The sequence below is a fragment of the Aethalodelphis obliquidens genome, unplaced genomic scaffold (genome assembly GCF_003676395.1).
Source record: "Aethalodelphis obliquidens isolate GAN/ISIS:26980383/991018 unplaced genomic scaffold, ASM367639v1 scaffold9, whole genome shotgun sequence".
NCBI lineage: Eukaryota > Metazoa > Chordata > Mammalia > Artiodactyla > Delphinidae > Aethalodelphis > Aethalodelphis obliquidens.
The window spans coordinates 28,684,659-28,754,266 of NW_020837953.1; the positions used below are offsets into that span (position 1 = coordinate 28,684,659).

Here is a 69,608-nt window from a genome sequence, read left to right on the forward strand (position 1 = left end):
CCAACTCCAGCTGCTTCCCCATCCAGCCTCCTACCACGAAGGAGCATCACTGACCGCCAACCACCGTCCACACCCTGAGACAACCTCCCCCCACCACAGCCAACTCCGGCTCTCAGAGAAGCTGAGAACCAGCTTCTGCTCATCCTAGGCCGGCATCTGAGTTCCAGCTCTACCATGGACTGGCTGTAGGATCCTGGGCAAGTTACTCAACTTCTCAAAGCCTTGGTTTTCTCACTTGTGAAATGGAAAGAGTGAGGTCTCACTGGCTCCCTGGGTTGTTTTGAGGACTGAAGCAGATAAGGTAAGAGAGTTTGGTACAAAGCAGACGCTTCTGTCATCCCCGGCTCCAAGACTGGATCTGAGACTCAGGTCTCAGCACATCAGGCCTGGCTGGAGGCCTGCCTTCTCCTGGAAGCCTTCCCTGATTTCCACAGCCCAGGCTGAATTCCAAACTCCAGCCTCAAAGAATAAATAGATCAACAGTTGGAGAGAGATGGGAAGCAGGAAGGGACCTTCTTCATGAGCACTGAGGACAACCTCCTTGTTCTGAATCTCAGGGAAGAGATGGGACTTGAGCTAAGGTTGCAGTGACCGAGGGACAGAGCTGGATCTAGAAGTCCCCACTGTTCCTCCTTCTGTAATCTCCCTCCTCTTCCCGTTTAATGTCCTTCCAAGTGATATAACCACCGGATATCCACGAGGGATGTCTCTCTTATTTGGTGAATGGGTAAACCGAGGCACAGAAGACTCTGTCTGGACACAAAGCAAGTAAGACCGGCTTCCAGTATGGTGCTCTTCCCAGCACAATGCTGGCCTCCTGTGCTCTGCATCCCTTCCCTTCCAGCCACCCACGGTGGGGGGAAGCGGTGGACAAACGTTTATGACACCCATTTTGTGTCCATCCTCACCCCTGCCTGGTTGAGCCTCCACTCTAGACTAACACAAAAACAGGATGAACAGACTGTATAATTAGGGCCTGAAAAATGGTACAAATCAGGAGACACAAGTAATTCAGAAGAGGGAATGATGTAGAAACAACAGCATAAAAATACTAGAAAAAAAATGGAATATTTTTATAATCAGACACTTAAACAAATAACTATAACTTAAAATAGCAATGAATTCAAGTAGCCTTTAAAAATGGTAAAAAAAAATCCACAAGCAAATCAAAAGATAAACTGTGTGAAAATACTTACAACTTATATTACTAACAAAAGATTAACTTATGTAATATATAAAGAGCACCTCCAAATCAATAAGAAATAAATCACCAACCAATAGAATAAATGGGTAAAGGATCTGGACAGTTTTATTAGAGGGGGAAATACAAATGGCTCCTAAACATATGAAAATACTGTTAACCTTACTTATAAAATGAATTGAACTGCAATGCAAGCCATTTTTCATCTATCATGTTGATAAAGATCAAAAAGTTTGATAACTCACTGTGTTGGTGAGAATGTGGGAAACAGGCACTCTTTTACATTGCTGGTGGGAGTATATATTGGTACAAACTTTATGAAGAATGATTTGTCAGTATTGATCAAAACTGGCATGTTTGTACCCGTGAACCTAATAATTCCACCTTTCAGAATTTATCTTACATGTGTACTTACTCAAACATGTGAAAGTGATGCATATAGAATGATACCTACTGCTGTAGTGTTTGTAATTGCAAAAGTTTGGAAACAATCTAATATCCACTGGTTAAAGGTTATTTAGTTATGAGACAGTCACTCAAAGGAATACTATGCAGCTGTAATAAAGAATGGGAACTCTCTTTATGCATGTAAATGCCACAGGCTCCAAAGTTATCCTTCAGGGAACACCTGGTGCAGAATGTAAGGTAAGCTACTATTTTTGATAATGAGATGTATATGAATTTGCTTGTACATGTGTAGAAATCTCTGGAAGGAAACACTAGAAACCAGGTCATAGTGTTGCCCCAGGGGAGGTTAATGGGGCAGCTTTTGGACAGGGGTGGGATGGATACTTATTTTTCACTGTATATCTTTTTGGACTTCCCTGGTGGTCCAGTGGCTAAGACTCCGCCCTCCCAATGCAGGGGGCCTGGGTTCGATCCCTGGTCAAGGAACTAGATCCCACATACCACAACTAAGAGTTTGCATGCGGCAACTAAAAAAGATTCTGCATGCCGCAACTAAAGATTCCTCATGCCACAACTAAAGATCCTGTATGCCTCAACGAAGATCCCGCACACAGCAACTAAGACCTGGTGCAGCTAAATAAATAAATAAAAAATAAAATTTTATACCATGTGCATGTTATCTATTCAAAAATAAATTTAAAAAAGTGAATGGTAAGGGTATGACTTTACCCATAGGGAGAATGTACTCCCAACAAACCCACTCTCCCCTGGAATCCTCAGTTTCTTAGTCTGTAAAATGGGGACAAGAACAGCACCTTCCCAGAGTGAAAATGAGACTATGCGTGTGAAAGGCCAGCCCTCCAGAGATGCCCTGTGAGGCTGCCCCTTCAGTTTCCCTGGACCTTATCACTACCCTCTGTCGTCCTGGGAACACCCCAGGAAGCAGGGCTCAGCCCCCTGCCCTCCTCAGGCCGGAGCACAGGGCCGTGTTGCTTAGCAAAGCACCTGGGGGGTGGGGTGGAAAATGTCAACATCAGATTAGCCCTGATGGGAAATAGCACGCTTCTCCAACCACAAACACCCCCACATTTCCCTCCAGTGTAAGGGGGTTTTGGGGGAATGGGGTGGGGCTGAGGTGGGTGATACCAGTGACACCTTCAGGCCTTGTACACCCAAGGCCTCTTGCCGAGGTATCCTTGTGCGGGGGTGGAGCATGCATCTGCAGGGGCTCCAGCCTCATGGCTGCCCTGCTCTCTGGGATCCGGAAGAGCTCTGCCCCAGAGAAAGTCTTGGCTTCCCTGGGGAGCTGCAAACAGAGCCCCTGATTAGTGGCTGCCAAAGAATGGACCCTGTAGGCCGTAGGGAGCCACTGAAAATTCTTGAGCCAGACAGGCCTTGCCCAGAATCAGCCTTTAAGAAGTGTGATTGGCAAGGGGAAAGGTGATAGGCTGGGGCAGGGATAGATGCCTCAGATGCCACCTGTCTAGTCCAACGTCCTTATCGTTGTCTTAATTTTCATAGTGATTCTGCCAGAAAAGCCGGCCTATTGTTATACCTATTTTACAGATGAGAAAACTGAGAGAGGCAGTGAGACTAGCCCTAGGTCACACAGCTTACCAGGGGCGAAGGTGGGGTATGAACCCAAGTTTGTCCCCCTCCAAGGTCTGCGGATTTCCCCTAAACCTGATGCCTCTCGAACTGAGGGTCCAGCTATTTTTAGACCACCAAAGTCATCTTGATTATGCCTTTTACTAAGAGGTGGTATTGTCACCTGTCCCTGTGATGCTATTAATAATGTTGTGACTATTACTGCCCTCTGCCTTCCCCAGTTGAGTTTTGGCTGGAATCCCTGGGGCTGCCACCTGTGGCCCCAGGCTTGAGGCAGCCCCGACTGGCAGGAGGCCCTCACTTCGACTTCTAAGAGTGGTGGCTGGGATCTAGCTGGAGCTCTTTCAAACGGCAGACCCTTGCAGGCGGGGCCTCTGTCTTGCCCACTGCTCCATCCCCGAGGCCTAGCACTGTACCTGGCACACAGTAGGCAGGCAGTAAAAGCTTGTCAAATGAATACAGGGATGAGGCTGTCACCTGTCAGATTAGCATCTCTGCACTGTCCCCCCAGAGGAGGCGCCGGAACAGACCCAGGTTCCCTGGACCGTAAGGCCAGCGTGGATGGGGCTGCAGGGTCTGAACAGGGCATCCTCACAAACACAGAGCTGGACTTCAGGCGCCTGGGCAGATTCTGTGCGAGGAGATGCGGCCTTCGAGTCAGGCATGTGTCCTAGGTGGGCTTCTTGTAGTTTGTCCAGTGCTTTTAATGGTTAAAGTATATATATATATTCATGTCAATTATGCCTTTTGCTAGGAGGTGGTATTGTTACCCATCCCTGTGATGCCATCTCTCTCTCTCTCTCTCTCTCTCTATCATCTATCCATCTATTCATTGATTCTGAATTGGTGGCCCAGACCACCTCCTCTTCAGACACTTGTAGGAGGGCAGAGGGCCCTGAGGTCCAGGTCTGACAGCAGATCCAGCCCTCCAAAAGCCCTCGGGCCAAAGAAACACCTTCCCTCCTGGGAGAGTGTGTGGTCTGGGCCTGGGCAGCAGCCCCCGGAGCCTGCTCAGCCCGGGGGCCGCTTCTCCTTCTGCCCCAGCCTCTCTCCACAGCTAAGTCCAGTGGGAGGTGGTGGTACTGGGGCCCTGGAGGTGGGGATGGAGAAAGGCAGAGGATTTGGGAGGTGAGAGGGAGGCTGAATCCACAGGGCTTGGTGACTGGGAGGAAGTGAAGGTGAGGGTAAGGTGAGAGGGGTGCTGGGCGATGGGGAGGCTGGAGGGTCCACACGCAGAGGGCTTGGTTTGGGACGTACTAGTCCAAGGTGGATGCAGGGGTACGGGTGGGTGGGGCTGAGGCTCAGAGGCACACCTGGGCAGGGGTTCCCCAGAGCAGGGATGGTGGCCTGGGACAGCAGCAGTGGTGGCTGCAGAGTACAGCCTGGCCCCCTCTGGCCTGGCTTTCCAACATGACCAGGGTCTTGCCCACTGCTGGCAGGGAGAGGCCTTGACCACAATGGGGCTGTTCAGTTGCAGCCGGCCGGGAGCCGACCTTTCAGCAGTTGCTTGAGATTTACTGGAGACTCTGAAAGTGCTGCAGTCAGGAGGCCTGGGCTGACTGACCGGGGGCCTCACAGCTGTTTACCCAATGCCGAGAAGTTCAAGGGCAGCAACAGCCCAGACAGCCTGGAGGGTGTCCAGGCTCTGCGTGCAGCTTCTCAGGGTAAGTAACCTGCCTGGCACTGGGGCCTGGCCGAGGAGGGCCAGGCCTCGGGAGGATGGCTTTGGACTACTCCCTGATGTTACAGACAGGGACACAGAGGTTAGAGTGGGCAAGTGATTATCCCAAAGTCCCACAGCAAGTCTGTTCTCTAGTAGAGACCAGAAGCCAGGGTGGCAGAGGCAGCAGAACAAAGTGATTGAGAATTATCCCTTATTGAAGTGAACTTGTTTATGTGGGTTCTTGTTTACTTACTATCTCTCCTACTACACTGTTCACCCCATGAGAGCAGGGACCTTGTCTGTCTTGTCCATTGTTGTGTTCCAGGCACCTAACACAAGCCTGCTGTTGAATGGATGAATGAAGTCAGAATTCCTGGGTAGGGTTTCTTTTTCTCACAGTACAGGATGACCAGAGAAAGGGGGTTCAGGCCTGTTACAGAGGCTTCATGATGCCATCAGGGCCCCAGGCTCTTTCCATCTTTCTCCTCAAGTATTCTTAGTCTTTTGTCCTCATGCTTCCAAAATGCCTGCTGCTCCTCCAGCCATTGTGCCTACATTCCTGGCAGGAATAGGAGAGTTAGGACAACGGGTAGACAGCATGTACTTATACAGTCAGTCCCTTTTTAATCAGAATAACCATAGTTTTCCTAGAAGTCCCTTAGTAGTGCTTTGGTCAGAACCATAAATATTAGTTCTTGGTCTTTCTTTTTAAAGAAATCTCTTCCAGGGACTTGGCTCTGTGCAGGGCCTATCACTTTTGTTGTTTGATTGTTGTTGTTTTTACTTGATTAAGTAAAAATCCCCTATCTGGGGGAAATGCCCTAATGAGGTCATTCTTAATGTGGGGTTAATGGCAGGTATGCGGCTTTGCAGGGACCTGGAGCTTTGAGGCTCTTTCCGAGGGTGGGGTTGACAGCTGGGAGAAGGGAAGTGCTGCCGGATACAGATGCTTCACAGGGATTACCCTCCAGTCCTCATAGCAGCCCTGGACACAGTACGACAGTTCCCACTCTAAAGCCTCAGAGCAAGAAAGAGGCTGGGTGGAGACTAGAGCCAGGAGGGGAGTTGGGTTCCCAGCTCCGGGATCAGCGTTCTTTTCCCCATAGACAGCACCGGTGGCACCCATGGTCCAAGATGCTGGTGAATCTTTGGTGAATGCCCAGAGCTGATATTCCGCCAGAGGGCGCTGGCACGGCTCTTCATGTTATTTATAGCTAGCACCCTTTCCAACTGCAGTGCCATCACCCTAGAGCCTCCTACTCTGGAGCCTTGGCTGTCCTGCCCAGGCTGACCCTCTGAGATCAAGGCCTAGCTCCCTTCCACACGAGTAGGGAGGGGCCCTCAGGTTGCACATGCAGGCCCCAGCCCCTGGTGAGCCTGCTGAGCTGGGGGGCAGGAGAAGGGGAAGGAGGCCTATGTGGTTTCTCATATTTTCCAGGCCTCTGGCCTTGGCCCTGCAGGTCCCAGCTCCAAATCTCACAGGCAGAAGTGAGGTGGTGAGGGCTACCAGGAGGAAATTATAGGCCAGTGGTCTGGCAGGAAGCTTGAGCCTCGGCCTGGGCGAGCCACAGAGGGTACCCAAGACCCCCCCGGGGAAGAGAGCCCTGGAGTTACCCTTGGCTACACCACTCACATGCTTCCCAAGCAGCTGTCCCTGAGCAGGACCCGATTTCCGGTTCTGCTGTGGCCCAGCTGTGTGTCCTGTGGCAGGCCACTGTCCCCTTGGGCCTGCCAGGTCCACATCAACACCTTTACGCAGCCTTCCTCTCCAGGCTGGGTCTGGGGGAAGCTCAGCTGAGCTACGAGCTGGGAAAGCGCTTAGCTAATAACAGAAATAATCATAACAGCAATCATAATCAAAATAGCTCCCTGTGCTGGGTCTTTGCTGGGAGCCAGATCCTCCAAAGTGCTTTGCCTGGTTCATTGAAAGGACACAAGATTCCCCAACTCTTTTTTTTTTTTTTTAATTTATTTTAATATTTATTTATATTTATTTTTGGCTGCGTTGGGTCTTCGTTGTGGTGCACGGGCTTCTCATTGCGGTGGCTTGACTTGTGTAGCACGGGCTCTAGGCCTGTGGGCTTCAGTAATTGTGGCACACGGCCTCAGCAGTTGTGGCTCGCGGGCTCTAGAGTGCAGGCTCAGTAGTTGTCGCTCGCGGGCTCTAGAGTGCAGGCTCATAGTTGTGGCTCATGGGCTTAGTTGCTCCGCGGCACGTGAGATCCTCCCGGACCAGGGCTCGAACCCGTGTTCCCTGCATTCGCAGGTGGATTCGTAACCATTGCACCACCAGGGAAGTCCCTCCCCAACTCTGTTTAAATATGAAACCTGATAGAGTCATGGGTTTTATTTTTACGTCCAGGCACGTGGGTGCAGAGGGAAGTTCCAAAGATGTTCTTCTGGCTTCACAAAGAAAACTCACAAGTAATTCTGCCTTTGAGGAAACAGAGGTGTCTGTTAAACATGAATATACCATGGCAGCAAATTATTAAGCAAGACAACCAGCCAGAATTATAGACTTTTTCTGGATTAAGACTTTCTAGGATATGGGAATCATCCCTGAAGTCAGGGAGTCTTAGAAGACTCTTTTGAAAGAAGTGGAATTTAGGAGGACAGTTTCCTAAGCAGTTTCATCTCTGCGGAGATGTGGAACATTTCATCCTCCTTATTTTGAGTAGTTTGGAAGGTCTGAAGTTTTCAAAGCTTCCACCAGTGAACAAAGATAGTTTAAAGACTAGTCTGGAGGAGCTCAAAACTTGTCATTTGTAACGGAAAAGGGCAGAATAGGAGTCAGGGGCATATACAGCATTGCCACCTGCATGTGCATTTTCTTATTTAGTCCTCACAGACGATGAGATGGGCGTTATCATTATCCCCACACTGTGCAGGAGGAAACTGAGGCTCAGAGAAGTCCGTGACTTGTCCAAGATCACACAGCAGGAGGTCAAGGGCTGCACTTGTGAAGATGGGGACTGGGGCTTCCATGGAGTGTGCTGAGACTCCAAGGTCAGAGTCTCCCAGGTTCTACTGTGGACTCTGCTGAGTAGCTGTATGAGCTACCTGTTGCTGCTATAACAAATTAGCATAAATGCAGTGGCTTAAAACAACACACATTTATTATCTTACAGTTCTGGAGGTCAGAAGTCCGAAACGGATGTCACTGGGCTAAGATCAAGGGTTGCATTCCTTCTGGATAGGGGCAATCTGTTCCCTTGCCTCTTCCAGCTCCTAGAAACTGCCTGCATTCCTTGGCTTGTGGCCCCTTCTTCCATCTTCAGAGCCAGCAGTGTAGCATCTTGCAGTCTCTGTCTGACTCTGACATTTCTACCTCCCTCTTTCACTAATGGGGTCTCTTTTGATTACATTGGGCCCATGTGGATAATCCAAGATAATCTCAAGATCCCTAACTTAATCCCTAACTTAACTACCAGTTCCCTTTGCCCTGTAGGGTAACATATATTTGCCGATTCTGGGGATTAGGTTGTGACACTTGGAGGGCCTTTTTTTTTTTTTGCAGTGCCATGTGGCATGCCGGATCTTAGTTCCCTGACCAGGGATCGAACCCGTGTCCCCTGCAGTGGAAGCTCAGAGTCCTAACTACTGGACCACCAGGGAGTTCCCGGGACGGCCTTTATTCTGCCTACCATGGCGATCTCGGCCAAGGGACCTAGCATCTGGGATAACAGCTATCCTTTCCCTAGGAAGTTAGAGGGGGTGAAAATAAAGAGGGTCAGGCTTCCAGCCCGCAGGGACCAGCGTGTGCTGGAGGCTGGCCACCCAGTGAGGAACAGAAGATCCCTCAGAACCCTGGTGCTTCTGGGAGGGAGACAGTGCTTGGGGGATGTCACCTGCCCACAAAGCGGCTGCTCCTTGCAGTCACTGGCCCCTCCCCTCCTAGAGGCGTGCCCCAGGACTCAGCATCAGACAGATCAGAGTTCAAATCCCAGCTCTGCCTCCTCCCAGAAGCCTGGATGTGGTTGAGATGGGGGAGTAGGGTGGGCCGGAAAGGGAGGAAACAAACAAGATGCGTGATGCGTGTGCACATGACCTCATTTCATCTTCACTGAGGTGGAGCTTCTGCCTCCATTTTGCGGATGTGGAAAGAACAGCTCAGAGAGATCAAGTGCCGAGCCTGAGGCCACACACCACGGTGGGATTTCCCATGCGCCAGCATTCCCAAACCGGTGACGCCCACACCGCCTCCATGGCTGTCTGCCACATCTGCCTGCCTCCTGGGCTCTGGCTGCCTTGATAGTTTTCTTTAAATCGACTTACTGCTTTTTTAGTTAAATGCACCTGTTTTACTTTTTTTTTTTTTTTTTTTTTGCGGTACGCGGGCCTCTCACCGCTGCGGCCTCTCCCGTCGCGGAGCACAGGCTCCGGACGCGCAGGCCCAGAGGCCATGGCTCACGGGCCCAGCCGCTCTGCGGCATGTGGGATCCTCCCGGACCGGGGCACGAACCCGCGTTCCCTGCATCGGCAGGCGGACTCTCAACCACTGCGCCACCAGGGAAGCCCAAATGCACCTGTTTTAAAATGAGACTTTATATTACTCCCCAAATGGAAAAACACAGAATTCATGGGCTAGTTATATATATTTTTATAATGCACATTAAAATGAATTTGTCATCATAAAAATGAAAAGTATTCATCCTTTTACCATGTAAAATGATCTCTTCTCCATTAGTACGTTTGGCCCTCTCTCTGGGAACTGGCTCTGGTTTCACACACCTGCTCTGGTTTCACCAAATCATAATACTATTCATGGCTATCGTTTATTACAGTATTAAATTTTCAAATGTCTTCCCAGCACCATTAAATCCAGACTCCTTAGCCTGGCCTCAGGGCTCTACTGGCCTCTGCTGTCCTCATCTCTAGCCAGTCTGGCCTTGCTGCTCTTGGGCAAAACGGGGCTTTTCTTGCTTCATTGGCTACCCAGCTAGGAGGTGCCAGGGTTTGAACCCAGGCACGAGCCTTGGAGCCAAGCTGATAATCACTACACTGTACCGCCTTTCTATGATGCCTGGTCTCAGCAACGCCTATAACAAAGGAAAGACAGGCCTGAAAATGAAGTAGTGAAGGGATTGGCTGGGTCACCCAGGAGCCCCAAGCTTGTAGAGCCCCCCTTGGTCTCATTGGCAAAGAGAAAGGCTTGATCAAGTCCTCCAGCCAAGTTTTGTAGGTCCAATAGAGCAACCCCTGCCAAGGGGGAGGAACTAAGAGACCTTTTATAAACTCTCCTGGTGTAAAAATGATGGGCAGCTGTAGTGACCAATCCTAAATCTGAGATCTCATAAGAGGGTGGGACTTCATGGCAGGTCCTGCTGTGTTCTCCACTGGAAGATTCACATAGTGAGCTCAGTGTCTGGGCAGAGCAGACTTCTTACAGGAATTCTGCAGATGCCTCATATTCCCTTCCTTTATTGCCCTATGGATGGATAATTTACCATCTGAGAAGGGAGTATAGATCCCAGTGTAGCTTGCTTAATAGTCACGGTAGATTAATTCCAACTTTTCCCAGGAATGAGGTGGGGGGGAATCCCTGCTTGCCTGGGAGCATCAGGGGGCCTTGAGGCTCACAAAGGGGGGCTTGATGGCAGGTCTCCCAGATTGCTGTGGTGCATTAATGACCCAGCTGTGGGAAGAGCCTAGCCCAGGGCCTGACGCACGTTGATGGACTTGTTTAGTAATTATTCTTGTCCTGGTTTGGACAGAGTTCAGGAAGACATGCTTCTCTCTGAGGCTCGGGGTAGAGTGAAGAGAACACCAGCTCCAAGGGGACAGCTTCTAGAACCAGTCAAGCCTTAGTTCAAATCCCCACTCCTCCACGGGCTAACTGTGTAACCTCGGACAAATCACTTCCCCTCTCGGTGCCCCAGTTTCTTCATTTGCAAAGTAGGGATAATAATAGTATCTCTCTCAAAGGGTTGAGGAGAGGATTAAAGGGGTGGTTAGAGGATTCAAGGTGAGGATCCAGGAACATGCTTAGAACATGTAGGAAATACTAGACAATAGCTATTTTTGTAGCCGGACAGACCTGGGTTTGAATCCTGCCACCAGCCCTGACTACTGTGTGATTTGGCTGAATGCCTTGACCTCTCCGGACCTCTGTGTCTGTATCTGGAAATGGGATTGCTAACAGTCCTTGCTTCCAAGGGTGGTGGTGGGCATCCTCTAAGCAAGGCATGGGTGAAACTGCTTAAACCCCAGGCCTGGCAAATGGTAGGTACCGACGGTGCAAGGGAAGCCCCTCCTGGGAGTGGCAGGGGCCCGCTGCCGTGCTCTGAGGAAAGCTGGGGCCCTTCCCAGCTGCCCCGCCCCAGTTGTGACGCCCTTACCCCTGCCTGTCTGAGGGGCAGGAAGGAAGTGAGGAGGGCGCCCGCAGCTTTCCCTTTTCTGCCCTGTTTCAGGCTCCTGGCTCCTTCTCTGCTCCAGGCTCCTGGCTCCTTCCCTGTCAGTGCCTCGGAGGAGGGGAGGCAACACCATGGCCCCCCGTGCGGCCGCCATCCGCCAAACCTGCTGCTGCTTTAACGTTCGCATCGCCACCACTGCCCTGGCCGTCTACCATGTGGTGAGTGTGCAGGCGGCCCGGGACACTGTGTGCGTGTGTGTGTGTGAGGGCGGCCCCGATCTATGGAGACCCCTCGAACGGGAGGACCGTAGCTCACCACCTCCTCTTGGAACCCTGGACAAGTCCCTGCCCTGCTCCGGGCCTTGGGCTCCTTCTCTGTCCAAAGCGGGGGAGGGGACCCTGCAGCAGGGGCAGGAGTGGGAGGCGGGGTCCTTGTTCTAAGCGAACGCACCTCACATTCTCTCTGAGGCTCAGTTTCTGCCTCTGTGAAATGGGACCTTTAGCAGCCACAGGTTCATCCGGGTACAAACGGAGCAGCAGATGCGAAAGTGCTTCGGAAGCCAGGAATCTTGAGAGACGTGTGAGCTGGGATCGTTGTCAGGAAATGGGGTCAGGTCACAGGCACGGGGCCTGGGCCACTGGAGGGGATGAGAAGTGCGAATCTCCCCTTTGTGCTTCCAGAGGCGAGGGAGGGGGCTGTATCCTCTTAGCTTACATATGAGCAGGGTGCCTGGCCTGGCCTGAGCACCTGTGGGCCCAGCCGAGGAGGAACGGGCCCAGAGGTTCCCCTTTGGAGGCTGGTGTGCACAGCCGGGTACGGAGTCTTGTCTCTTATTAACTCAGAGTGACTCTGGGTGAGTCACAGCCCCTGGGGCCAGAGGCTCCCCCTCTGTCTTGGTGGCTGAAGGTTGGGGTCTCTGTTCTGCCCTGTCCAGAACTATCCCCCCAGCCCACAGCTCCAAGCCGCACTCAGCTCCCCCAGACCCGGGGGCCTTCCTCCCAGGGTGACTCAGGGCCTGTGGTTAACAGTTCTTTTATGAGCCTGGAAGGTCTTCCTCAAAATTAGCCTAAATCTGGCACACTGTGGTGGGCTGCTGGAAACTGCTCAGACCTGGCTGCATCTGCTTCCTGCCGCACGCAGAGCAGGCAGGGCTGTTGGCAAGAGCCCAGCCTTCGGAGGGCTGGTGCTCTTCAGTGTTTGGTGCACAGCCTCTGGATCCAGACTCCTGTGTGCAAATCCTGGCCTCATCACTTCCTAGCTGTGCAACCTCAGGCCACTTACTTAACCTCTCTGAATGTCCGTTTCCTCGTCCAAAAAATGGGCATGAGAATAATAATACTTCTCTGTTAGGGTTGTTCTCAGGATCGAGGGAGTAAATATCTACAAGGCACAGAGCAGTGCTTGACAGGTGTTTGAGGGCTTTATTATTAGCAGTGCCTCAGACACGGAGCCTGCTGCCAGCACACCTGTAAGGCAAGCAGTCAGACCCTAGAACACTGATTTTGGGCGGGGCTCAGAGGTTGCTCTGCCTAGCTTCTCCATCGCAAGAGTGCTCCTGAGAGGAGTGAATGGCTCTTGACTGTCCCCAGACCAAGTCCTTAGGGCCTCTTCAAGCTCTGAGATTGTACAGCATTCTTGGAAACACAGTGTAGTAAGCAGGGGTGTCGCCGTGGGAAGCAGGCCCCTGGGTCCCTACCCCTGCTCTGCCACTAACTGGCTATGTGACCTTGGACAAGCTGCTCCCTTGGGCCTCAGTTTTTCCTTTATAAGATGATGGACAAGAGGGTATGGACCAGCTCAGAGGTCTCAAACTCCAATGCCTCCAGGGGCCAGGCAGCTCCTGTAAGTGAGCGTAGCGGGGCAGATGGACCTTGCAGTGACCTGGGGAGCCTGTTCTGGGTCTATTCTGGCGGCCGCTCTCTGTTTCCGCTGATTGTTGCCATGGAGGAATGTGGGCCCCAGCAGCCGCTCTTTTGACATTTGGAGAAACAGGAAACAGAGGCTTTTATGTCACAATTTCTGCTGTTTCCATGTTGATGACTGATTTGAGGTAAAAAAGAAATCCCTGTGCAGACCAAGTCAAATCCATTTGCAGGCTGCTGGGCCCTGAGTCTGACTTGCAAACCCTGGGTTTTGTAACTCTTGCGGTTTCTTTTTGATCATGCCGTCCGAGGTCCTCACCTGTACACAGTTAATGACATCAGTTCCTGCCCAAAGAGCTGGAGAATGTGTGGGCAAGTGATCAAGGAAGGCTCCTTGGAGGAGGTGTCACTGGCAGAGGTGTAGAGTTTGGTTGTGGGGAGTATGGATGGGGGAGGGATAGGTGTGCAGAGGTGTGGAGGCTGAGGACAGTGGCTTGTGCAGGGGACCCTACATAGACTAACCTGGGGGCTTTAGGTTGGGCAGCAAGAGGTGGGAGGGATTTGGAGGGACAGGCTGGAGGCTGGGCCTTCACTATAGGGCACTATTGATATTTGGGACTGGAGAATTCTTTGTTGTGGGGACTGAACAGTACATTGTAAGATGTTTAGCGGCATCCCTGGCCTTTATCTACAAGATGCCGGTAGCACACCGCCAGCTGTGATAACCCCAAATATCTACAGATATTGCAAATGTCTCCGGGGGGTGAAATCACTCCCAGTTGAGAACCACTGTCTTTCATGTGGGTCATGGGGAGCCATGGGATGTTCTAGACCCGAAGGCAGGAGAACAGAAGAAAAGTCTGGAAGCTGTACAACTGGCCCCGGGAGGTCTTCTCTGGGCTGGGGTCCTTGAGTGATTCCAGCGGAGGGTCATCCTCCTGCTTCCTCTGTAAGAGGCCTCTGCTCCTTCCCAGAAAGGGCAGGGCCTGGGGACTTTCTCTGTGGCCTGGCAGTTGGGTGGCAGGTGTGCTGTCAGGGCCTCGAACATCTGGATGGAAAAAGAGAAGCTGCCATCCAGATGTGTTGATCACCCAGATTGGTCGTCGTCTGGAGCCAGTCATGGGCGACGGCCCTGCACACGGAGAGCTATTCGTGGACTGGACCCCTCTGGGGAGGGTTAAATCGGGCTCTTGGCATCCTGAGACAATGCCCCACTTTACTGAGTCATCGGGGCGTTATTACTGGAGGACCTCCGTGTCCAATGGCTGGAGGACCTTCCTCAGCATTTCACTGGGTTTGTGTAGACGATTCCCTGGTTCATGAACGTTTTCTGACTCCAACTTGCACACACAGAGGAGTCAGAGAACTTTTGTAAATTGGCCTCTTTGGTTCTGGTTTGCCTGGCAAGCCAAAGCATGTCTGTCCCAAGTTAATGGCGGGAGATAGGGACCCAGAAGACCTTTTTGCCTAGAAATATCTCCCTCCCTAACCTCTCCTGTCCAAGGCGCCTGGAATTCCATTAGAAATGTGTTGTCTGATCAAAAGCTTAAAGCTGTGGCGATTTCAACCCTGTAGCAACAGGATACACCAAAACAGGGCCAGGAGGAAATGAGACTGATGCTGGCCATGGCTTGTCTCTGGGTTATAGATTGTGAAAGCTCTCATTTTTTGCTACTTTTCTGTATTCTCTGTATTTGGTACAATGAACATGTATTACGTTTTAAAATAAACGTTTTATTTTAGAACAGTTTTGGATTTACAGAAAAATTGTATAGCACAGAGTTCCTGTATACCCCACGTCTGGGCTCCATGACTGTTAGCATTTATATTAATATGGTACATTTGTCACAACTGATGAGTCAATATTGATACACTATTATTAACTACCGTCCATACTTTATTCAGATTTCTTCAGCTTTTCTCTAACGTCCTTTTTCTCTTCCAGGATCCCACGTTATATATAGTCATGACACCTCCTTAGATTTCTCTTGGCTGTGAGAGTTTTCAGATCTTCCTTGTTTTTGAAGACCTTGACAGTTTTGAAGAGTACTAGTCACGTATTCTGTCAAATATTCATCAAATGGGACTTGCCTGCTTTTCTCATGGTTAGACTTGGGCAATGTGTTTGGGGAGGATGACCACAGAGGTAAAGTGCCCTTCTCCGCACTTCATATCAAGGGGGTGTACTTCCGCGTGTCTTATCACTTGATGTTGACCTTGATCACCTGGCTGAGGTCGCGTTTGTCAGGTTTCTCTACTGTGAAGTGACTTGCTCTACCGGTGCTCTGGGGTCTGACCACTTGACTTACGGTTGTGCTGACAACAGGCTCCGTGTCTGAGGCACGGCTAATAATAGAGCACTTAACCTCCATTATTTTAAGGAGCCTCCAGTGAAGGCAGATTTGTTCTCAAACGTGTCTTTCTTTTTGGTGCCCAGCCCCAGGCCAGCACATGGGCCTGACTCACTCCTGGCCTCTGCCCTCTAGGGATTCCAACCCGCCAAGGAAAAACTGTGAGAATGGCGTTGATGGATGACAGTGCTGGCTCTTACGGGGCACAGATGAGAGGCCTTAGCCCAGCCCTGGGGTGGACGCTGGGGATTCAGCAAGGGCTTTTGGGAGGAGGCCGGAGTGATAAGGATGAGTGGGACTTTGCTTGGGAATGTTGGGGGGGGAAAGGGCATATGCTCGTGGAGGGAGCAGAGAGCAAAGGCAGGGAGGTAGGAAAGGCCAGGTGATGCTCTGGAAGCACGGAGAAGCTCATAGAGCTGGGGTCAAGGGCAGGATGGTCGTGAGGTGTGGTGGGGGAGGCTACAGAGGTCAGCAGGGTTAAGACTGGACCAAATGCCTGACTTCTTTCAGGCTTCATGGTAGAAGGATGGATCTCTGTTTGACCCAGTTCTCTCATTTAACAGATGAGTGAACAGAGGCCCAGGAGGGTCCCTGACTTGCTCCAGGTCACACAGGGAGGTGGGGGAAGGTCTTGCTCCAGGCCTCAGCTACCAGCACCCAGGTGTGTGGGATGAGCCAGCAAGTGAACAAATGAATTCTTTACCTGGCCCACAGCCCAGGGGTGGTCTGTCTCTCTGAGAGACGCTTCTGTCACCCAGTCTTCATTTCTTCTTTATGGTCCAGCTCATGGGAAGCCTCCTCCTCCAGGAAGCCCTCCTGCTTGTCCTCCTCAGAATTCCAGTGGCTCTTCTCTCTCTGCTCCACTTTCGGATGGAAAAGATCACAGACCTGTCTCTATCACTCACTCATGATGTGGCTTTGAGCAGGCAGGTGCCTTTGCTGTCTGAGCCTCAATTTTCTCTTCTGTTAAATGGGGCCAGTGGTCCCTGTCTCAGGGTGACTGTTTTGAGGTATTGAGCTGATGTGACCCCACTGGAGAGGAGGGCTGGCAGGCGAGTGCCCAGTGTGGGCTGTGGGACGTGACCAGAGGCCACTCCCCTTTCGAGAGCTCATCTGTTTGGGACCTAAAAATAGGTCCCAACTGTTAGGTCGTCTGTTAGAACCTCTGCCTTCACGCCTGATGCTCCCATGTGGGGTAGAGTGGGAGTCGTGGCCCCTCCCCAGTGCCCTGGCCAAGGGGCCCTGGTGGGAACTCAGTTGTGTTCCCCATCTCTGGGGTATGCACTCTGCCTTCTAGCTTATAAAATGTTGGAGCCATCGAGAGGACCACTGGACCCCCTGGGCCAAAGCGGGGTGACGTGCAGGGCCTTCTGGGGGCAAAGTTGGTCTCTTCCTGCACCAGGCCTGGTGGGCCGAGTGATGGTGACCAGTCATCTGTGTGAGGTGGGCCAGGACAGGCCAGACCCCAGGCTGGGCCTTATCCCCTCCCCACTTCCTTGTTCTCAGGCCCAAGGGAAGGGAAGGGAAGGGAAATAAGGGGCTTCTGGGAATGGGGGGTAGGGAATGGTGGTTCTAGACATCGGGCATCACCTTGGTCAGAGGGACCCACTGCTGTCAGAGGGCCATAGCTGGGAGAGGCACCAACCTGGGGGAGCGTCCAGGGGCTGGTGCAGGGGCTGGGGCCCCACTCAGACCCGACCCCGTGGCTGGAAGGCAGAGCCTGGGTGGGCCGAGGTTCTTGGTCACCACCCTAGTCCAGAGCCTCCCAGGAAGTGAGGCTTTTATTTTGAGCCCAGGGCAGTGGCCTGGAACCAGGGCTTCACTCTGAGCTCACTATGAGGCCTGCATTGGTCTCCCAGGGGACCTGCACCCCACCAGGGGAAGGGGAGGGTGCACAGAACCTCTAATGAGGCAGGAAGCTGAGCAGGGAGCTGTACAGAGTGAGGCGCCGGCTCCCGCCTTCCACCCCTCAGCCCTGCTGCAGGCCTGGCATGTCCCTCCCCCTCCCCGAGCCTCAGTTTCCTCCCCTGTCAACTGGGGGCCAATAACTATGACCTGCAAGGTCAGAGACTCAAAGGAAACCAGGTGGGAGACACACCTAGCACCCAGCGAGTGCCTCACACATTGTAGCTACCCCTGGAGCCCCCATTTGACAGAAGAGGAAACCGAGGCTTGGACAGGCCAAGCGACTTTGCAGCCCGGGGTAGGTAAAGAACAAGAGCCCGGGTGTCCTGCTCGGGGCCCAGGCTCCCCTGCTGCTGCTCCAGACCGCGGTGGGGGAGGGGCAGGCTTCTTGGCAGCAATGGGGTGGGGTTCAACCGTAATATCCGGGGGGCCTTGTTCTTAGAAACACGGAGCCCACATGCAAAGATGCAGTCTCAATGGCACCTGCAAAACGGGGGGAAAATGGGAATAATAATTGAAGTTGCCTCATAAGGCTGAGGTGAGGACGAATGAATGAGTGTGTGTCAGTGTTCAGAGGACCTTGCCTCTCCTAAATGCTCCAGTAATAGTAACATTTACTGTCACGTGGGGACCTTTGCCCTGAAGGTAAATAAGGAATTGATGTTTTATGGGGATTGTTTGGTGGGTGCAGGGTACTTCTCTAGATACTCAAGAAGTGGAGGAGGATGGGGGTGTGGACCAAGCCTGGAGGCTGACTCTGAGCTCCCAAATGGGTGCCTATAAAGGATGACCACTGCTCCCCCTACCAAGAATGACAGAAGCCACTGGGATTCACTGGGCCAGAAATTTTGCCCTTAGTGCCTGCTCCTTCAGGGGAAGGCTTGCCATCCTGTCTTCTTTCATGGGGGCAGGTCTGAAAGGTCAAAGGGCAGAGAGCAGAGGACAGGCCTTGCTGGGCTGTCACACGCAGGGCACAGGCAAGGGACAGGGCTCAGAGGATGACACGCTGGCTTTCCTGGACGTGGTGCCAGAGCGAGCTGCTCCTGTCCTGGCCCTTCCCCCCCTGCAGGGTGATGAACCTTGGCACACGCCATCCGAACTCTGTTCTCTGCCAGCTCCCGGCCTTTGTACAGGCTGTCCCCTCTGCCCGGGGTGCTCCTTCTCCCACCCCTGCTGACCCCAAAGTCACATCCCTGTAAAACCACATGTCCCCCTAGCATCTCCTGCATCCCTCCACTGGCCCAGCCACCCAGAAGCTGCCATTTCCTGGGGGCCTCCTCTGTACCTGGCACATGGTAAGCCCAAGTCACAGTTCCCCAAGAGAAGCTTGCAGTTTCCTAAATGTGTCTCACTCTCTTTTGCTTTCGCCCCTGCTGTTCCCTCTGCCTGGAACACCCTTCCCACTGCCCTTTGGGAGAAATCTTCTTTTAAGACTCACTGCCTCTCAGAAGCCTTCCTGGAGCCCCAACTCCTGGACCCTGAGCTCCCAGCGTTTCCCTCCATCCCAGGGCAGCTCCCACCCCCACCTGCTGGGGTCCTGGGGGTCATGTGGTCCGCCCTGGAGGTCCGGAGGCTCACCCAGCCTGATCCATCTGTGTAATCCCCAGGGTCTGACCCGGTGGCAACCAATCTCGATTTTATTTTACTTTTGCAAACCTTTTATTGATGCATAATTTATATAAGTGCATATCTTGGTGACCTTTTTCAAAGTGAACAGCCAGGTAACCTCTACCCAGATTGAGAAATAGGATGGGACCAGCCCCCAAGGGCCCCTGGTGTCCCCACCTCATCACTACGTGGGCCCCACTGACTTCTTCCAACACACGTAGTTCTAGAAGTACCCAGGGATGAGATTACACAACATGGGCTCTTTCTTTCTCTCAACATTGCATTTGCGACCTTCCTCCGTGTGGCCGTGTGTATCCAGCTCATTTCCCCCTTGCTGTATAGTATTTCACTGCATGAATATATCACAACGTATTTGGCCTGTTGTACTGGGGGAGGACTTTGGGGTTGTTTCCAGGGTGGGCTATTACAACGGCCACGGGGACCTGTGGCTTGGAGTCCACACCAAATGCTTCTGCTGGTCACTCGATCTTTCTGAATCATCATCTTTGGTAGCAGACATATGTCACGTCATGTCCTCCTTCCTCACTACAGCTTTGCTAGTGGGTGGAGCCTTCTCTCTGTTCTACAGATGAGGAAACTGAGGCACAGAGGAGTAAAGGGGCCAGGCGGGGTTGTGGGGGGACAATTAATAGTAGGAGGGGGCGGGGATGGGAGGGTGGACAGCAGAGCCGCAGCCTCCAGAGGAGCCAGGCTCCCAGGGAGGTGAAGGCTGCCCGGCTGGGGCAACAGCTGAGCCTTGGCTTTGGTGGGGGGGGGGGGGGGGGCACATCGTGATGTTTATCTGGGCCAGCTGGGGAGGCGGCTGGGGAGATAGTGCTGCAGCGGCGGGGGAATGATCCCCACGCAGTCGCCCCCGATAAGCTGTGACAGGAAGTATGGGGTGGGGTTGGGGGAGGGGAGCTTCCTCTTGACGCTGACACATCTGGTTCTTTGCTCCCATCCTCTCGCCAGACAGCCCCAGGGGACCCCCAGGGAAAACAGGGTGGGTGGGTGAGGTAGAGGGGACTGAGCTTCAGGGTGGGGGCGATGCTGCTGCTGCTGAAGACGAAGAGGACGACAGTGATAATAATAACAGTCTGAGTGTCAGAGCCCCTGAGTTCTTAGGCCGCCAGAGCCGGAGGATGTAGGGTCAGGGTGGAGCAGCCCTGGAAGGGGAGAGGGGCAGGAAGGGCTGTGCACTTGGGACCGGTTTCCCATTGTGTAAACGGCGTTATCTCTGTTGGGAAGGGTTGAGGACAAGCCCAGGCCGGACTCCTTGTGCCGCTTCGGCCACGGCACCCACAGTCCCTGTTCTCCTTGGACGTAAGTGGGTAAACAGTCCTGACCTCACAGACTTGTGAGGAGAAGTGGAGTTAACAGACAGGAAAGTGTCCACGCACTGGCTGGCACATAGTAAATGCTCACTGAGCATTGGGTGTCCCTGTAAATTTTATCCCCCGGAAGCTCAGAGGATGGGTTCCTGCCTGCCTGCTTATGAGAGGGTGTGTCTTAAGCCCCCCAGGAGGTCCGAGAGGGTGGGCCCATGTTCTCGGACCGGGAACTGGTGTTTGATCCCCAGGGCCAGGGGATCTGGTGTCACCACCATCAGAACATGCCCTCACCTCTGCCATCAACAGCAGCAGCACAGCATGGCCTGACTGTCATTGCAGTTAATTACCACTTCCCAGCAGCCCTGTGGTTACCTCTATCACCAGCACCCCTGCAGCATCCACCGCCACCTCTATTATCACTGCCCAGAGGGTCGTAACTGTCACCGGCCTGCCAAATGCAGCCACGGGACGGCCAGTTCCGCCTCCCAGCATGTCACCATTGTCAGTCCCGCCTGACCCTCATCTCTCTTCCATTCAGCTGCGGCATCGCCATCGTTATGGCCACGGCCATGTTCAGTAGTGCTCTCATCCCTCCACCCTACCTGATTCTTCCTCTCCTCCTACAACTGCTGCCCCCTTCATTTCAGCTCAGGCTGCTGGTTGCTTCTCAGAGCCACCAGCAAAACAAGTAGAAATTCTCCTGGCCTCCCAGCCACTTCCTCCATTGCTCAGCTTAGGGAAGTTGTGTTTGTTACTGAGAAAGAAGAGTCGGGGAGGGGATGAAAATGAGAACTGAAACCAGGGAGAAGCCGAGGGAAGAGGTGAGAAAGGGGAATGGAGAGTGGAGGTGGCAGTGGGCGTGCTGAGCGTGGCCAGGACTGATTCGGTCATGCAGCCCGAGCCCTGGTGTGGTGTCAGGAGGACTGAGGCTGATTCTGACTCTGCAACACGCTTGCTGTGTGGCCTTGGGCTGGCTACTGCCTCTCTCTGGGCTTCACTTTCCCACAAGTGACATCCCCTCTTTCAGGCAAGAGGCCTTCCCTGCCTCTTCCCTGCCCCCGAGTTTCGCTGGGTCTGTACTGCTGGCTCTGGGCCTTTACACACGATGATCACTCTGGCTGGAATGCTTTTCTCTCCTCTCTGCCACGGTCAAGCTTTTCCTATTTGTGAAACCCTCCCTGTGCCTTCCAAACAGCTGTCATCACTCCCTCATCAGGGGACTCTGAGTCCCCTGCATGTCCCACGTCGTGATTCTAAACACACTGGTCACCTGTTGGGTTCCCCTGGGGACTGTGACACTTGCAGGCCAGGGTCCGTGGTTTTCCCAGACAGGGCCTGGAGGCAGCATGTGCTCAGAGAGTGTTTACTGGATGAAGGAACGAGGGAGCAAGTGTGTGCCTGCCCAGCAGTGTGCACTGATGGAGCACTTGCTGTATGCCAGGGTTGGCGTGGGCGCGTCATTTGACCTGAGAGCAACCCTACGAGGCAGGTCCAGTTATTAGCCCCATTTCCCAGATGAGGAGACTGAGGATCATAGAGGTTAGTGGCTTGCTCAAGGCCACAGAGCTGGGGCTGGGGCCCTGGCCACTTGATTCCAGCACCTGGCTCTTAACCATGTGATCTCACCATGTGGAATTAAGGTACAGTGAGTGAGGAGATGCTATTATGGAGGAAAAGTTGGGCGAGTGAATGCCATCTGCCTGGGCACTGTGGGAGGAGAGAAGCCCCGTTCTTGTAGCAGGAGGGCATGAGTCATGGCCCAGGCAGGTCCTCAGAGATCAGGGAGAGGGCAGCTCTGTGTCCAGGTGGAAACCAGGGGCGTGAGGGGAAGGGGAGGGCCAGGTGGCCTGGGAAATCTTGACTCTTGGAGTTTCCTGGCCTCTCCCAGCTTATGCTACAGGTAAGCCAGGCACTTTCTGGAACTACAAACAGCTCTTGGTTGGGGACTTGGGTGGAGCAGTGAGGGCCTTCTGATGAGTGGGGTGCAGCTCTGGGGTGGGAGACCCTGGGCAGCCTAGGTGTGACGTGCTGCAGTTGGCAGGAGTTCAATCATTCCAGTGCGAATAGGGGTGACTCTCCACGTTGACTGGAGGAGGTAAACTGAGACCACGGAGGAGCCAGGACCTGGCCAGGGTTACACAGCCGTGAGGCAGTGGGAGCGGTCTCAAGTTCCAGCTGCTGTCCTCTGAGCTGCGGGTGTCCAAGGATGGGGGTCAGCTGCCAGATGGTTGGTGAGACCAGGGCTGGGCCCCAGAGCAACCACTCAGCCTTGAGTGGAGCCTGGACCCTGGGAACCCAGGCAACAGGGATCAAATCCCAGCCTGGCCACGTGACACAGGGCGTGTGAATTTTCCTTGCTGAGCCTTTATTCCTCATCTATACCATGGGGAAAATGTTGCCTCTCTTGCAGGGTTTTGGGAGATGGTGGTGCAAGCCTGTGTGTACAGGTCCAAGCACACAGTAGGTGCACAAGCAATGTCAATTCCTCTCCATCCCATCTCCTAGGGAGCTGAGACGCCTATCTTTCTCCTGGATCAGGGACTGGTGTCTTCCATTGAAGGTTAGGGGCCAGCAGAGGGTCTGAGTCAGACTCTGAGGTTGCCCTGCTCTGTGACCTGGGGCTAGTTCCTGCCTTCGGTGAGACTCAGGGTTCTCGTCTGGCAAATGGGGGCAGAATTATCTCCCTCTCTCTACAGGATGGTTGAGAAGGTGAAATGGAGTAAAGGATGAGGTTGGTTTTAAACACAGGTGGTTTTTACAAAAGTAGAAATGCTTCTGGTGTCTGCTGCTGCTTCTTGCACAAGCTGTGGGAGGTGGAGGAGACGGCAGAGGGAAGAGGAGGTGGGTGCCCTGCTGACTCTGCTGGGCACCCACATGGGAGTGGGCGAGGAGGGCAGGCCTCAGGCAGAGCTAGGAGGCTGGGAGATGCTGGGAGGACAGTGGAGGGGGGAAGAGAATCAGATCCAGGGCCCACTGGCCTGGGTTTGAATCGCGGCCCTACAGATGATCAGCTGGGGGGCTTTGGACAAATTACTGGACTTTTCTGAGCCTCGCTTTCCTCATCTGTGATATGGGGGTGGGAGCATTAAGAACAGTCTCTTGGCTGGGTTTGGGAGGATCGCTGGGATGGTGTGGGTGGCAAAGCTGGCACGGAGTCGGGCTGTACAAATGTCCCTCCTCTTCCCTCCCCTTCCTGGGGTCCCAGGATATTCAGGAGGTGTGGTTGGAGAGGGGCAGCTGGGACGCTAATGGCAGGATTGCAGACATGGTGGCAGGGCTGTGGGAGATGTTGGGACCAGAACTGAGGATCTGGGGAGTGGTTTGTGGGTTAGCACTGGTCTCCAAAGTGGGGTGATACCCAAGGTGACCACTGGGGCCTCAGAATGGCAATATTAGAATTTCTAAATTTGTCAGTCATGTTCTTTGTTCATTTCTGGATTTTTTTGGTGTGTGTGTTTTATGATGTTCATTATGAATCAAGACAGGAGCACATGCATATAATTTGGAAATCAAGAAATAGAGAGTAGTGTGTGCAAAAGGTTTTGTTGACATAGGCACATGATCAAAATATCTGAGCCCTCTGGGGTCGGGGCTAGCAGGGCTCTGAGGTGACTCGGGGAGTGGGGTGTGTGGGAAGGCATCAGGACAGCACTGGGACACTGGGACTCCAGTCTCCACTTTGTCCCCAACTTGCTGTGTGTCCTTGGGCGAGCCACCTAACCTCTCTGAGCTTAGAAAACAAGCAGAAGGAACTTATAAGATAAGTGGGCAGAGGCTCTTTCCAGTGATTGGACGTTGGGGTTGTCTGATTCTGAGCTTCTATCTAGATCTCAGACAATCCTGGACTCTTGGGACTTCAAAAGCCTTCTTGTGCCACGGCTGATGAATGCTAGCGCCCTTCTAAGCCCAGCTGTGGTGACTCATTTGTGCTCTGCTGGCACACCGCAGGAGCCCCAGAGCTCCCAGTCTTTCAGGGTGCCCTGTTCTGTCCTGGACTGAACCGTCATCTGCCTCCTTTTCTCTCTTCCTCATTACAGGGGAAACTGGGAGAAGAGGGGCTGGAGCTCCAGGCTTTAGGGGATGAGGAAGCCACATTTCTCTCTCCGAGCTGTTTCCTGTGGGTACCAGCCACAGCCCCTGCCATGTCTGCTTTCCGCTCTGAGCTGTTTTCCACTCTCCTGGTGAAACAAAGCCTTTCTGGTTCACCCCACACCACGTAGAGGGGGCAGCTAGAACAAGCTCACTGTCAGCCCCCTGGCACTCTCCTCACGGTACTGCTAGACTGCCCCACGTAAGCTCACACCAGCCAAAAGCAGATTATACTTGCTGAGCACCCGCTGCCAGCCTCCAAGCTCAGTGCTTCGCCAGTACAATGCAATTTGTTCCTTATTAAATCCAGTGTTTGCCAGTTTCCAGATGAGGGAATTCAGAGAGGTAAAGTGACTTGCCCAAGGTCACATAATGACCTGGATACAAATCCACCTCTGACTGGCTCTGGAACCCAGTTCCTCATCAGTCTTCTCTGCTGTCCCTTTCTGTCCCCTGAACAAGATGTAATATGGTAGGAAGACAAATCGAAACCTATGTCTGAGCTAAAAAAACCCACACAATCAGCTAGGGGGAAACAGATGGTGGGTGTCTATTTGCTTGTCAGCCGAGCGTCAGTTACTAGTGAAGGGCCGCCTAGAAAGCCAGTGTAAACTTAGGCCATATTAATAGAGGTAGGACATCCGCTACAAGGGAGGAGACATCTTGTTGGCAGAGTGGGCAGATGGCATCTGGAGAAGTGTGTGTGTATGGTGGGGGGAAAGCCTTGCTGTAAGAGCATGGACACACAGAAGGTTGTGAGTTCCCCGTGGTTGGAAGCATTTAAGTAGAGGCTGCATGGCACAGTATTCTTGCATTAGAAGATGGAGGGCAGGGGTAAGGTGACCTCCAAGGTTCTTTCAATCTGCAGTTTCGTGGCTGGACTTCAGTTATTGCCAGGGCCATGGCAACACTCATGCCCATTAGATTTGCCCCTTCTCTGTCATTCTTAGCAAGGTTCCTCTGAGGGAATAGGGTTTATTCGTTCATGCATCCATCCCTCCGTCCATCCTTCTGTTCATTCATCTACAACAGCTAGAGCAGTGAACAAGAGAGACACAGTCCTTCCCTACCTAGAACCTATAGTCTAGAGGGAATAATAACAATAATAATAGCACAGATTGAGCGCTTACTATTTGTCAGGTACTCTAAATGAATTATCCCATCTGGCCCCACTACAACCTTATAAGACAGGTGTTATTATTATCTCCATTTTGCCTATGGGAATTGAGGGGCCATGGGGGCTGGGATTCACAGGTCAGATGCTCCCAGGCCTGTGTTGATGATCCCAAGAACTTGAAGTTCTGTGATGCTCAGATGCTGTGACTAAGATCCCATGATGCTCAGAGTTTGTCATTATAAAAGAGGGTGCAGAGCAGGGGCCCAGTCACTGGTGAGAGCCCTCAGTCTCCCCCACTTCCTCAAGCCTGACCTTCAGAGGTCACAGTTATCACTTTATGGATAACTGGGTGTGGTTCTAAGTGCCCTCTTGGGATGTTCTCATTTACTCCTCCCATCTGCCTCCTTAGGAAGCTATCAGTATTATTCTCATTGTACAGATGGGGAAACTGAGGCACAGAGAGGTCAAGTAACTTGCCCAAGCTCACACAGCTAGGAAGAGGAAGAAGGAGGAACTACGAGCTTGAGCTGTCTACCTGTACAGGCCACACTTTACCTGGGGTGCCCCACTGGCCCGCATTCCATCTCTTCCAGGACCCCTCCTCACAGGCCCTGACTGCACGCCTTCGGGGTGGGAGGGGTTGGTGGCGGAGCTGTGCAGGCCCCGGCTCACTGATGCTCTGTTCTGTCCCCAGATCATGAGCGTATTGCTGTTCATTGAGCACTCAGTGGAGGTGGCCCACGGCAAGGCCTCCTGCAAGTTCTCGAAGACAGGCTACCTCAGGATCGGTAGGTCCAGGTGGGGTGGGGTAGCAGGGGGATGGGCACCGGCTAGGGGTGGAGTTGAGGCTCTGCCACTTGTCCTTTCTGACGTCTGCAAATGGAGAAATTCCACTTGTTCACACTGAAGTCTCCAGGTGTGAGAGCAGATAGGATGGCGCTTTGCAAACCAAATCAGCTTAGAACGGTGACAGCGGGACTCTCCTGCTCGATAGCAGCCCGTCACCCAGAATAAAATCGCAGCTCCTCGTGGGGGCTCCAGCCCCTGCTGCCCTCCCTGGCCACATTCCCACACCTTGTGGCTCCGTCCACGCTCCCCCTCACTCCCCGCGCTCCAGCTGCGCTGACCCCACCAAGCTGGGCCCTGTCTTGGGGTCCCTATCTGGACTCCTGGCCACTCGGCCCACAGGCCACCTCCTCAGAGGCCTTCCCCCACCTCATCCTGGTAAAGGCAGACCCCAGGCCCCCTTCCCACCCTGCACCCTGTGTTATACTGTCCTGTGTCACCTGAAATGTTCTGTGTGCCCCTCAAGACTGAGAACGGCAGGAGGGCAGGGCCTGGGCTTTCTGGTTCACGGGCATAGTGCTCACACCAGTGGTTCCCAAAGTGTGGTCCTTGGAACCCCAGGTGTGGGTTCCTGGGGGCACTTCCGGGCCCCTCACCGCTCTCTTCGCCTTTCAGCGGAACTGATCTCCAGCTTCCTGCTCATCGCCATGCTTTTCATCATCAGCCTGAGCCTGCTGGTGGGCGTGGTCAAGGTGAGTGCCGGTCGGGGAGGGGAAGGGGAGCCAGGATCTGCGGGCTGGCAAGGAGGCCCAGCTGCCCTCCCGGGTCCCTCCTATTCATACCCACTATGTGGATAGCACTGGATGCTGGGAGGTGGGAGGTGGGTATTTGGAGGAGATCCGATCTGCACCCTAGAAATCTTCACACTTACTTTTTGGAAACCCCCTTTTTCACACCAGATCCGTCAGGTTGGAGGCCTCGGTTCCCTGTGAAAATACACCCTCCATGCACGGGGGTGTGCACAGCCGGCTGCGGCCACTGCCGATCATTGACACTTCGGCTGAACTAGCTGGCAACCCACATCCTTTTGAACTGCAAATGGTGGCAGGGAATTTGGTAGAGAAGAAAAGAAGGGTCATTTTGAGGCCTAGGTAGAGGGGAGAAAGCAGTGGGTTTTGAGATCAGTGAGAGGAGCAGAGGGGAGGGTGTAGATGCGTCCAGCTCAGTGCCATCCAGCTGGCGATTGAGAGGGAGAGGCGGGCTGTGACTCAGCCTCCTGCAGAAAGGAACCCGTCTGTCCCTTGGCCCCCAGCAGGGCAGGAAGCCAGGGCCCCGCCACATAGCCATGAGAGCAGACCTCGGAAAGAGAATACTTCCTGGACAGACAGTGGTGGACTGGCACTCCCAGGGCCAGCAGGATGGGGTGGAGGTTTGGTGCTAGTTTGGAATGTCTCCACCTTGCCTGAAATGCCATTGTTCACTCCCTAGCTAACGCTGCTCTCTCGGGAGCCCTACACCGCAGGGAGTGGTTTCACCTTGGTTCCCGGTGGTCCACGCAGAAACACAAATGGTCCAGCTAGGAAAATGGGTCAGGTCATCCCTGAAGCCTCTGAGCTTCAGTCTGGGCTGTTTCGGCTGCCTCCTGAGTGATTTTAGACAACCACGTGAGAAACCACGAAACCACCTTTTCTGTGATTTTTGTCCCCAGCTGTGGGTTCCTACCCATTTATACTGGTCATAGTGGTCACTTGCTTTCAGTTGAAGGAGAGGGATTTCAGCCTCAGCCTCCCAGGGTCCCTCACTATGACTGAACATCCCCGGGGGTGGCCCACACAGAGTCAAGACCCACTGTTAAAGCAGCACAAGTTTCTTCACCTCCGGGCCTTGGCTCAGGACAGCCCTTCTGCCACCAATACCCTCCCCTTCCCTCCTGCTTCTTTCCAGCTCTCGCCCTGGTGCCCCCACTTCCAGGAAGTCTTCTCTGATCCCTCCTCATTTGTCAAATGGACACAAAGTCTTTGGTCACTGGGTTCTTAAGAGCGAGTTGAGGCAGACCCTGGTCCTGGAGCCCCCAGGCGCTTATCTCTGTAGATGGGAACTATTCCCGGTTCCTCCTGGGACACCGAGACTGCTCACCCTCAGGACCTGGGCCTTACCTTCTCCCCGCGCCCAGAGCCTCACTCAGAGGAAGGCATGTGGATCCCCATGGGGTGACCTCAGCCAAGATCCACAGGTGATTCAGGAGAGCACCGAGTTCCCCGGGACAGAAGGGACCTGTGGGCCAGGGGGCCCGTGGAGCCTTAAGGCTGCATGGAAGCGCCTTGTGCAAGGGACCCCTGACCATGCTGGGCCTGCCTTTCAGAACCGGGAGAAGTACCTGCTGCCCTTCCTGTCCCTGCAAATCATGGACTTCCTCCTGTGCCTGCTCACCCTGCTGGGCTCTTACATCGAGCTGCCCGCCTACCTCAAGTTTGTCTCCCGGAGCAGCAGCCGGGCGGTGAGTATGTCCCATGTCCCATAGCCGGCCAGCGGGGGAGGTGCAGGAGCCCAGGCCAGTGAGCGTGGGAGCCCCCAGGGTCCTTTCTAGTCGGTGAGCTTGAGCAAGTCCCTGAGCTCCTCCAAGTCACCCCACATTTCTTATTATTTTTTTTAAATTTATTTTTGGCTGCGTTGGGTCTTCGTTGCTGCGCGTGGGCTCTCTCTAGTTGCGGCGGGGGGTGGGGCGCTGCTCTTCATTGCGTTGTGTGGGCTTCTCATTGTGGCGGCTTCTCTTGTTGCGGAGCATGGGCTCCAGGCATGCAGGCTCAGTAGTTGTGGCTCGTGGGCTCTAGAGCACAGGCTCAGTAGTTGTGGTGCACGGGTTTAGCTGCTCTGTGGCATGTGGGATCTTCCCGGCCCAGGGCTCGAACCCGTGTCCCCTGCATTGGCGGATGGGTTCTTAACCACTGCGCCACCAGGGAAGTCCCTCACCCCAGGTTTCTCCCTGTAAAATGTGTCTTGAGATCATGTCTCATCAATATGTCTTATGAGCAGTACATGAGGAAAGCGTGCACAGGGTGCTTAGCACGTGGTAAGAACGGAAAAAATGCCAACCACGTGTGAATTTACACCATAAGAACCGGGACATGCCCCGTTTCCCTCCCCAGCCCCTGTTTTGTCTCTCCTTTGTAACCACGTTGAAGAAAGGAAGGTAAGGATGGTGAACATCCTTGGTGGGAATGCCCGCGACGCCTGGTGCCAATCACAGACGCAGTTCCCCAAAGTTGCTTTTCACACTTCCCCTGACTGTGGTCCTTGAGGAGGCTGAGAAGCTACATTATAAGGCCCTGGGCTGGGAGTCAGGAGACCCTGGTCCTAGTCCTGCACCAGCCCATGGTGTGAACGTCTGAGAAATGGACCTCCATTTCTTTTTGGGTACCATGGACCAGGGAGTCGTCGATGTCTCTGGCTGACAGTCTCTCAAGCTGAGGGGCCACTGTGTGCCCCGTGGTACCCGGGCCGCTGGGTTGGGGCTGACTTGTTTGTCTGTCTTCTTCCTCCAAAGGGCCCCTCCAAGGTCCCACTGATGACCCTGCAGCTCTTGGATTTCTGCCTGAGCATCCTGACTCTCTGCAGCTCCTACATGGAAGTGCCCACCTATCTCAACTTCAAGTCCATGAACCACATGGTGAGTCTGGGCTGAGGGTCTGCTCCTATCACTGGCTCTGTGGCCTTGAGCAAGTTGCTTTCCCTCTCTGTGCCTCAGTGCTTAGTCTGGGTTCTCTAAAAGTGGAGCTTGGAGAGGGATTCTTGTGCGAGTGATTTCCTGAAGGAGAGCTCTCAGGAAGAAACTTGAAAGGAATGAGGGAAGCAAGTTAGACAAAAGGAAGAAGCCAGGCAGACATGTGGCTTTAGAAGTCGTGCTGCTGGATCCCAGAGGGTGCCCTGGAGTATGAACTGCCGCGCAGAAATGGTATTGGTGTTTTCATTGCTGTCTAACAAATGATCCCCAAACACAGTGATTTAAAACAATAAACAGTTGTTACCTCACATAGTTTCTGAGGATCAGGAATGTGGGAGTGGCTTAGCTGGGTTGTTCAGACTCAGGGTCTCTCGTGAGGTTGCACCTGAGATGAGGATGGAGCTGTGGACGCCAAGGGCTTGACTAGGTCTGAAGGATCCACTCCCAAGCTGGCTTACTGGCGTGACTGCGGGATCTTTGGCTCGATTCCCCACCGTGTGCGCCTTTGATGAGGCTGATTGAGCATCTTCATGCTGCCGGTCCCCCCCCCCACCCCCGGTGAGTATCCGAGAGAGAGCAAGGAGGAAACGGCCCTGTGGTCTTGGAGATCACACTCGCCTCTGCCACATCCTATTATTTGTGAGAAGTGAGTCTCTAGATCTAGCCCACACTCGAGGGAAGGATGTCAGAGGATGTGTGCACATGTTTGCAAATGCCACAGCAGTTGTCCCACCAGAGCAGGAACCTTCCATCAACAAGTCCTGCTTGTGAGGTGCCCCTGGGGGACGAGGCATACCTCCCAGGTATTTCAGGATTAGGTGGTTCTGTCAACCAAGACTATCCTCCAGAGAAGGACACGGGTGTGGCCCACCAGCTGGGGGATGGGGCAGCAGCCAGATAATGGTCACCTGGACAGGCATCAGCTGCATCTGTCTCCCTGGGTTTGCCCACCTGTCAGATGAGGCTGATGGTAGGTGGCCTCCTAGGGCCCTTGCAGGGTTGGGCCAGGATAATGGCGGTGCCACTGCACGTTCCTGTGTGCGTGGAGAGCTGGCTTTTATTCCTCGATGTGTGGGTACTGTTAGAGTTCCTTATGGCCAGAGACACTGACGTGGCCCCCACATCTGTTGCAGAATTACCTCCCCAGCCAGGAAGGTATGGCTCACAACCAGTTCATCAAGATGATGTTCATCTTCTCCATCGCCTTCATCACTGTCCTCATCCTGAAGGTGAGCGGCCCCTGCCCCACGGCTCAGGGAGGGGTGGAGAGGCTGAGCTGCCCCGGGCCCACCCATGCCAGACTGTTAGGAGGCAGGGAAGTGTGTCTTCCACCCCCGCCCCCGCTGCTTTTGGCTCCTAACTCTAGCCCTCCCCACACCAGCCCCTGTGCCCACACGTGGGATCCTCGGGGACGCCCCCTTTAGAGCAAGTGGATCTGTGAAGACCCACCTGTGTTCAAGGGTCGGGGACTTAATGTGTGACTCAGAGAGACCTGATCCAGGGGGAGGAGGAGCTATTTTGTCTGGAATTAGATTCAGGAAGTCCTGGGTCTGAATCCCAGCTCTCCCCTCACTAGCTGTGTGGTTGGTTTTCAAGTCACTTCTCTCTGGGTCTTGGGTCTCACCTGTGAAAGGGACACCCTAAGTCTTGCTTTGCCCATGTTAACAGCTTTACGTGATTCAGGCACCAAAATGTAGATGAGCCCTGAGGTCATATTACTAGAGGTTTGGTGATGAGAAGGATGGAGGGGATTGATTTTATTCTTCTCACGGGTAGTCAGGCCCAGAGGATAGAGTCCTGTTTCAGGTCCCAGTTCTTGGAGAAATGGTGACAGACAGGAGTGCACTAATAGCAGCACCACAGGACTTCCCTGGTGGCGCAGTGGTTAAGAATCCGCCTGCCAATGCAGGGGACACGGGTTCAAGCCCTGGTCCGGGAAGATCCCACATGCCGCAGAGCCCGTGTGCCACAACTAAGCCTGTGTGCCACAACTACTGAGCCTGTGCTCTAGAGCCCACGAGCCACAACTACTGAGCCCACGTGCCACAGCTACTGAAGCCCACGTGCCTAGAGCCTGTGCTCCGCAACAAGAGAAGCCACCACAATGAGAAGCCCGCGCACCGCAACGAAGAGTAGCCCCCTCTCGACGTAACTAGAGAAAAGCCCGTGTGCAGCAATGAAGACCCAACGCAGCCAAAAATAAATTAAAAAATTTATATTAAAAAAAAATAGCAGCACAACAGGAGGGTGAAGAGGCAAGAAAACGCTGCCGTCTTCGGGAGTCAAGGAAACCAGGGCAGTTCAGCTTGGGAAAGAAATGACTCAAGGGGGACCTGATCGCAGCCTCCAAGTACCCAAAGGACTCTCATGGGGATTCTAGAGGCCACAATGGGGCCCTGTGGCCGGAAGCCACAGGGAGGCTGATGTCGACTCAAGAAAAGGAAGGGCTTTTAAAAGTGTTCTTTTCTGATTGTGAAAGTAACATATGATCACTGTAGAAATTTAGAAACTACAGATGAGCAGAAAGAAGACGATCAGCCCACCAACCACCGCCACTCGGAGAGCAGCACCTCTGATATCTGGGTGCATTTCCGCCCCCTCTTTTTATGTGGGTGGTGTAGCCAGACATCACTGCCTCCTTACATCCCAGGCCCTGAGCAGTCTCTGCTCTCACTCAGTGCCAAACTGGAAACAACTTCGCTCCTTTTAACCTTTCCTCAAAGGACTGACCTAGCACAAGCGCATTAGTGCTGCACAGTGAGAACATTCCTGAAGGCTTGGGGGGACCAACGTGGAGGTTTACGTCATAGACTCTGCTAGAGAGAAACTGCCCAAACCCCACCACACACCTCCATCCCTCCCCACCCCTCTCCTGTTCTTTATCTTCATCCAGTGGGAGTTCTCTCTGTACCCCGACTCCCAACCCTGCCTCACTGGCTACCCTTCACCTACTTGCTTTGCCCTGGCCCTTCGTACTTCATTCTTTCATAATTCATTTTATTTATTTCTGCTCCTTTTAAGTCCCCATCATGGGGCTCCATAAAACAAGGGACCTTCTAGATGCCAAGACCTGCTCTCCTTCCTTTGGGGGCAGAGAGAGACTTATTGGCTATTGTTCCTTGAACACACCCCTGGGGACTTCACTCCCCACCCTGGAACCCTTCTCCCCAATTCTTACATCAATTGCTAAGAGAAAGCCGTTGCTCACATTATCTGACAGATATATACATCCATACATATAATTTTTCTGCATTTATAAACGTGGGATACTATTGCATACACTGTTGGATAATCTGCTTTAAAAAAACAACATATCGGGCTTCCCTGGTGGTGCAGTGGTTGAGAGTCCGCCTGCCGATGCAGGGGACACGGGTTCGTGCCCCGGTCCGGGAAGATCCCACATGCCGCGGAGCGGCTGGGCCCGTGAGCCATGGCTGCTGAGCCTGCGCATCCGGAGCCTGTGCTCAGCAGCGGGAGAGGCCACAACAGTGAGAGGCCCGCGTACCGCAAAAACAACAACAACATATCGTAAGCAGTTTTGAAGACAACATTTCCCACTGTCAGCTCTGTCTCAGGATGGGCGGGGCCCCCTCAGGAGATGGTAAGCTTCAGTCCTCAGGGGCGGAGAAGCAGAATCTGCAGGATTATTGCCGGGGAGGCTAGAGGGTGGTGCAGGGGCCTCTAAAAAGCTCCTTTCTGTGATGAGTCTGTGGGGCAGTGAAAAGGGAAACACCTGGAACACCTGAGACGGGCAGGTGAGGCCCCCTCCAACCAGAAGAGGGGTCTGACCTTTTAGGGTAAGCTGGGGGTCTCCAGGAAGCGCCCAGCATCTGTCCTGGGTCTGCTGGGGTGGTGAGAAGGAGGGTCACAAAGCACAGCCTGACCTGGGTCTCTTTTCTAGGTCTACATGTTCAAGTGTGTGTGGAGATGTTACAGATTCATGAAGTACATGAACTCGGCCGAGGAGAGGAGCAGCTCCAAGATGCTGCAGAAGGTGAGCCTGCTGGGGGGGTCAAGTCCTAGCTCTGCCACTCACTGTATCATTTAGGGCAGGTCTCTCTGCCTTGCTCGGCCTCAGTTTCTCCACTCGTAAGATGAGGGTTGGACCAGAAGAAATGGGAAGATCTCTTTCCACTCTGATTGTCTAGGATTCTATTCATTCATTCATGCGTTAAACATTTTATGCTTCTTACTCTTTCCTGGACTCATATCCAACCCTTTGGATGCAGAGAAAACTAAGATGCCACCCTGTCCTGGAGGAGAGTATAGTCCAGAGTGAATCTAGACACAGAGATCCAATTACAACTTGGTGTGAAGCACAGGGGCAATGGGAGCATGGAGGAGGCACCTGGTTTCACCTGGGGTGTCAGGGAAGGCTTCCTGCAGGAGGTGACACTTGATCAAGTCTTAGACTGTCAGCGGGTACAAGTTAGCTGGGAAAGGGGAAGGGGCCTTCCAGGCAGAGGGATTAAGTGCGCTTAGAAGCAGCTGATTGGAAAAGTGATGGGAAAAGTGCAGCTGGTTTAAATTACTGGAGGCTCACTTTCCTCAACTGTAAAATGGGGATTGTATTAGTCAGGAACTTTTTGGGTTGCAAGTGTCAGAAACCCAACACTCTCTCACTTATGTAAAAAATAAAATGAATTTATTAGCTTATAGAACTTGAAAGTCCAATGTAGGTCTGGCTCAGGCATGGCTGAAGCCTGATGTCCAGACATGATCTTATTTTCAGGATGAAAGGCAGCCCTTTCCTCATGGTAGCAAAATGGTTGCCCAAATCCCTAGGCTGTCATCCCACCCTCTCAGCAGCCCCAGCAGTAAGAAAGACATCCCAGAAGCATGTCTGATTGGTCCAGCTTGGGTTACAAGCCTATCGCCAAACCAGTGACGATTGCCAGGGGATGAGATTCTACTTTGAGCGACCACCCCATCAGACATGAGGTCTCATGTCCACTCCCCCAGATCAATTCTTCTGAAAGCACATGGACTGAGGATGTTTTCCCAGGGAAAACAGTGTGTTGGTATCAAAACAAGGGGGCTTGATGCGGAACAGGCAGAGGCAAGTCTGTCCATTACAGGAACAGAAACCGTACCTGTCTTATGCATGCCATGCCTAGCACATAGTAAGTGCCCAAGGCATGCTAGTCATCATCATCATCAACATCATTTTGCCAGGGGTGGGGGTTGGAGCCCCTTAACCCCAGGTTGGGGTAGAGTCCCATCTGGTCAGTTCTCGGCCCTTATCTCTCTGTTTCTCTCAGGTGGTCCTGCCATCCTATGAGGAAGCCGTGTCTCTGCCATACAAGATTCCGGAGGGGGGCCCAGCACCACCCCCATACTCAGAGGCGTGACGTTCACCAGGCCCCAGCCCTGGTGCTGGGAGGGGCGGAGCTACCTCGCAATCCGCTTCTTTGCTTAGGTGGCCCCTGTGGCCTGGGTGAACCACCTGGCTGACTTCAGGACAATCCGCTTGTGTCCCGCTCGCTGGCCTGCTTTTCCTGCGGGGCCTGGGAGATGCTCACAACTGGGTCAACCCCTTTAGGCTGAATGATTGGGTCTCAAAAATTCAGTCCAACAGCACTCAGCTTCTTTTGATCAGCTCTGACGTTGGTTTAAACGATTGGTCTTTCTAAAGTCAGTGAGTTTGGCTAAATACCTCTCAACTTGACCAGTTTTACCAAGTGGCTGACAAATCAAAGACACACTTGTCATTTCAGTGAAGACAATGTGGTCAAACAAAAGAGTCCATTGTGTCAGTTTGTAAATAGTTGTCAATTCGCAGAGCAATTTAGTCAAGTAATCATCAGTTAGTCCTCCCCACCGAATACATCCATCCATTTTCTTCCAATAGTTCCTTAAGCAATTATTAAGTCAGCCAACCCTCAGTTAATTTAGAATAGTGATAAAATCCAATAATAAAAAAATCACCTTAGCCCCCCAAACCATTCAATTCGATCTAGTCCAATAACCGGCTGCCCCCTGTGGTCAGTTCAGTACTTGTGAGTCCTGACCCACAGCCCATCCGTTGCCAGATAGGTTGTAGGCCACCCAATTCTGCCTGACACTTGTGGTCGAGCAGAAATTCAGTGCTGAAATCAGGCAAACCCATTTGTTGGACTAAATCCACAGGTTAGTTCAGTCAAAACAGGCAAACCCTTTGTGGGCACAGTCCCCGCCCGGGGGGTTCGTGTTGGTGGGGCCATAGGGGAGGTTTTGGTCCCTGCACCCCCTCTTTTGCCTGCTTCCCTGGGGGTTGGGATTCCCGAGGTCGCTGACCCAAAGGCGGAGATAAGGCCACAGAGGCGGGTTCTCTGGGGTCTGCGAGGGGGGTGCAGAGGGCGAGGGCTGTGCAAGGGGCTCCCCACCGCACCCCTGTGTCATTGCTTTGTGTGACGGGGAAGAAGTTTCAATAAAGCAGCAACACGCTTCTCTCTGGTTGATGTGGTTCCTAAAATATGGTGTATGGCCAGGCCTGGGAACACAGCCTCCATTACCTCAACACACACACACACACACACACACACACACACACACACACACACGCCCACACACACACACACACACACGACAGTTGATTCCGTCCAGAAACTCTCAGAGGCCATGTCCAGCTAGGGAGTGTCATGACCTGGCACTGTTTCTGATCGCAAATCGTGGCCCCTCTAAGCACCCTGATGTCTCCCTGATAAGGCATGGACCCTACTCACTTGGACAGCACCCACCTGGAGCCAGGTCCTGCACTGGGCACTGGGGTGACCACAATAGGTCAGACTAGCCTCCAGTTACCCCCCATCTGGGGAAGGGGAAGACAGACATGTAAATGATTATCATGGCCTGTGATGATGATAACCCCGTCACGGGGAAAGCCTGAGGGACCTAGGACAGCCAGAGGAGGCTTCTTGGAGGCTTCACCGAGCTGAGTTTGAAGGATGAAGGGGCAGCAGGGAGCAAACTGGGGGAGGATGTTTTGGGCTGAAGTGGCAGGATGTGGAAGTGGGGAGAGGAGCTGGAGAGGTAGCCTAGTGTGGCTGCAAGTGGGGAGGGGAGGCAGAGGAGGCTGCCAGGGGCTGGGGGCCTGGATCACAAAGAGCCTTTGTGAACATCAGGGTTCTTTGGCTGCAGGCCCACCCTGGCTAACTTCAGCCAAGAAGGGCCTTTACAGGAAGGAGATGCTTGCAAGTAACAGGAACCTTAGTGAACCAAGTTTATTGAAAACAATGACAACAACAACTGAAGGGTGGTCGTGATGTTTCTTGGCTCACATAAATGAAAATCCAGGGAATCTGGTCAGGCGTGGCTGGACCCAGGAATCAAATTCTTCAGTCACCTCTTTCTCTCTTTCTCCACCTCTTGCCTTCTTCCTCTCGGGCTGAGCTGCCTGAGAGTGAAGCTGGCAGAGAGCACGAGGCAGTCTGAGTTGGGCTCCACCCCCAGTACCAAATGAGACCTAACAGAGCCTTGAATGCTGTGCCCAGGAGCATGGGCTCATCCTGGGACAGGGGGAGTCTTTGAGGGTTTGGGGGCAGGGGAGTTACAGGATCGGGCTTGGGCTTTAGAAAGGAAGAGACCAAAGTCAGGGACCCATAAGAAGGCTGGTGAAGTCCTCCTGTGGAGAAGGAGAGAAGGGGATTTGAGAGGAATTGTCAACCTTCTGGAGTTGTCAGCTTTTCTTGGGGACAGCAGATTTCTTCATAGGTTTTATCTGCTCTTTATCAGATCCCCAAACAACTGATAAAGTGAGGCTCTAATAGAGACGGACAGCGACCTCCCTTTCACACATGAGGTAATTGAGGCCCAGAGACATCAAGTGACTTTCCTGAGGCCACACAGCAGTCAGGGGTTAGACTAAGTGCCTTTTCATTCTACTTTAAGTGGAGGCTAAAAGGGCTGGGGCCACAGTCTGTGTGAGTTCTTGCTTCTCGTGAAGATCCATATGAAGAGGCCCCCCCAGAAGCCACCATCAAATGGGGATTGAGGGCAGAGGTCACAGGAGGAGGGGACTAGCCTTTCCTCCAGCCTTGCATCCTCATCAAGAAGATGCCGAGGGGCCATGACCGTGTGTCCTGAGGACCAGCTGAGGTGATACCCCAATCCTCATTCCCACCCCAATCCTGGCTCGAAGCCAAAGAACGGGCAGAGGTGTATAGTGGAATTGTGCCCTGTGGCCAGGCGGCTGGGAGGGGGCTGGCCCGAGGAACAGGAAATAGCTGTGTTTGGGGAAGTCACGTGGCCCGGGCCAAGCCCAGACAGCCCACCATTGCTGGGCAGCCCTCACCACGGCCCTATCAATGCCCCATTTGAGGCTCATGCAGGGGTCCTTTGATGGGGCAGGTTGGACCCACTGAGAGGGCCTGTTTGAACCAGATGCCTGGAAAGGGGCTGGCCCCAGGAAAGAGGGAATTCGTGCAGGCCAGGCAGGTGAGCGCCATCCGGACGGGCTGTCTCTTGGAGGGAAGGAGAGTCGACAAAGTCAAGCCCTTGTGGCGGAGCGGGAGGGCGCACCCCAGTTTCTCAAGGCTGTGATGGCAGCAGGAACGGTCACTGAGTGGGCACTCCTGTGTGTCGTCTGTGTGACTCTCCCACCTGCCCCACGTGCAGGTGCCATGCACGGATGCTTCCTGGGGCTCAGGGCGGGCAAGCCACTTGCCCAGAGTCACCATTGGTTAAGGGGCAGAGCTGGGCTTTGACTCCGACAGGCCTGATGGAACCCGAGCTTCTCCCTCTGGTCCTTCCTGGCCCACCTCAGGCACCTTGCAGGGTGAGCAGAGTGATGACATGATTCCGAAACTTGAAGAGCCCCTTGAAGATGGGGACTGAGGCATAATTATCATTGAACGTCCCGGCACCGAGGACGTTCTAGGCCTGGCTCTAGAGCCCTACGCTGCTTGCGGTAGAGGAGGCATCCGTTGTGGGCTCAGGACCCAGACAGAAGCTGACAGGGGAAGTGGTCCAGGTGAGGTATGTTGGGGGCACAAACTCAGGCAGTGGACATGGGGCTGGGTAGATCCATGAGGCATTTGGGAAGCAGGACCTGCAGGGCAGAAGTGAGGAAGAGGAGGTTCATGAGACTGGTGCCCAGGTTTGGAGAGTCTTTGGGATGGTGGTGCCTAGCTCTGAGCTGAGGATATAGGACGGGGGACAAAAGAAGATGCATTAAGCTTGCATTTGAGCTACCCTGGGGACCACATGATGGGAGTTACTCAGGAGGCAGCTGTGTCTATAGGTCTGGAGTCAGGAGAGTGAGGAAGGAGGGAGGTTGAGATGTGAGTGCCATCTGTGGACACGTGGGTGGGATGTCATGTGGATGGCGTGTCACCAAGTGGTTGGGTTCACGGAGGCGTTAACCCATCAGCAGGACGTGATACTGGCCCATGGCCTCCCAGGGCATGCCCTCACGTGAAAGCACATGTCTCCTTGCCCTGTCCAGCCTCTGGCTTCCAGCCCGCCTGACTGCTTGTAGGGACTGAAACCAAGACAGCATGTGTGAGGTCTGACGGCCCATGAGAGAGAGTGGTTCACATACACAGAGGCTGTGGCCTGAAGGGGCCATAAATCTGGACAGCACAGCTACACTGCAACAGCCCCGCGGGCGGTGGGGATGACACCCACATGGCGGATGAAGAAGCCTTGCCCTGGATTTATGGGCAAATTCTCCATTTTGTGAGGTCTCTGCTGACTTTGGGGAGACCAGGGATTCATGTCCAATCAGGCAATGAAATCTCTAATTTGCAATGAAATAGTTTTAAGTCTTAAAGACTGAAGTTTTAAGTCCCAGGTTAAAGGAAGCTGGGCCCGGGGGGTGTGAGAACACCTACGCTGGGTGTGAGAAGCTGCTCCTGTGGGTCTCTGCGGCCACAGGCCCCTCCCACCGCCCACCTGGATGGGCTCCCACTGCCCACCTGGATGGGCTGTCTGGGAGCTGGCGCTCATATTCCAGCCTCTCCCCTGGGACTCCCGGAGGAAGCGGGCCTCATTAGCCACAAGGGCGTTTCAATAGGCAGTGGGCTTGGCAGGGAGCGGCCAGCACGAGGGAGCCGCAGCCTTAAACAAACAGAGTCCATCTGGTAAACAGTTTTGCTGCCGTCTCCCCGGCCCAGGTGGTTAAGCAGGACACTGACCTTGCAGCTTCCTCCGTTCCACGTGCTGGGGGGACAGTCCAGGCAGGGAGGCAACCTTGGCAAAGGCCTGGAGACGCGACCACAGGTCAGAGGGTGACTCCAGCCTGGGAGTCTCCCCTCTGATAGCTCACAGCTTACAACACCATAATTCTTTCAGCCTTGACCTTGCCAGGGCCAAGTTGCTGAAATTTTACATGTAGGTGGAGCTGAGCTCCTGTCAGAGGGTTTGGGGAAAAGCCAAGGTGTTCTAAGGGGCTTCAGGTGGGACAGTGGAAGGAACAGGAACCCGCCAGGGACATCACCGTGCACCTTCCCAGCTCCTCTGCCCTGAGAGGTGACGGCAGTTGTCGTAGGGAGAGTGTGGGAAGGAAAGATCTAGATGTTCCTGGCTTTGGGTGTCCTTATGGAGGCTGTAGGTGGAACAACCTTGACACTGTAACATCCCTCGGTTGCCCACGGTCACTCTGCGAGTGAGAACAGGGCCAGACCTTGCTCTCAGGTGGTCAGACTCCACAGGGTGCTGCCCCAGCAGCCTCCGTCGCTGAAGGCACCGGAGGCGGAAGGACCTACAGACTCAGTAACCACCAGGCGTAGTTTTGGTGTAATTATCACCTAGTCCTCCCCCTACTGACCCTGAAGCAACTTTTCCTGAACTGAAAAATGCTGTATTTCTTTCTTTCTTCCTTTCTGAGATCCAGTTTTTTTTTTTGCGGTACGCGGGCCTCTCACTGTTGTGGCCTCTCCCGCTGCGGAGCACAGGCTCCGGATGTGCAGGCTCAGTGGCCGTGGCTCACGGGCCCAGCCGCTCCGCGGCATGTGGGATCTTCCCAGACCAGGGCACGAACCCGTGTCCCCTGCCTCGGCAGGTGGACTCTCAACCACTGCGCCACCAGGGAAGCCCCGAGATCCAGTTTTTATCTTTTTAGATATATGTCTAGAAGTGGCCTTGTCGTAGCATAAAGTTCCAAATCGATTTTTAATTTTTTGAGAAACCGTCATCCTGTTTTACGTAGTGGCTGAAATGATTTACGTTTCCCCCAACAGGCAAACAGGGAACAAGGATTCCCTTTTCTCCACGTTCTCACCCATGCTTGTTTTACCTTGTCTTTTTAATGATGGCCATTTTAACAAGTGTGAGGAGACGTCTTGTGGTTTGATTTGCATTTCTCTGATAGTGATGTTGAGCATCTTTTCAGGTATCTGTTGGCCATTTGGGTGTCTTCTTTGAAAAAATGTGTATTTACTGCCTCTGTCCATTTTTGAATCAGATATTTTTGAAGTAGATCTGATTTACAATATTGTGTTAATATTATTCCCTGTGTTATACGGTAAATCGTTGTTGTTTATCTATTTTATATATAGTCGTGTGTATCTTTTAATCGCATACTCCTAATCCCTCCCCCCTTCCCTTCCCTTCCCTCTTTGGTAGTCATATGTTTGTTTTCTATGATTGTGAGTCTGTTTCTGTCTTTGTAGATTCACTTGTATTATAAAAATGTTGTATTTCCTTGTCAATCCCCTGTCCTCTTCCCTCCCTCCTCTTGTTCTATGCCTATATATACCACCGGGTGGGCAGAATTCTAAGAAGTCTCCAATGACCTATGACCTTGTCTAGTTCTCTCCCCTTGAGTGTGGACGGAGCCTGGGACTCTGATGGGACAGTCACTCCTGGGATTGGGTTATGTTAGCTGGTAAGTTGACTTTGAGAAAGGGAGATTATTCTGGGTGAAACTGACCTGATCAGTTGATCCCTTAAAAGGGACTGGGCTCTTCAGAAAGAGGAGGTTTGGCATGGGAGAGATGTGACGCGTGAGAGGCCTTGGGGGAGAGCACATGACAAGGACTGTCGGGTGACCCCTGGTTGCTGAGTGGCCCCTGGGTAACCGCCTGCAAGCAGAGGTGGGGAGGGAGTTCAGTCTGACAACTGCAAGGGAATGAATTCTTCCAACCACCGTGTTAGCTTGCATGAGGATCCTCAGCTCCAGAAAAGAACAAGGCCCAGCCTTGATTACAGCTTGATTTCAGCCTTGCGAGGCACTGAGCAGAGAACCCAGACTTCTGACCTTCGGGAACCACGAGGGGCTATATTTGTGCTGTGTTTAAGCTGCTACATAGCAATGGAAAAAGAATGTAGCACCCCTTCCCGATTTGGAGGAAGTTTTATTGTTCGTCCTTCAGCGTCTAAGTGACGGCAGCACCGACAATCCTGCACGTCTGAAGTCTTGGTCAGTATAGGTCCAGTTTTGAAAGATGAAGCAGGTAAGCCAACCATTGTTTACACAACCTCAGGTGGTCTTCTCAGGTCTCCAGAGGCTCTGTGTTGAGGCTGAGGGGACAACAGCACGGATTTCAGGCAACACCAAGGGAAGTTAGGTACCTTAGAAACTGGGAGAGAAAATATATTCTGTTCTGCGAGCCAGAGCATTATATTAAATTCAGAGCTCACATTTTTAGGAGGGGGAGAGACAAATTGAAATGCCACTGGTCATGGGCTGAAATCCATGTGTTGTAAAGGATGGTTGTAGGATGTGAGGACGTTTTCATTCGGGAAGAATCAGCTTAGTGGGGGTGTGGCCATGATCTTCAGGTCGTTGAACATGGTATACCGGGAGACTGGCTCGCTTTCAGAGCCGGATGGAAAACACTTTGGGAAGCACCAAGCTCCCCGTCCAAGAGGCTGAACACCATAGGCTGGATGACAGCTTTCCAGAGAGAGACTTTATGTTTCATATGGGAGGTTGGGTGAGATCGGTGGTTTAGTTACATCAGAAGCACCTTAGAAATACAGATTCACTGGGTCTGGGAAGGATCCTGGGAATCTGCATTTTCTTTCGAACCACCTTAACCAAACTATCGACAGTTTGCGGGTAACGGAAGGAAGTATAAAACAGAGAGTGACCTGCAGATGCATGTGAATGAGAATTCTGCTTAGTGCCCCACAGATCCTAGCTGCCCTTGGGGTCCTGTAGGGGCACCTCCCTTCCTGGCCCTCCCCTTCCCCACCTGTTGGGGTCCTGTTCTTCCCGACCCCCAGGACGGCCCCAAAGGCATCCTCATCTTGGACCCCAAAGCTTTACCTTCGCTTAGCTTAAGTTCCCCCCAAAGCAGATCCTGAGACGTGAACTTGGGTACAGGTTGTTTATTTGGGAGGTGGTCCCAGGAAGTAGAGTGAGCGGGGAAGTGAGGCAGAGAAGGGATAAAAGCCAATAAAAATGTGCAGTGAGAGAAGACGGAGGAGGGAGTGACTCATTCTGTGGCAGAAAAGAGAGGGGGATGGTGGGGGGAGGGAGAGAGACTGGCAACGGCCTGGAAAAGGTGTCAAGAAACAGATTTTGAAGGACCTTAAATGCCCAGCTAAATTTGAATTTTCATCTAGAGGTGATATAAGGCCAACAGAAGCTGTTTTTCCTTGGGAAGCGTGATAGAGCACGTCCTTCTCACTAAACACCCACACCCCACCCCTTGGAGTCATTCCATCCCCAGGTGGAGTCAGGTGATGTGTGCTCCTTTTCCCTCTCTTGTCCGTGTGTCTGGAGACAAAGGATGTGGAAATGATGGGCTACCAAGAGAGAGGCAGCTTTGGGGAGGTCCTGTCTAGCGCTGGGCTGCGTCACAGGAGAGAAACAGACCCTTGTGTTGAGCCATTGTGATCCGAGGGCTTGCTTGTTGCAGTAACTTGGCCTCTTCTATGCTGATTAATACAAGAAGGCACTGTGAAAGCAGTAAGCATGGATGCGGCACTCAATACCTTTCGTTCTCCACCATCCTCTGACATCGGCACTGAGATCCCCACTTTATAGACATAGAACTAAAGAGCAGAAAAGTGAGGGGATTCATCTGATGTCAACAGAGCTGGCAGGTGACAGAACGGGGGCTCAAACCCAGCTCTGTCTGATTCCAAAACTTTTTCACTTCATAGGATTCCTCAATGTCTGGCATGAGCACCACTGACAGAAAGCAAGATAATTTCGGTGATACGTGGAAGAAAAAGTTAAGTTTAATTAGTTTTGAATTTATCTGAAGGCATTTTGGAATAAGTATGTCATCGGTACATCAAACCAGCGATTTCACGGCTGTTGTTTCAAATAAGAAAGAGGAGAAATTTTTGTCCAAAAGTGAGTCGGTTTAATGTTAGAAAGATTAATCCAAAAAATAGTAAAGGTATATGTGGATCCAGCAAACGGTGATGATGGTTTGGAAGGTCTAGGGGACAGGCAGCCCTGGACTGCCCTGCATCGGGAGATACCCAGGTTTGCTCTTCAGGAAAAGAGCTGAGCTTGGGGCACAGGAGGGGGAGTCCTGTGTGCTTTCTCCTGACCCACACTGTGCCCAGGGGCCTCTCAATGGATCACAAAACCTCTCTCTTGGATAAAACACTAAAGTCTTTAAGTTTCTGGAAACCCGAGGTGTGCGAAAACAAGGAGGGAACAGGGGGAGCGCTTCACGGCCGCCTGTGTGTCTCGGGAGCTGCCTTAATGGAGGCCCCTCAGCGCGGTTTTTCTCCTTGCCTAATACCGGCCACACTGTTCCCGATTTTGATTCCTGGGGTAAAATGTTTCACATTTTCAAAACACAAATATTTATTTTCTTTCCTCAATGTATATACTCAACTTCCAGGTCTCCTCCCCACCAAGCCCCCACTCCCACTATGGAATGTTAAAACTGCCCCTTTGGGGGGAACCCATCTCTGTTCCTGAAAACTTACCTGTAGCATGTTTCTGTGGCTCTGTTAATGAGCGAAGTGACACAGAAAAGGCGCTTCTGTTCCTCTGAGGAGCCCATAGGCCTGCCATTCAGAGACAGAGCTGAAAGAGCTGTTTCATGGGCCCAGCTGCTGCCCTGGCCAAGAGGGCTTTGTACCCTGAGCTCCGGACACAGTTCTGTCCACTGGGGAGAGGGGTGGTGGGCTAGGAGACTCCAGCTCACGTTCTGCTCGTCTACCTGCAGCAGGGGAGTGGGGGGCGGGCACTGTGCCTCTCTCGCCATTGGTCACCATCACCAACCCCAGCCTGACCTTTAATGGTTAACATGGAAATGGACCCAGTTCATCATTACTTCCTTCTTTTAATTCATTTCTTCATTTGCTCACCAGATACCCTGTGATAGGCACCAAGCTGGGTCTGGGGGGTTTACTGGTGATGAGACAGACAAGCCCCCTGCTGGGAGGGAGCTGACATCCTCTGGGGCAAGGGTGGGGGTGGGGGCCAGATACCACATTCATAACACAATTTGGGGAAGTGATAAGGGCCACAATGACCACACCCTGTGGCATCTCTGGAGAAGAGAATTAGACTTTCAAGTTGCAGAGAAGAAAAGAAATCCATTTCAACTGGTTTTTGGAACTGGGGAGGACTGTGAATTGTGAAAAAATGAAATGAAAATGGGAAAACTCAGAGGGAAATGCTTTTAACTTCCTTGCTCTCTAAATAGGGGCAAAGGGGAATGAGACCTGATTTCTAAGCTTGGCTCTGCCCCTAAACAGGCTGGGTGGCTTCAGGCAAGTCACGAACCCCTCTGGGCCTCAGTTTCCTCATCTGACAAATGGGCTAATATAGTTGGATCTGCTGCCCTCACCGGTTTGTTGGGGGAACAAAGGAGACAGGGTAATAGAGCGAGTGACTGTGCCGTGTCACACGTGGAAGGGACTGTTACCATCATCACCGCTGAAGATTGTGACAATATTTGTTGGATCAGCTGTGCCCAGCAATCACTTTTTAAAAAGCACCTGTACACTTCCTTTTATTGAGGTATAATTTATACAGAGTGAAGTCAAAGGCCTTAAGTATTAGCGATTATACCTCCCAAAAGATGATAACCTTTCAGTCCCCAATCTCCGCTTCCGTCCTCTCATCGACTCCTCACAGGGTTCCAGTGAGGCAGGCAAGCCAAGAGCTACCATTCCCTTATCATCTTGTACGGCAACGAGCTGAGGCTCAGAGAGGCTAAGTCACCAGCTCCAGGTCACCCAGCTGGTGAGCAGCAGAAGTGCATTTGAACGTGGTTCTCTCAGATGGCCAAGCCCATGCTCTCTCTGCTCTATCCCATCAACTACTGGACCCAGATGCAATGGTGGGGACCCTTCCTGATTATACTCCTTTACTTACAAGCCTTATTTTTGCCTCCTCTGTGCAGACCCTGGGCTGGTCCCAGACGCAGAGATGAATCAATCAGACACCCACTCATGGATGAAATGGTCAAGGCACGGAAGCACAGGGAGGGGGTCCTAACCCCAGGGGAGCCACGGGAGAGGTGGGCATGGAGAAGGCCCCTCCCGTGCAAGCTTTACCCGTGCAAGCAGGGTGGCTGAGAATACTGGTTTGGGGACCTTTCCTGGCACTGACACTGAGCTGCACTTTAGACAAGTTACTTCAAAACTGTTTTTCAGTTCCTCACCTGGGAAGTGGGAGTAATAATATCGGTTGCCTCACAGGGCTGGCAAGAGAATTCAGTGAGATGGTTCATATAAGTCTGCTCTTCCAATCAACCCCTCCCGGTGTTTCCAGATGAGGAATCTGAGGCACAGAGAGGTGAAGTAACCTGCCTACAGTCACACAGGCAGTACAAAGCCAACCCAGGTCACCTGGCTCCTAAGTCTGAGCTTTCAACCACCTTCCCTACTGCCCCCCACATACTAGGGGCTCGGGTACATGTTCGCCCCGATATGACCTTGCAAGATGGTTAGGCAGAGAGTGATCGGGAGGAAAGGGCATTATGGGTAGATGGTCCTGCGTATACAAAGGCTTGAGGAGAGCTCAGAATCCAGGCGCGGCTGGAGAGCAGGGCGTGTGTGGAGAGGCAGCGGAGGCCAACGGGGAGACTGGGGTTGGAACGGTAGGGGCGAGAAAAGCGTGGCTGTGGGATGAGGGTGCGGGCAGTGCAGGGGAGCGAGCCGCTGGACTCAGGTCTCCCTGGGCTGGGAGTGGCAACTTCGGGCCAGCGCGGGCTCTGCGCCCTGGAGGAGCCACCCTCCACCCACCTGAGATTTCCTGGATTCCAGCTGCAGCTCCTGCAGGCAAAGGAACCCTTGTGGTCAGAGGGGCCTCCGGAGCCCAGGCCGGGCGGCTCCCTCCCTCCCTGGCACACACACCTCCATTCAGCCCGGCCCCGCCCCCCGAAGGGGGCCGCCCCACGTCAGTGGGGGGCCGTCTGGGCAGGCAGCGAGCTTGATAAGACCTGGCCCCCACTGGTCCCCACCACTGTGCCGATACCGCCTGCGCTGCCAGAACCATGAGGGCACTCTGTGGCCCCTGCCTCGTGCTCTGTGGCCTGCTGCTGCTGCATGTCCCACGCGTACCTGGCCTTGCGCCCCTGTCCAGAGGTGAGGGGGCCCATGTGAGGTGGGGGACACCGGGCACCGAGACAGACAGAGGCTAAGTGGGATCCAGGATGGGGAGGGGGCAGGGAGGCAGGGGTGGCCTGCAGGCTGACCCAGGAGCAGACAGAGATGGTGACAGTCACAAGGGCTCGGGCAGGGTGACCCTGTCTGTTCTTTCCAGGGACATGAGTGGGGTTCTCTGAGCCTCTCTCTGGGCTTTGCAGCTCCCAGGCTGTCCTCAGGGACCACGCAAACTGCAGGGCCCTCGGTCTTCTGGGTCACCAAGGGCAGACACTACCCAGAGAGCCCGCTGACATCTGGGGCTGCACCAGGCCCAGGGCTGAGCTCACGGCTCTCCAATAAGTGCAGACGTGGGGGTGGCCAAGAAGGGGTTCCCCCTTCCACCAGCCCTTCCAGCAGATTCCCGATTGGCCTCCCCATGGGCTGTACCCCTCTGAGTTTCAGCCTTGGACACAGAATCCTAGAATGCCCAACTCCTCCTGTACAGATGGGGAAAAAGAGGCCAGAGAGGAGAGGACCCCTCTAAGACCACAGAGCGAGAAAGCCTCAGCCCCTGGGCTCCTGACCCACTGCCAGTTCCCTCACCCTCTCTGGGCCTCAGTTTACCCATTTGTAGCCTCAGCTAGTGGAGACTGGGGAGCCAGCAGCAAGGTGATTTCTGAGGTCCCTTGAGGACCTCTGACGCCTGGACCTAGGGCACTGTGGCTGGGGGCTGGGACAGTCCCGCACACCTTGCCTTTCCTGATTCTTCTTCCTGCATCCCTGTTTGGGAGCAGCTCAGACTCAGTGTGGGACGGAGGGGGCTGGCCTTTGTACGAAGTCCCACCAGGCTGCAGGTCCAGGCCGGTGATAACACCAGGCATTAGGCCTATTCTTCCCTCCAGACAGATGAGAAAAGTGAAGCTTCAAAGGTGCAATGATCTGCCCAGGGCCACAGAGTGGCTGAGCTGGGCTTCGGACCCCTGTATACCTCACTCGGGCTCTGTGTACCACCCAGCACATGGTGCTGCCTCCCAGGCTGTCTGGGAAGACATTGCTCCTTGGGGGTGTGTCTTGGGGGCCCACTTGGTCAGGCTGCCAAGGTGACCAGTAGGAACTCCTGCCTGTTCTCCTGCTCTTGGACACCAGCTGGCAGATCGACGCAAATTGGGTCCGCTTTGCTGATTTGCTTTAATGCTCAGATGAAAGAGGCCATGTTGACAGGTGCTGCGTTGGCCTTCAAGGCCGCGCCCGCCCAAGGGCCCACCCTCAGGGCCCTCCTGCCCAGCCAGGGGAAAGAGCTGCCCCTTGTTGGCGGTAACCACTCTGGGCTGAAACCTGAGACATGAAGGCTGTCTTCTCCTTTGCTGCCCCCTGAACACCCTGCATGCCCAGCCCTGTGCTGGCACCCTACGTGCCTTTTTGCTTGTCCTCAAAGGATCCTGTAAGGAAGAGACCACCTGCTCATTGTACAGAAAGGAAACTGAGGCTCAGAGAGGTGAGGGCGCCATTCGAGCCTTTGTCTTTCCCATGGGCTGAGCAACCTCTGGCAAGTTGCTTGCTCCAGTGTCCCCACGCTGATGATAGGACCCAGCCAGCCTGGTTCATGTCTGGTCTACTCTGCCTGGGGCCTCACGTCGAGACCTAAGTAGCTGCTGGTGAGCTGCTCCTTTGTCTTGAGTGTCTCTGGTCCATCCTCCTGACCTTTGCCGCCTCCCAGGGCACCTCTGCCGGACCCGGCCCATAGACCTGGTGTTCGTCATCGACAGCTCACGCAGCGTGCGGCCAGTGGAGTTTGAGAAGGTGAAGGTGTTCCTGTCCCAGGTCATCGAGTCACTGGACGTGGGGCCCAATGCCACCCGCGTGGGCGTGGTCAACTACGCCAGCTCCGTGAAGCAGGAGTTCCCGCTGCGGGCCCACGGTTCCAAGGCCATGCTGCTGCAGGCCGTGCGCCGCATCCAGCCGCTGTCCACAGGCACCATGACGGGCCTGGCCATCCAGTTCGTCATCACCAAGGCCTTAAGCGATGCTGAGGGCGGTCGCCCCAGCTCACCGGACATCAGCAAGGTGGGGACTCATGGGAACGTGGCAGCAGGTGACAGTGAAGAGCCTGGTTTTCAGTGCCAGGAGCCTAGGCCTCTGGAGGGGAAGAGATTGTGCAAGGCTGCTCCCCAGGGGCCCCAGAGTAATGATATTAAAAATAATGCTGCCCCTTCCGGGCTTCTTACCATGAATCGTCTCATGTGGGCCTCACTACACCCCCTTTATCCAGATGAAAGAACAGGGGCTCAGGAAGGTGAGCTGTGCCTCATGGAGCTGCATTTCTAACCCAGGCCTGTCAGATCACCAAGACCCAATCCAAGGGGTTGGGCATCTGGGCCAGGGGTGGGGACTCAGGAATCAGAAGCAGACCCAGGTCAGAAGGAGAAAAGCAGCTAAGGGGGCTGGATGCCGAGTCTCAGACTCCAGCAGAGCTGTGAGGACCCAACTTTAGGGCAGGCTCCGGCAGGGGGTGATGAGGGCCAGGCTCAGCGCCAGGGTCCCCTCCTGTTGCCCTTTCTGGGGTACGGCACAGAGGTGCCTTGTGGGAGGGGAAGAGTGTTTTCCTCTTAGGAAAGGGCAGGTAGTATCTTGGGGAATGGAGGGAGAAAAGGCAGCATCTTCCTTCATTCCTTGGGCATCAATGTGGGAACAGCCTCCTTCCCAGGGCATACGGGAGAAAATGTCCAGACCGGAGGAAAAACTGCCATTCCGTAGCCTCTGCCTCCCTCTGGTGGCCAAAGGGTAGAACTGTACGGTGTTGAGCGCAGGTTGGGCCTGGCTGTCAGAGGCCCTCGTTTGACAGGGGAGACGAGGCTCTGCCCTCAGGCGGTCATGCCCGAGGGAGGAGACACCCAGAGCCCATAGTCAGATGAGAGAACAGCTCAGCCACGTCTCTCAGTCAGAGAAAACCTGTTGCCTCCTCGCTATCCAGGTTCTTTTCCCTAGGCCCAAACCCTGGTGTTGGTGAGGGGCCAGATCCACCTGCTGCCGACTAGCTGTGTGACCTGGGCTAGCCACTCCGCCCTTCTGGGTCAACCTCCTCTTATGCCAACCATCCTAAGGGTTTACTGGAGGGCCAAGCAGCCCACCCAGCGCGGGGAGGGAGGCCGGGTCCTCACACACGCCCCGCGTGTGTATCGCAGGTGGTCATCGTGGTGACGGACGGGAGGCCCCAGGACAGCGTGCGGGACGTGTCTGCGCGGGCCCGGGCCAGTGGCATCGAGCTGTTCGCCATCGGCGTAGGCCGTGTGGACAAGGCCACGCTGCAGCAGATCGCCAGCGAGCCTCAGGACGAGCACGTGGACTACGTGGAGAGCTACAGCGTCATCGAGAAGCTGTCCAAGAAGTTCCAGGAGGCCTTCTGCTGTGCGTGGGGCGGGGGATGGACCAGGCTGGGAGGGGTGCTGGGGGAGTGAGGTGTGTGTGTGTGTGTGTGTGTGTGTGTGTGTGTACCGGTGTCTGGGCGGGGCCAGAAAAGGGGCGTGGCTTAGAGCGCATCGTGGGGGCGGGGCCTGGGCTGGAGGTGCCCTATACGGGGGCAGGGACTGAGACAGAGCCAACCTCGGGGGCGGGGCCAGGGCTCAGAGCCGCCTGATCTGGGGGCTGTCCCCTGCCTGGGGTTAAGGGAGTTGGGGAAAGGCGATACCAAAAAGAAGTCCTTTTCGTGGTAGAGTATTGGCAGGGACCAAGGAGGGGCCAGAAGCCAGTAAGGGGAGGGCCTAAAAAAACCTGTGCTATTTGGACAGGGGTGGGGGTGGGGGGGAGTGTGTGTGTGTGTGGGGGGAGCGGGGGGTAGAGGGGGGTGTGGGTGTGTGGGGGGTGTGGGGTATTGGGGTGCCAGAGTCTTCTGTGATGTGGAAGGGTCTGAGGGGCCTGGGCATTGGGCAGGAGAAAGTTCAGAGTCTTTTGCAGAGGAGAGGTGGGTCTCTGGCACGGGGCGGGCCTAGGAAGAGTATGAATCTGACTGTGAGAATTCCATGCACAGTACCATGCTCAGTACGTGGTATCTAAAGTGTTCGTTGAGCATCTTCTTTGTGCTGTGTTCACTGCTGCACGTGTTGTTCTAGACACTTGGAATACAAAAGTGAACAAAGGGGGTTAAAGGCCCCGCCTCTTTGGCCTCTACATTTTTAGCGGGAAGTTTTAGCTTATTATCCGCAATATCACCTTCTCCGGGGATGTCAGCACTGCTGCAGTGATTCTGGCCCTGGGCTGAGGGTCTGGGACCCCATCCAGTCGGGGGCCTCAGTTTCCCTGAGCGTGTTGAGGGGCCATCCTTGCCAAGATGTCTGAGGCCCCGTGACCATGAGATTCTGAGTCTCCTCTTGTCCCCACAGTGGTGTCAGACCTGTGCGCCACAGGCGACCATGACTGCGAGCAGATGTGCCTCAGTTCCCCGGGCTCCTACACCTGCGCCTGCCGCGAGGGCTTCACCCTGAACAGTGATGGCAAGACCTGCAATGGTCAGTGGGCCGGACACAGGCAAGCCTGGGGAAGGTGGCGGGCAGGGGACGGGGCCTTGGCCCCTCCCCAGGAAGCCCACCTGAGCCTCTCTGTACTTGGCCTCTGGACCAATCTGCAATAGATGCCTTCTAGAGTTTGGCGTCAGCAGTTCTCTTCTCACTACTGTCCCTCCTTCTGTCACAGTGGGTGGTAGGTTTAATATGGTGGAAGGAGTTACATAGTCTTGAGTTCACATCTTGGTGCCACTACTTCTGAGCTGTCTGATTTAACAGCTTTTAGAGCTTCGGGTTTCAATGCTGTAACATGGGGGCCAGGAACTTAGGCTTCACAGAGGAAGTTTTGAGGACCAAATGGGATGATCCTCCGTACAGATCTTGGGTGTGGTGCGTACCCAGCCAGTGGCTGTGATGAATGACTATGAACTTGAGCATCACTCCCCTGCCTTCCTATCCTGCCCCCCCCCACCAGGCTGCAGCGGTGGAAGTGGCAGTTCGGCTACTGACCTGGTTTTCCTAATTGATGGATCCAAGAGTGTGCGGCCAGAGAACTTTGAGCTGGTGAAGAAGTTCATCAACCAGATTGTGGACACGCTGGATGTGTCGGACAAGCTGGCCCAAGTGGGGCTGGTACAGTACTCAAGCTCTGTGCGCCAGGAGTTCCCGCTGGGCCGCTTCCACACCAAGAAGGACATCAAGGCAGCTGTGCGGAACATGTCCTACATGGAGAAGGGCACCATGACCGGGGCTGCCCTCAAGTACCTCATCGACAATTCCTTCAGTGTGTCCAGCGGGGCCAGGCCTGGTGCCCAGAAGGTGGGCATTGTCTTCACTGATGGTCGGAGCCAGGACTACATTAATGATGCTGCCAAGAAAGCCAAGGACCTTGGTAGGTGCTGTCTGAACCCTGAACACCACCAGTGGCCAGGGGTACACATGGAACAGCTCAACTATAGTTTATCTTATGTCTGTTCTGATGAGTGCCCTAAACCCAGATTCAGTGTGAATGAGGAGGGATTGGTTTGTCCAGCTGTTTTTTATACTAATGAGAAAAAAACTGAGGTCCCAGAAAAGTAAGTGGCTGGCTTGATGGTCCTTTGGTAGGTGAGGCTTGGAACTTTTATAGTTGAATGTTCCCAAGAACATACCAACTGTTGGCAGGCAACCCCACTTTGGGACAAGCCTGAGTTTTATCACCTATTAAGTGAGAATAATAATAACCACCAGATGGATGGTTATTAGGGTTACATGAGATTGCAAAGTTCCCAGTACAGTCAGTACAAGTCTGATATATGGTAGAGGCTCAGCAGATGTTGATTTCCTCAATCATTGTACCTGCAATTCCAGCATCTGCCACCAGGAGGTGTCTGCTGTTGATTGCCTGGGGATTCCCTGGGAGGCTCAGTTATGGCTGCCTGTCCCTATGGCCACTGCTACTCATCTTGTTCCTCTTGGCAGGCTTTAAGATGTTTGCTGTGGGTGTGGGCAACGCTGTGGAGGATGAGCTGAGGGAAATTGCCTCGGAGCCCGTGGCAGAGCACTATTTCTACACAGCTGACTTCAAGACCATCAACCAGATTGGCAAGAAGTTGCAGAAGAAGATCTGCATGGGTGAGTGAGGCCAGAAATTGTGTTGATGGGAGGAGCAGGTGGGGCTCTGGGAGGGGTGTGTGTGTGTGTGTGTGTGTGTGTGTGTGTGTGTGTGTAACCATCCTGGACTTGATGTGGGTGGGGAAAACGGGAGCTGGGGTGGCATCATGAGTTGGCAGAATCAGGAGGAAGCCTGGCCAGTCAGACTTTAACAACCAGCAACTGTATATTGAATGCTCTTATACATGTGGCACTCTTCTCAGTGCACTCCAAATATGAATCATTTAATCCTATTTGGTAGGAATATTGTTATGTCCATTTTACAGACAGGAAAGCCAAGGTCAGAGGGGTGGAACCACTTAATAACTGGAGGAACCAGGATTTGAACCGTGCTTCCTCCCCTGATCCTCCCCGGTGACCTTGCCAGCTGGTTCCCAGTGGTAAAGAGTATGGATTCCAGAGCCAGACACGCCTGGGTTTGCATGTTTGTTGACACTAACTAGCTGTTGGCCATAGGGCAAGTTGTTTTCCTTCTCAAGTTCTTCATTTGTAAAATGGGGTTAATGACTTCAACCCCAAAGAATCGGGGTGAGGAGTCACCATGATGACCTAGAGGTCCCTGATGACAGTGTCCTTTGCATAGTAGGTGACCAGCGTGGGGAAGCTAATATTGGAGTTCTTTATCAGGGCTTTGAGGGAGCAGGAAGACATTCAGGGGTCGTCCCCCCTCCATCATTCCTAGGAGCTCTGTCTTAAGAATTTCACGTGTCTCTCTGCCTTCTAGCATCTCCTAGGCCCCACACTCCCCCAAGACACCCTAGTCCTGGCCTTGGGCAGTGACCACCCGCCTTTCTGGCAGGCAACCACTCACCATCCTCTTTCTATTTCCCTACTTTCTGTCCACCCCAGAGGAAGACCTGTGTGCCTGTGAGTCCATCGTGAAATTCCGGACCAAAGTGGAGGGGCTGCTGCAGGCCCTGACCAGGAAGCATATCCTTTTCCAGAGGCTGCTGCAGGGAGAGGGAGGGGGAGGGGAGGGGGAGGGGAGGGGGATGGGGAAGGGGAGGGGAGGGGAGGGGAGGTCCCTGTCGGGAGAGGAGAAAGCCGTGCCCCTTGTGTGGTGTGATGGGGCAGCCTCCTCCTTGCCTGCCTCCTGCTGAAGACGGGCTGGATCCTGGCCAGGTAGGCTGGCCCCGGCTTTGATACTGACCCTGCCAAAGCAAAGGCAGGAACCAAGCTCTAGACTGGACACACACAGAGTCCTGGACACGCTCAGGAAAACATGGTGCCCACGGACTTCCATTGCTCAAGCTCTCGGTGACATGACTACCCACCAGTCTCCACTCAGATGGGGCTGGAGCCCTCACAGCTCCCCTGGCTCAGGCAGAACTAGGTGGGGACCCAGCAGGCCTACACCTGCAACTGGACAGCGCTGGGCTTTCCGGGCTCACTGTAACTGCTTGCTTGTTTTTGGAAAGCACCATTCTGAGGGCTGTGGATGGATAAGTTTTGACATTGGGGGGAACACATGCTATGAGGGGGAAGTGAGAGAAAGTCCTGGAAGGGGGGCCCTGAGTGCAGGTGCCACTCCGTCACTGCCCTGCTCTGGCCAACCTACACATCTCCTTAACTCCCAGTCCACTGGAAGCTGTGAGTAAGCGGCTGGCCATCCTGGAGAACAGAATCGTCTAAGGCTACCTGTCCCCCACGACCTCTCCATCTCCCTGCCCCCAGTGCAGCTCACAGAGCCCAGTGTGTGTCCCCTAGAGCCTGAGTTTAGTCTAGCTTTGCCATTTCAGCGAGGCGGGCTTGGGAAGGGTGGGGCCCTGGGGCGGCACCAGGTCTCTCCCTCTCCCACCCTGCGAGCCTGGGGGGAGTGCGTGTTTGAGTGTGTGTGCAGGGAGCGTGTGCATGTTTGGGAGTGTGTGTGTGAGTGTGTGTGTGTGCGCGCGCCTGAGGCTGGGTGTGTGTCTGAGAGCATGAGTGAGAACACAGGGGTGAGTGTGGGAGGAACTGCGTTTGCATTTTTTTAATCAAAAGCTTAATATATTCCCATATGTTTTAGTTCACCCTTTCTTGACTGAGAGCGCTGTAATCTCTTTTCTGATTTCTCTATTCCCCTTCAAAAAACCATTAAATGTGACTTAACTTAAGCACTGAGTGGGGCCAGTGGCAGTGTGGTTATTTGGGGAGCAGGAAGAAGGACCGTGAGGGTGGTGGGTGGTGGGGATGGTCGCAGGATGGCAATAGTGGTGGTAATGGGGGTGAGGTCCACTGCTCCCAACCTGGCTCACGTTTGTTCTGCCTTTTCAGTCACAAATTCCTTGATGAGGTCTCATTTCATCCTCCCAGCAACCTTACCCAGAACAGACTTGAGTCGTTCCCATTTTACAGATGGGAAAGCTGAGTTCCTGAGTGATAAGATGACTTGCTCGGCAGTGAGTCAGTTGGAGAGACAGGGCTTGAATCCAGGACTGTGAGACATCAAAAGAAAAAGGCACCGGATAGGGCCATCCACCATTCATTCAGTCATTTATTCATGCAGACAGCAAACACAGAGCACGTGCCCTGTGTCAGGCGGTGGGGAGATGGTGGCCTATGGGACAGATACTCTCCCATTTCTTGTTTTTTTTTTTTTGTTGTTTTTTTTTTGCGGTACGCGGGCCTCTCACTGTTGTGGCCTCTCCCGTTGCGGAGCACAGGCTCCGGACGCGCAGGCTCAGCAGCCATGGCTCACGGGCCAAGTGGCATGTGGGATCCTCCCGGACTGGGGCACGAACCCGGCAGGCGGACTCTTAACCACTGCGCCACCAGGGAAGCCCTACTCTCCCATTTCTTAAGGGACTTCAGTTGAGCAGGGCGCCCTGTCACCCTCAACCCAGCTGGAGGAAAAGAGAGACGGTTTGGATTGTACCAGGAGCCCTGGGGTGAGTGCGTGTGTGCGTTCACGGTGGGGTTGGTGAGGAGCCTCGGCTGGCCCACCGCCCCCTGCCCGGCCCCTCACCCCCTTGGAGTCTCCTCTGTTGCTTCCTGGTGCGTCAGCAGCCTCGGACCCACCCCCAACACAGACAGCTGCAGCCCCTGCCTCAGGGACAGCGCAAAGGAAGTCTTTGACCCCCATGTCCCGCTGACCCTGTCCCAGGCCCCTCTGGAGTCTCAATCCTGCGCCTCCAGAGGGGGAGCTTGGCTGAGTTTTGGAACCCATTCTGGTTTAATGGAGCATTTTTAGCATAAGAACTAGATTCCCACTTGAGAGCACGTAAAAGGCTTTTATAAGAAGCTCAGACCGTCCTGAAAGATCTTCCTTAGAGGCAGTTCAAGGAGGTGGAATAACACCACCAGCAACACCCAGGAGCCAACCTGGGAGTTGGTAAGACAGCACAACCTCATAAGAGCAACGTAAAAGTCACACAACCACGCACAGCTTTCATCCAGCCCTTTCTCTGTGCCAGGCCCTGGATGAGGGGTTTTTCTGCTGTCCAAAGAGGCACCTTGTCACAGCCCCTGTGGCAATTGCTCAGCCCACACTTCCTGTCTTCTGAGATTATCCGCACTACTGGCCCCCTACCCCACCCTACCCCTCCATGGGGGAGGGGTATCAGGGCCATGTGGATGCAGGGTAACCCTGCCTCTTGGACTCAGCTGATTGGTTAAAGGAGGTCACATGACCCAAGTTGGGCCAATCAGTGTCTCTCTTCTGGGAATTTGGACCTGAGGACCCTAGGTACCTGGCTGCTGGTGCTGGAGCTGGGAGGTCTCTCTCATCTTCCAGATGTGCTGATAGTTTTCCAATCCAAGGCTGTTTCAGTGACATTGCTGTGTAACAAACCACCCCCGAACTTAGTGGCTTGAAACAACCACCTGTTATTGTGCGACTCTATGGTTGACCAGGCTCAGCCAGGTGGTTCTTCTGCTCTGCCTGGTGTTGGCTGGGGCTGCAGTGGTCTGGGTCCCAACCAGGCTGGAGTGTGTCCTGCTCACATGACTGCTGCCTTGGTGAACACACTAGCCAGACTGGGTCCCTGACTTTGTCTCTCTCTCTCTCTCTCCGTGTAGTCTCAGGACCTTACTTTCTCCATGCGGGGGTCTCCAGCAAGGGAACTGGACTTCTTACATGGCAGCTCAGGGCTTCCAGAAGCTTCTGAGGCCCCAAATTGGCGCTGCATGTCTTTCACCATATTTTGTTGGTCAAAGCAGTTATAGCCCAGCTCAGATTCAAGGGGTGGGAGATAAACTTCACCTCTCCTCCTTGAGGGGAGAGTGACAAGGAATTTGTGGCCATCTTTAATCTACCACCTGGGGTCACTCCCTGGTCCCCCTGGGCCTGGCTACACTCCCTGCCTGGCCATGCATGAGACACCCAGGAAACCTCAGCAACGTTAAACACGGTCAAGTCAGTTTCTGTTTCAGGCAATGCAAAAGCACTGACTTGGGGCTTCCCTGGTGGCGCAGTGGTTGAGAGTCCGCCTGCCGATGCAGGGGACACGGGTTCATGCCCCGGTCCAGGAAGATCCCACATGCCGTGGAGCGGCTGGGCCCGTGAGCCATGTCCGCTGGGCCTGCGCGTCCGGAGCCTGTGCTCTGCAGCGGGAGAGGCAGCAGTGGTGAGAGGCCCGCATACCGCAAAAAAAAAAAAAAAAAAAAAAAAGCACTGAGTTGGCTGTCCCCTTACCTGTATTTTCCCCCACCACGTGTGGGCTTGGTGTTCTGGTTCTCAGCTTTCAATTCTGGGAAGTGGCTGGAACATCCTGGCTTCTAACTCCTCAGCTGCCTGGCGACTTGGCAGGGCCTTTCACCTGAGTCCCGCAGGCTGCGCGCCTGGAAAAAAACTACTGGCCCCGCCCCAAGGGGGGTTGCAAGGGGTGACTGAGGAGCGAATGGGAAGCACTCAGCACAACGCTCACCCACACTTTGTGTCCAGAGTGGAGCTGGCATCACTGGTGCCGTCTGGGGGATGGTTTCCTGGCCTCAGGGAGGCACCCACACCTGTCAGTTCCTCAGCACCTCCTTTGCTCCCATCTGGTACTGGTGTCCCTCGAGATACTGCAGCCACCTGGCGTCCAGTGACTGTACCACCTGGGACACCTGTTACCTGCTGGGAGGCCACCCCAGAGGGTGTACCACAGCCCCCTGTAAGCCTTCTGCTCCTCAGCAGGGAGCTCGGCCACCCTGTGTCATGGTAACAGGTGCCCATCCCCTGGCCCCTCCAGGAGGCCAAGATGAGGACAGGCTTCCCTCTGCTTCGAGCAGCGCCGGCCCGAGTGCCAGGGCTCAGGAGGCAAGGCGGGAAGGGTATACAAGCCTGCAGACTCCTGGGGACAGTAGCCAGCTCCACCACATGGTCACATGGCAAACGTTTGTACCGCACCAATGCCAGGCCCTCTTCTGGGCACTAGAGATGGAGGAGAGAACAAAATAGACCGAGGTCCCTGTGTTCATGGGCTCACATTCCAGCCTCACGTATTTCTTTCTCTGTGAGCCTGGGAAAGTCATCCCACCTCGCTGCTGACCTTAGTTCTTCATCTGTTAGATGGAGAGATGATCCAGAAACAAGGAGTAAATGAGGAGATATCTCCAAAAAAGTGTGTGGTGTGCCCTCAAAGATCAAAAGCTGTCGACACTTCTTTGATGAACTCAAAGAAACAAAGGTAGCCAAGTGCCGGGGGCGCCTGTCTGGCCTGGCAGAGACCAAGCATCGGCCTCGAGTTTCCAGGGAATTTCCCACGGGGAGGTGAGAGCAGAGGGGTGAGCAGCCTTGTCTCTGGAGCCGCACAGCCCTGGTATGAGTCCCCTACGGCCCCCTTGCCTTGAACAAACTCCTTCGCCCTCTGACCTCAGCTTCCTCAGCAGCAAAAGGACAACAGCACCCTCCTCGCAGTGGTGATCACCTAGACAGACAGAGGGCGTGGCATGAGTGTGGCCCGCCCCACAGGGCTCCCTGGAGGAGACAGCGGAGGGGGATTTGCAGGGAGCTGGAGGGCTGGATCTGCAGGGGAAATCTGGAAAGTGGGTGTGTGGGGAGGGAGCTGCAAAGGGGCACGTGGCTGGGGGCGGGAAGGGAGCCGTGAGTCAGGCTGTGAGGCTCCAGGGACAGTTCTGGTCTGATTCCTCCCTCCTTCCCTATCTTCTTTCCTTCCTTCCACGTCTATTAAGCATCACCAAAGGCCAAAACATACACCAGGCACTAGGGACAAAATGCTTACAGTCTGGTGGGGCAGACAGACATTGGACAGAAAGTTGCAGTGAGAGCTTGGCTGTGATAACAGGACGGAGGAATTTGGGTGTCGACAAAAAATATCAATAAACAATCCATAATAAGAATAGAAAAGAGTTTTATTTGAGCCAAACTGAGGACTATAGCCCGGAAGACAGCCTCTCAGATTACTCTGTGGACCTGCTCTGGAGAAGCACGGTTTTCAGCACAGTTTTATGTCTTATTAGAACAAAGAACATTAAACAAGTTGGGGATACATTCCTTCAAGGTTTCAGAAAAACAGACCTGCACGTCCACAGCGAGTCAGCGTGGCCTTGGCATCCGGGAAAGGAGTCTTAACATTGAAGGAGGACTGGCACTGGGGTCCCAGGAAGAGAGGCATTTGATCTTTACTTTTCACATGGACATCCTTTACTTCTGGTCAACACGCCCTTTTCTTTAATAATTAAAGCCGGTGTACAATATTTGATAAGCCAGAATGACTTCCCCAAATCCCAATATGTGAAAGTTTGTTTGATCAAGGGTGTGCCGCAGGGGCTTGTAACAGACAGTAATCAAGCCATGCAGAGGTAGGGAGGCATCTTGGAAGGTGGACCTAAGCGTGGATCTGAAGCTGGTTTAAGAGGAAGGTGAAGGGAGGGGGTGGTGGAGAAGAGCATGTCACGTGGAGGGAGCAGCACGTGCAAGGGCCCTGAGGCAGGAATGCATGTGGTCCTCCGAGGGTCTGCATGCAGCTCTACGTGGCAGGGAGCAGCCAGGAGCAGCAAGGAGGTCCAAGACCAGATTGGGCAGGGGCTTCGTCTGCCGTGTGATGTGAAGCTGTGGAAGGGTTTTAAGTAAGGAGGTGAAAGGACCAGAATTCCCAATTAGCGATAAGACGCATGTTTCTTCCATAAACCCTTGGATGGAGTGTAAGGCAGGCTGTGAAGAGGCCTCAGCTGGGATGGGCAGGGACCAGACATCCATGTCACACCCCCGAGCAGTGGCTGTGACCTTGAGGCTGGCCCTGTTGGGTCAGGTGCGGGCAGCTGACCCGCCTGTCAGGGTGAGGCAGTGAGCCCCGGGCTGGTTCAAACCCTTACTTGCAGGGAGAGTTGAGAAACTACTCCTGAGGGTGACACTGAGGGCCCCGATGAAGCCGTCCAATGACCCTAGGAGGCAGCATTAGTGTGATGCATGTTCCATGTGACGAGACTTGTCCAAGTCAGTGGAAGAGCTGATTCCTCAGTTTATCTGATGCTGAGGGCTTTCTCAATGACAGCCCATACTTAGCTCTGCTGCCGTGATTATGGATGTCAAGCCGGGGGCACGCAGTAGGTGCTCAGCAGACCCTAGTGGCCTCTCTCTCCCCTCCCCCACCCCCAGGCAGTCTGCAGGCTCTCATTCTGGCAGAGGGTGGACCTGGTCTTGGAAGAGCCTGAGGCTGGACCTCAGAGAGCAGAGGGGGCAGGGTTGGACCCCAAAGGTGGAGACTGGTGGGGGCCAGGTAGGGAGTAAGGGCCTAGGGTTGGAGAAGGTGGTGACCACGGAGAATGCACAGAGCCCAGTGCCAGGGAAGGGCCACAGAGTGAAGGCTGGGGGAGGCCACAGCTCACAGGCTAGAACAGGTGGGCCTGAGGCTGCAGTTGGGCCTCCTGTCTGGTCAGGCCCCAGTCCAGGTGGAGCTGAGGTGGGTTGGTGATCCGGGGTCTCTGGGGCTGAACCTTAGGGTTTTCCATGAAAGCAACAAACTGAGTGGTGAGTGGGCCCAGGACACAGGCATTTCTGCAGGGGGCGGTGGGTGGGGAGGGCTGCTTCCTCCTGCCTGAGGGATTCCATGCCAGGAGGGAGAGTAAGACGCAGCTGGTGGGAGAAACAGCGTGATCAACCACCTGAAGACCGGACCACAGGCACCGTGCGTCAGAATCGGTGAGTTAGGGCTCCCGGTTGCAAGTGACAGAAACTCCACACCAAGCAGCTTAAGCCTGAGAAGGGAGTTGATGGGATCTGGTGACTGAAGGTGCTGGGGGGACGGCGCTGGGCTCAGGCCTCCGTCTCTCTCCACTCTTGCCTCTGGTTTCCACCATGACGGCCTCAGGCCCAGGCTGGTCCTCTCCTCTAGAAGGCTCCACAGCTCCACGCTGACACCCCGTCAACTCTAAGGGTGTGGACATCCCCGTAATTCAGTCCCCTTGGCTCTGATTGTGTCCTGTGCTCATCCTTGAACAATCACTGTGGCCAGGGCGATGAAAGGCTGAGACTGGCCAGGCTTGGGGGCTCTGCCTATCCCTGGGTGATGGGTGGAGCCAGCTGCACGGGATTCTCTAGGTCTGAGAAGACTGGTCAGTGGTTCTTTAGGGGGAGGGGTTGTTAGATGAGCTCTTAAGGGACCACGCCATCAGTCTCCAAGGAAGGCAGGGGTTGGCATCCTGGGATCTTTCAAACCCAAACTCCTACTGCTAGCTCATCTCAATTCTGCCCACAGCTACTCCAGGTCCCCGTGCCATTCCCCCCTTCCATGTGATTTCCCCGGCTCTCTCTGCTTTAAGTTTGATTAACAGAAGGTTATAAACAAGTCCCTGAAAGAAGGAAAACTGCATCTCCCCAGGGCAGCTGCAGTCTTTTGGCAGACGGCAAGTTACTGTGTAACCGAGATTTTTGTTTTTTTAATTTTTGTATAGATAAACAGGACTAAACTAATCAGGATTTTTTTTTCTTTCTTTCTTTCCTCAGGTCTTGGAGGACAATGGAGTCTCTTGGCCCCTAAGTGAATTGGTTACCAGGTTTCAATAAAGGGGTTTGTCTTTGTAATTACAGTTTATTAATGGATTTACAAGGGAGGGAAGATGGCAAAGTCCGCTCAGGGGTTTGTTTTGCATTTCTCCTCTTTTAATTACATGATTTTCTCCTGAACCAATGCACTGTGAAATATGGCAGGGGGTGGGGAAGTCCCAGCACCCCATCTGTTCCAGATGTAATTGCAGTTAATACAGGAGGAGGCAGGAGATGCTCAGAGGCCTCCTGCTACTGGAGCGTGGCTCCCTCCTCTCAGAGCTGCTGCGTGGTGGGGTGGGGGGAGAGGGGGAGGGGAGGGGGCTTGGCCACCATCAGGGTATGTTGACCTGGGGAGGGCACAGCTCTGCCCACGGGGGCATGGCAGCCTTTGCATGTTTGGGGTCAGAATCACATTTAGTTCACCCACTGAGTTACCTTTTTTTGATCATCCATTAGGTGCTTGGTATGATAATATACACACGATTCCTAATTCAAACTTCTTAGTGATCTTTTTAATATCAATACTTTTTTTTTTTTTTCACGAATGGGGAAATCAAGGTTGCCAGATATAAAGCATCACCCAGCCGGTAAGTGGCAGGGCTGGGATTTGAACTCTGGAATCTCCAGCTCCAAAGTTAGGGCTTTTTCCAGGACCTTCCCTCTCTGAGGTCCAGGCTCACTAGGATGAAAGGGAGTTCTAGTCCTTTCTCCACACTGCAGGTTAACTGTCTTTCCTGCCTTGTCTTCAGTCCATTCTGCATCCTGATACCAGAGTGATGGTCCTACAGTGCACATCTAATCAGGTTACACTCCCACTCAAGAACCTTCTCTGGCTCCCTATTATCTCCAAGATAAAATTCAAAGTAGTTGAACATTCTAGGTGCAGTATGGTCTGCTTGTTGCTCAGACTTGTTGGACAACAAATTTCCTACTATTCCCACTCACCCTTTGCTGCTACGTGGGTGACCTTGTTTCCCCACTTGTGAAATGGACCCCTGACACTGGGCAAGAAGATCTCAAGAATTGTCTTGGACCTTGGAGTGAAGTGATTGTAGTGGGGCTGAAATCGCAGACCTGGGGCTGCTATGGCAGTATCTGGCCGCAAGATGGCAACATCAGCCCAGGAATGGGGTAGCCAGACTGGCTGGGGCCTGGGGTTCAGCAATCCTTACTGTGAGCTGGGCTAGTTCCATCACTTGTCACACTCAGTAGCACCTAATCTAATCCCTTTAAACTGCCCCTCCCTCCTGTACACAGAGACTCCCAAGGAGGTTAGCGGCCACTCTCCAGGGCAGACTGTGGGTGTAAGTCTGCTCAGAGGTGGTTGTTGCCTTCCCACTCCTATCACTTGCTCTGAGGTGCCCTGAGAAAGGCCTGGGCTGGAGGCTCCTCTGGTGTCCCAGGGCCTGTCCAGGGCCTTTGCTGGACTAGGGGTGGCAGCTCAGACGTGAATGTTGGGGAAGGGTAGGGGCTAAGTAGGAGCACCCCCAGCAGGCATCTTCCTGTTCCCCTACTCTCTCTTGTTCCTTTGGGCAACGGTCAAGCCTTCTGTCCCAAAATCAGGGTATAAGTGTCTTCAGGACAAAAATAACTGCAGCCTGGGGGCAAGGGGGTGCGTATTAGAGACCCTGGAGTAGAGGTGACTGGGGGCCCCGAGACATCTCACAGTCCAAGGAGTTGGGGTGAGTCCCAGCACCGTCCCCAACGTGCTGTGTTGCTTCGGGCACGTGACTGTCCCTCTGGGTCTCAGTTTGCTCACCTAGGAAATGGGGAGAACAATTCCCACCTGGCTGGGGCATGGAGACCGAAAGGAGACAGTGTGTGGGTGCCGAACACAGGGCGAGGGGCCTGAGGGGCTCAAGACAGAAGCTGCATCTTCATCAGGGTTTGGGTCCAGGAGCCCCGTCTCAGTCACAGGTCTCCCCCAGGGCTTCATGGAGGAGCTGCACCTCCTCACATCAAGAATGGTCCTTTCCTCCCTCATAGAAAACCTGCTAACAGGTCAGGACACGTCCCCTCCCATGTACCCCTCAGGTCCCGGGGCCTCAAGTGGCTCCTTTCTGTCTGCCCCCCTCCTTGTAAAGTGTGAGCGGCTGCCCTACTCAGTGACGGGGCCCGTGGGGTCTGCAGGGGACGGCCTAGAGGGTGGCCACCCTGCCTGTGCCCGGACCTGGGTGTGAGGCTCCACACTGAGGCCCTGCGTGACTGTGGCACGTCCTCCACCGCCCTGAGCCTCATTTCATGGATGACACTGGGGACCACACCAGGCCCGCGGGAGGGACATCATCCCTGGGACCTGAACTTAGAACCCCAGCGCCCTAACGGCTTCCAAGGTACCCACCGGAGCAGGTGTGACTCTGCTCAGTCAAGCCCCAGCATGAGCTCTACTCTGCTTCCCAGGGCCTTGATAAGTATGTGTATTGAATGAATGTGGGAAGGAATGAAGGTATCCGAGCCACTCAGAACATATCTGCTCCCTTGGTCCCCCTTGCCTTGTAGTGGTAACAGAAAATAATTTATAAACAGCGATTTATGGTATATTACAGTGTATATAGTAAATCTCTATACTTATGATACTTACATATACTTAATACTTACATATAACACATTATGACATTTAAATTAAAATAAATAATATGACCATGCAAGTAATATAGATATAACATATAAGTAAATACATTATTATACAATAATATACTTACAGTATAACTGTAAATAGTAATTATAAATATAACTCTATGAATAGCTAACATGTATCTGTCCTTACTGTGGGCTAAGCCTTGTCCTAAGAGTGCTAACCTCGTTTATTCCTCACAACCACTTCCGGCGATAAGATTATCGCCATTGTACAGGTTGGGTACGTGAGGCTCAGGGAGCAGAAGGGACTTGCAGAAGCAAGTAGAGGCTCTGGGGCTTGAACCCAGGCCTGTCTGCCTCCCATGATCCCTGAGTCTTCCTTCCTCCAGGAGAAAACCCCTGAGTAGGTTGGGGTCCTGGCCCCAGTGTTTCTGCCTCTGGACCCCAACCATTTTGGCCACATCCCCTCTTCAGTTTGGACTGGAACAGACTCCTTGCCTGGTCTTGCAGCCTCCACTCCCACCTGGAGGCCTCTCTGCCTGCCGCCTCCCTTCTCCCACCCCCCCTGGTTGGCACAGCTGCTGCTTGGGCATGTGGCCACACTGGGGAAGGATCGGTATCAAATTTTCCCTTGCAGTTTCCTGCTTTCATTCCTGGCAGGAGCCCTTGGCCCATGGACAGCAATCCCTCCCAGCCTGTCTCCTGTGTTTGGTGCAGAGCCAGGAATTCTGTCCCAAGCCTGGGGGGAGCGGATGTGGTGAGCACCCGCATAGACATCCCATTGGAGCTATCACGGCCTTTTGGTCCCTTCCCCCAGGGCCCTCCCTCATGGGGACTGTGGTCAGTGGACCCCATCCAGCTGCCACGGTGTTTCCCTTTCTAAGACCCAGCCTGGGGCGGCAGATGAGGGTGGGGCCTCCCCAGGAGAAAGAAACGGCCGCTGCCCTGGGCCGGGCTGGGCCGGGAGCGGCCAGGCCACATCCACTGCCCAGATGCCACCATCTCCCCCTCCTCCCGGCCTCTCCAGCAGCAGCCCCGGGGTCTCCCAGGGAGTGGGGGTCTGAGAGGTGACTGCGGGTGCTGCACGGACAAACATTAGTATTTTATATCTTACCAGTCATGTATTTATTTTAATGGGTATCAGAAAAAATACTCACATGCAATTAATTCATTAAACCCTTGATTTCATGGACGTTATTGCTCAGGGTGAGGCAACTTGAAAAAGGGAGGTCATTTCAAGTCAATTTAAAGGGACTGATTGAATCAAAATCAATATCGGGCAGGTGGAGGGTGGAGGCGGTGAATGCACGGGAGGGTCAGAGAAGCTACTGCAGCTCGGAAGGCACTGAGGGGGCCCACGAGCCTGAGCGAGATCCCTGGGGTCCAGCCTGGCTCTGCCGGTGGTGGGACGGGGGACCTTGGGCAGCTCACTGCACCTCGTGAGCCTCAGTTTCCTCCTCTGTAACGTGGGATGAGCAGTAGCAAGCGGCTAGCGGGTCAGTGGTGGGGGTTGAAGCAGGTGAAGCGGGTGGAGGGCTGGCCCAGAGATGCGGCAGCAACGGATGGTGGCCGGGAAAGAGAGGGACACAGCTGGCAGGGACACGGGGTTCAGGTTTGTTTGCTGTTTGTTATAAGGAGAGAGAGACTTGAATATAACCAAATATGAATCAGGTGTGAGGGAAGGAGACGATAGAGCTAGAGAGAAATAAATATAGATAGATAGACAGACAGACAGACAGATAGACAAAGAGATTAAAGCTGCCCCTCCCTCTTCCCCTGGACAGATTGAGGAGACTGATGTCAGGGAGGAGCCTGACAGCACGTCTGAGCCCTGGCAGAGGGAGGGGACCATCTCCATCTCCAGGAGAAGGAGGAGGAGGGCGGTGTGGGTGCCGGGGGCTTTGTATGTTTGGTGTCAGGAAATCTAGGGAGTTTCTGTTTTGAGGCTTGGGGTTTCTCTGGGCAGAGGAGTGAGTTCACCTGCTGAGAAGGACGGGGAGGGGGAGGGGCTGGAACAGTCCCCTTGGTGATGAGGCCGTTGGGCGGGGTGGGAACTGGGGGAGGCACGGACTCCAGGAGTCCCTTGGACCTTGTGGGGCTGTGTGAGCTGTGCGTTTGTGGGTTGGGTCACGCGCTGGGCTCTGGGTTGAACTGACCCTGAACCACTGCCCAGCCCATCCGCCCTGCTATTTGCACCCGAGTCATCCAACCTGTGGTCCCTGTGTGCCAGGAAACCCTCTGTGAGAGGAAGGCCCTAAAGTACTGGGCCCAGGAGATGTACCAGCCTCCCAGCTGGTCCCCTCACTCCTGTCCTGCTGCTGGAAGGTTCTTTCTGATATGTGAATTTTCCTGCCATGCCCCAGCTCAAGAACCTTCAGTGGCTCCTGACTGCCTGTGGGCTCAAGTTCAACCTTCTTGGCCTGGAATTCAAGGCTTCTCTGAGTCTGGCCCTGCCTCCTTTCAGGCTGTGTCTTCTCCCTGCTCCCCCATGACACACCCACCGGGTGCTGGACCTGGGATCCAGCCGCAGTGAGCTCTTCCTCACATAAGCCAGGCTCTTCTGTTCCTCCTTTCCTCTACGCGTGCCGTGCCTCTGCCCAGAATGCCCTTCCTCCTCTGCTGAGGCTGGTGGTGACTTCGCCCCTCCCTCCTGCGGTGCTCCCTCGGGACTCCACCAGACCTCTACCTGTGGTCATTCTCACGGGGCTGGAAGGGCCTTCGGGCATCAGTGACAGTCTTATCCCTCATAGTGTCTCCCTCCTGCACAAAGCAGTTCTAGGTTCATGCTGTAAGTCAGCAAGAGAACAACTGGATGGATGGGTGGGTGGGTGGATGGATGGGTGGATGGGTAGATGGATGGGTGGATGGGTAGATGGATGGGTGGGTGGATGGGTGGGTGGATGGGTAGATGGATGGACAGATGAATGGATTCACAAAGAGTTAGGAACCAGAGAGCTCCCGGAAAGGAGCCAGCAGAGAGCTCAGAGCCCAGCCTCAGATTCTGCCTCAGCTGATGTTTATTGACGGCCCACTGTGTGCCAGGCACACAGATCTCATTCTAATCCTCCTGCTATCACCATAGGTAGGGTCGTCACTCCCATTTTACAGATGAGGAGACTGAGGCTGACAGAGGCCAAAGGCAAACACACACACATCCAAGAAGTGAGCAGACCACGGTTTGAGCTTCAGTTTCCCCACTCTCAGTCCAGGGCCCTTCCTGGAGCTTACACCTGCGGGCCTGACGCCTGTGCCTGATGGAGCCTGTCAGTGTTGGGTATTCCATGTCTGCTTTGAATGAGGCACAAGGAAAACCACCTGCTGTGGAGCCAGACAGGCCTGGGTGGGAATTCTGGCCCTGTCACTGAATGGCTGGTGAATTGGACATGTCATATCATTGTGGACACTCAGTTTTCTCACCTGAAAAATGGGGCTAATAACAGAGGCTCCCAGGGCTGTTGTGAGTGAGGATTACAGAAGACGGAGTGTGTGAAGTGCCCGTCACAGGTGAGGGGTGGGGGCTCCGAACACAACCCCCCTCCGCCCCCCTCCCCCTTCTCTCCCAGGCCAGCCCCTCCCTCAGGCCCCCAGGACCTGGGTTCTCTCCCCTCGGCCCTGACGCCAGCTGCCTGTGTCACCCCGGCTGTCTGTGCGGTTACTGTAGCCGCCACCTCAGCCCCGTGAGGTGGGAAACAGGCCAGAGGGTAATGGGGCTGCGCGGTTCTGATCTGTCCCATGATGCTCTGGGCGCACAGCATCTCTCCACATGGAGGCAGCCCGGTCTCTGGTCCTTGACCCAAAGGCCTGTCCTGCCTTGGCCTGGGGTGCGGGCTCCCCTCTGTTCACATCTGACCAGAGGGGCCCGGGCAGCAGCTGCCAGAGATGCTCCTGCCGTCTGGACCACAGAGAGCAGGTGGGTGGGTGCCCTCGCCGCCTGGCCCCGAGGGACTCCGCCTCCCTCACGCGCAGGCCTCTGCACCCAGGCTGCGGTCGATTTAACCCCAGCCGCCCCTGGTTCTCTCTTCCACGGCCAAGCTGCTGGGCTCTGGGCTCCGGGTTCCCTCTCTGCCGCAGGTGCCCAGGACACCCACCTGCCCGCTGAGGTCGGGGTGGGTGGGAGGGGGCCGCCCTGGGACGTCCTGGAGGACCGACTGTGGACCCAGCCTCCAGAATTCCGGCTCCTCCCTGCCTGTCTCCCATGTCTCCCTCCCTGGGATCCAGTTCCTTCCAGAGGAGCCAGAGTGAACCTGGCAGGACAGCCGGTGCTCAGAGCCCACTGAGAGCTCCCAGGTTAAACAGTGAACATAGGAGAAGAGCTCCATGGAGCAGGCCGAGAGGACCAGGAAACACAAACAGAACAGAAATGAAAGTGGTCCCTGGCTTCTTGCTCCCTAAGGTGTTTATTTTGAGTGAAACTCACCGGAAAAATTCTGCTTGGCCTCCAACGGCTGCTTCCCTACTATTGTCACAGTTAACACTAGAAGAAAAAATCTCTGAGGTGTTCGTCTGGGACCACATCTGCCCAAAGATTTTTCTAATGG

At 53.9% G+C, this 69,608-nt stretch overlaps 2 protein-coding genes across 2 annotated transcripts; both read left to right on the forward strand.

The window, feature by feature from the left end:
* Positions 1 to 11,321: 11,321 nt before the first annotated feature.
* On the forward strand, positions 11,322 to 36,434 carry LAPTM5 (lysosomal protein transmembrane 5). The gene is made up of 8 exons (XM_027109390.1): positions 11,322 to 11,451; positions 26,191 to 26,284; positions 26,958 to 27,034; positions 28,645 to 28,779; positions 29,827 to 29,949; positions 31,137 to 31,232; positions 33,905 to 33,997; positions 35,265 to 36,434. Exons 1-8 carry the CDS (start codon positions 11,365 to 11,367, stop codon positions 35,352 to 35,354), a joined length of 795 nt encoding a protein of 264 aa, XP_026965191.1. The 5' UTR covers positions 11,322 to 11,364; the 3' UTR covers positions 35,355 to 36,434.
* Positions 36,435 to 47,302: 10,868 nt separating this feature from the next.
* Positions 47,303 to 55,324, forward strand: MATN1 (matrilin 1). The gene is made up of 8 exons (XM_027110706.1): positions 47,303 to 47,436; positions 49,154 to 49,500; positions 50,619 to 50,841; positions 51,813 to 51,938; positions 52,408 to 52,824; positions 53,394 to 53,546; positions 54,435 to 54,515; positions 55,168 to 55,324. The coding sequence occupies exons 1-8, from the start codon at positions 47,346 to 47,348 to the stop codon at positions 55,215 to 55,217; spliced, it is 1,488 nt and encodes a 495-aa protein (XP_026966507.1). The 5' UTR covers positions 47,303 to 47,345; the 3' UTR covers positions 55,218 to 55,324.
* Positions 55,325 to 69,608: the final 14,284 nt, after the last annotated feature.

Coding starts and splice junctions, on each gene's coding strand:
- LAPTM5 (XM_027109390.1), top strand. CDS start 11,365: ATGGCCCCCCGTGCGGCCGCCATCCGCCAAACCTGCTGCTGCTTTAAC. Junction 11,452..26,190: donor CCCTGGCCGTCTACCATGTG/GTGAGTGTGCAG, acceptor TTCTGTCCCCAG/ATCATGAGCGTATTGCTGTT. Junction 26,285..26,957: donor GACAGGCTACCTCAGGATCG/GTAGGTCCAGGT, acceptor TTCGCCTTTCAG/CGGAACTGATCTCCAGCTTC.
- MATN1 (XM_027110706.1), top strand. CDS start 47,346: ATGAGGGCACTCTGTGGCCCCTGCCTCGTGCTCTGTGGCCTGCTGCTG. Junction 50,842..51,812: donor GTTCCAGGAGGCCTTCTGCT/GTGCGTGGGGCG, acceptor TTGTCCCCACAG/TGGTGTCAGACCTGTGCGCC. Junction 52,825..53,393: donor CAAGAAAGCCAAGGACCTTG/GTAGGTGCTGTC, acceptor TCCTCTTGGCAG/GCTTTAAGATGTTTGCTGTG.